Genomic DNA, 61,781 nt, shown 5'->3' on the forward strand with positions numbered 1-61,781 from the left:
CCATGACACTTGAACAGCGAAAGAAAAAAGACAAATAGGTCATCAATTAAGATATTGACGAAGTATTTAAACATTTACTCTGCACATTATTTTTGCCTCCCTGCATGCGAGTCTTAACATATCACTGATGTTACGGATGATTAAAAGATGCATAAAAATTACCTTGTGTTACATTGCCTCGATGCCTAACATGTATACCCGTGCCGCTGTGGTGCAATGAAATAGCGCGTTGGATTTCCAATTCAAATGTTGTGTGTTCGACACCCATCAGCGTTGACGTATGCTAGGTTCTTACCTTTCCTATTGCACAGTGATGCTAAAAAACGAACCATTTTCAATGCTTGTAATTAGAACCAAATGCATTTTATGCGAAGCAGAGATAGGAAAATGTTCGTTCGGGTGCACGCACATCATACAGCAAATGAGCAACTGTTCTAGAAATGATGTCACGCTTCATTGCACAATATAGGGACTTTCCCTCAAACCCCGAATCCGAGAATTCCGGGAATACCAACATTCTCGAGCATGCGCAATAGCGACTAACAGGAGTAATGCTGACATCAACAAAATTTAGAGCATGCGCAATTGAGTAGGGAAAAGTCCATAGGGTTTTTATTGCTAATTGAACTCGGGATGTAATAATAAACATGAGTCAACATCATGAGAGTCCTTTCCGGACCCCGGAAATGTGTGCCGATGCTGTTGGGTTGTACGGGCATCTGCTCAAGGATGTTCCTGACCGTTTCAAGACCCAGGAAATGTGTGCCAAGGTAGTTGCGGCGGATCCTATGATGCTCAAGGATGCTCCTGACCGTTTCAAGACCCAGGAAATGTGCGCTATGGCGGTTCAAGAAGATCCCTGGGCACTCGGGGATGTACCGGATCATTTCAAGACCTAGGAGATGTGTAACATGGCGGTTCAAGAATATCCCAGAGCATTCGAGTTTGTTCCGGACTGGTTTGTGACCCGGGAAATGTGCATGGGTAACAATGATCTGCTCGAAGCCTATCATCAGCGGAAAGCGGAGAAGTATAGAATTAGGGATGAGCTAGCTCCGGTTGCATGGAATTCCGATAGGGTCATAGACTGGTGTTTTTCGGAGAATGAAAAGGCAGACCTTGAGCTCTTGTGAATTAAATAAATGAGGAATGAACAATGTGATGAGTGTGAACGGGTACTCGACACCTACGACAGATGTTCCTGTGGACGGAGATTCCTCATAAAAGGTAAACTGCTCCAGTACTGCTGGCATGAGTACATTACGTTTAATGGTGGAAGCTGTACGTGTACCAAACCCTAGTTAAACTCCAGTTTCCACAAAATAAAAGGATGTTCAAATTCGAACTTTTATGCTAAAGCGACTCCACTAAATATCGAAGATGTAAACATTGAAGATATCGTGCTAAGCCATACTATTCCAGCAAACAAGGGCAAGGATGAACGCTTCGTTATTGGCTATAAAAATAGTGACAACAAGTTATCCCCTCTATTGATTAAAACACCTAAAAAGCTCTATTCTAATGGTGTCTTGCGTTACGATGTGGGCTGCTCTCTTACCATGCCATTCGATATCTATAACCATCCCGTGTGGTTAGAGAAGTATGAGAGTATCCTTACCAAGGTAGAGTCCTTGGAGGGTCATTGCTTCACCACCCCACCTGTGAAAAAAGGTAAATACATCACCACCAAGGTGAAGGAGTGGGAGGGTAAAGTCAGAACCGACTTCCATTCCAAAAAAGTACCACTTAAACAAAGCTGCAAGTGCAATGCCATCATCAAGCTATCTGGCATCTACAGGCAAGGTTCAAATTACTACATGCAAACCTACTTGGAGGAGTGTAAGTATGTTGTCGAGATTTATGGCTCCCGCTACCTTAGCGATTGCGACTCTGATGACGAATCCTTCGTCGTAGTAGACTAGATGTGAGAGGTTTTGATGTGCGTTTATCTAACACATCAAAACAAACATGAACGACGTTAAGGCACTGGAAAAGGAAGCCAGATCATAGTCGTATCATCCACTCATTAAAGGTTTGCTTGAAGAAAGTACTCTTTGCCATTTACTTTCTCTGCACCATGATACTTGATCAATGAAAGAGCAATGACAGTACAGTAACTGTAGCTCATCAATTTAGATATTGACGAAGTATTTAGACATTTACTCTACATATTATTTGTGGCTCCTGCATACGACTCTTAACATATCACTTATGTTATGGTTGATTAAAAGATGCTTAAACATTTCCTTGAGTTACATTGCTCCGATGCCTAATATATACACGTGTGCCGCCGTGGCGCATTGGACTAGCGCGTCAAAGGTTGTGGGTTCGACTCCCACCATCGGTGACTTATGCCAGGTTCTTACCCTTACTATTGGACACTGATACTGAACAAACAAAATATTCTCAATGCGTATAATCACAGCCAAATGCATTTTACGCAAATCAAAAAATAATATCACAGAAGAAATTGAAATTTACTGGAATAGCCGTAGTCTGATTAGGCACATCATATCCCACTCATTAATGGTTTGCTTGAAGTAAGTACTCATTACCATTTACTTTCCTGCACCATGACACTTGATCAACGAAAGAGCAAAGACAAATAGTTCATCAATTCAGATATGTTACTTTTGGCTCCTGCATGCGCGTCTTAACATATCATTTATGTTATGGTTGATTAAAAGATGCATAAACATTTCCTTGGGTTACCTTGCTCCATTGCCTAATTTATGTACCCGTGCCGCTGTTGCACAATGGACGTGCGTGTTGGACTTCTAATTCAAAGGTTGTGTGTTCGACTTCCATCGGCTGTGAGTTATGCCAGGTTCTTACCGTTGCTATTGCACGCTGATACTGAACAAACAAACCATTTTCAATGCGTGTAATCAGAACCAAATGCATTTTACGCAAAACAAAAAACAATATCGCAGAAGAAATTCAAATTTATTGGAATAGCCGTTGTCTGATTAGGCACATCATATCCCACTCATTAAAGGTTTGCTTCAAGTAAGTAGTCTTAACCATTTACTTTCTCTGCACCATGACACTTGATCAACAAAAGAGCAAAGAGAAATAGGTCATCAATTCAGATATGGACGAAGTATTTAGACATTTACTTTTTATATTATTTTTGGCTCCTGCATGCGAGTCTTTCCATATCACGTTACGAATGATTGAAAGATGCTTAACCATTTCCTTGGGTTACATTGCTCCGATGCCTAATGAATATACCCGTGCCGCTGTGGCGCAATGGCCTAGCGCGTTGGACTTTTAATTCAAAGGTTGTGGGTTCGACTTCCATCAGCAGTGACTTATACCAGGTTCTTACCTTTGCTATTGCACACTTATACTGAACAAACGAACCATTTTCAATGCGTGTAATGAGAAACAAGTGCATTTTACGCAAAGCAAAAAACAATATCGCAGAAGAAGTTAAAATTTATTGGAATAGCCGTAGTATGATTAAGCACACCATATCCCACTCATTAAAGGTTTGCTTGAAGTTAGTACTCTTTACCATTTTATTTCGCTGCACCATGACACTTGACCAATGAAAGAGTAAAGTCAAATAGGTCATCAATTTAGATATTGCCGAAGTGCTTAGACATTTACTTTACATATTGTTTTTGCCTCCCTGCATACGACTCTTAACATATCACTTTTGTTACGGATGATTAAAAGATGCTTAAACATTTCCTTGAGTTACATTGCTCCAATGCCTAGTATATGTTCCTGTGCCGCTGTGGCGCAATGGACTAGCGCGTTGAACTTCTAAATCAAAGGTTGTGGGTTCGAATCCCATCAGCGGTGACTTATACCAGGTTCCTACCGTTCCTTTTGCACACTGAGACTGAACAAACGAAAAATTTTCAATGCGTGTAATCAGAACCAAATGCATTTCACGCAAAACAAAAAGCAATATCGCAGAAGAAATTGAAGTTTATTGGAATAGCCAAAGTCTGATTAGGCACATCATATTCCACTCATTAAAGATTTGCTTGAAGTAAGTACTCTTTACCATTTACTATTCCTGCACCATGACACTTGATCAACGAAAAAGCAAACACAAATATGTCATCAATTCAGATATGGACGAAGTATTTAGACATTTACTCTAAATATTACTTTTGGCTCCTGCATACGACTCTTAACATATCACTTATGTTATGGATGATTAGAAGATGCTTAAATATTTTCTTGCGTTACATTGCTCCGATGCCTAATATATATACCACTGCCGCTGTGGCGCAATGGACTAGCGCTTGGGACCTTTAATTCAGGAGGTTGTGGTTCGACTCCGACGAGCTGTGACTTATGCCAGGTTCTCAGCGTTGCTATTGCACACTGAAAACAAACAAACCAATTTCAGTGCGTGTAATCGGGACCAAATGCATTTTACGCAAAAAAAACAACAATATATGACAGAAGAAATTGAAATTAATTGGAATGGCCAAAGTCTGATTAGGCACATCATATTCCACTCATTAAAGGTTTGCTTGAAGTAAGTACTCTTTACCATTTAATTTCTCTGCATTATGACACTTGATCAATGAAAGAGCAAAGACAAATAGGTCATCAATTTAGAGGTTGACGAAGTATTTAGTCATTTACTTTACATATTATCTTTGGCTCCCTGCATACGACTCTTAACATATCACTTTTGTTACGTATGATTAATTGATGCATTATAATTACGTTGGGTTACATTGTTCCAATGCCTAATGAATATACCCCAACCGCTGTTGCACAATGGACCAGCGCGTAGGACTTCTAACTCAAAGGTTGTGTGTTCGACTTCCATCAGCTGTGACTTATGCCAGGTTCTCACTGTTGCTATTGGACAAAGATAATGAACAAACAAACCATTTTGAATGCGTGTAATCGGAACCAAATGCACTTTACGCAAAGTAAAAAACAACATCGCAGAAGAAATTGAAATTTATTGGAATAGCTGTAGTCTGATTACGCACATCATATTCCACTCATTAAAGGTTTGCTTGAAGTAAGTACTCTTTACCATTCACTAATCTGCACCATGACACTTGACCAATGAAAGAGTAAAGGCAAATAGGCCATCAATATAGATATTGCCGAAGTATTTAGACATTTACTCTACATGTTATTTTTTGCTCTTGCATACGACTCTTAACATATCACTTAAGTTATGGATGATTAAAAGATGCTTAAATAATGCCTTGGGCTACATTGCACCAATGCCTAGTATATGTTCCTGTGCCGCTGTGGCGCAATGGACTAGCGCGTTGGACTTCTAGTTCAAGGGTTGTGGGTTTGACTCCCACGAGCTGTGACTTATGACAGGTTCTTACTGTTGCTATTGGACACAGATACTGAGCAAGCAAACCAATTTCAATGCGTGTAATCGGAACCAACTGCATTTTACGCAAAGCAAAAAACAATATCGCAGAAGAAATTAAAATTGATTGGAATAGCTGTAGTCTGATTAGGCAATGTTCCACTCATTAAAGGTTTGCTTGAAGTAAGTACTCATCACCATTTACTTTCTCTTCACCATGACACTTGATCAATGAAAGAGCAAAGACAAATAGGTCATCAATTTAGATATTGACGGAGTATTTATTTATTTACTTTACATAATATTTTTGGCTCCCTGCATACGACACTTGAAATATCACTTTTGTTACGGATGATTAAAAGATGCTTAAATGCTCCCTTGGGTTACATTGCTCCAATGCTTAGTACATGTTCCTGTGCCGCTGTGGCGCAATGGACTAGCGCGTTGGACTTCTCGTTCAAAGGTTGTGGGTTCGACTCCCACGAGCTGTGACTTATGACAGGTTCTCACTGTTGCTATTGGACACAGATACTGAACAAGCAAACCATTTTGAATGCGTGTAATCGGAACCAAATGCATTTTACGCAAAGCAAAAACAATATCGCAGAAGAAATTGAAATTTATTGGAATAGCTGTAGTCTGATTAGGCACATCATATTCCACTCATTAAAGGTTTGCATGAAGTAAGTACTCTTTACCATTTAATTTCTCTGCATTATGACACTTGATCAATGAAAGAGAAAAGACAAATAGGTCATCAATATAGAGGTTGACGAAGTATTTAGTCATTTACTTTAGATATTATCTTTGGCTCCCTGCATACGATTCCTAACATATCACATTTGTTACGTATGATTAATTGATGCATTATATTTACCTTGGGTTACATTGTTCCAATGCCTAATGAATATTCCCCTGCCGCTGTTGCACAATGGACCAGCGCGTTGGACTTCTAATTCAAAGGTTGTGTTTTCGACTTCCATCAGCTGTGACTTATGCCAGGTTCTTACCGTTACTATTTCACACTGATACTGAACAAACAAACCATTTTCAATGCGTGTAATCGGAACCAAATGCATTTTACGTAAAGCAAAAAACAATATCTCAGAAGAAATTTAAATTGATTGGAATAGCTGTAGTCTGATTAGGCACATCATGTTCCACTCATTAAACGTTTGCTTGAAGTAAGTACTCTTTACCATTTACTTTCTTTGCACCATGACACTTGATCAACAATAGAGTAAGGGCAAATAGGTCATCAATTTAGAGGTTGACGAAGTTTTCAGACATTTTCTTTACATGTTACTTTTGGCTCCCTGCATACAACTCTTAACAAATTACTTATGTTACGGATGATTAATAGATGCATTAACATTTCTTGAGTTACATTGCTCCAATGTCTAACGTATATACCGGTGCCGCTGTGGAGCAACAGAATAGCGTGTTGGACTTCTAATTCAAAGGTTGTTGGTTCGACTCCCATAAGCGGTGACTTAAGCCAGGTTCTTACCGTTGCAATTGCACACTGATGCTGAACAAACCAACCATTTCCAATACGTGTAGTTAGAACCAAATGCATTTTATCCGAAGCAAAAAATAAGCTGCAGAAAAAATTGAATTTTAATAAAAAACACTAGTCCGATCAGGCATTCGTTTGCATTTACCTAAACGATTTAGTCGTAGAAAAGAGTTCTGTCAGTACAGTCATTTCGGCTTTTTGTGGAGTTCGATGGGGACACCTAAATACAGGTTTTGAATCGCCTACAGACAGCCCAATTGTAAAGTTAGCATTCGAAGGACCTAAACGGCTACTTTCAAAAAATAGCACAAATCGCAAAGAACCATTTGCTGCGGAAATGATTAAGACATTGGTGGTAAGTATGAAAAGTCTGAAAATATGATGCATCTAAGATTCATAATTTTATGTATTTTTTTGCTTCGCGGGCTTCTTTCGTATAAGTGAACTCCTGAGCATTAGACTGAAGCACTTAAAATTAGAAAAAGATTCTGCCCAAATTTTCATTGAAAAGTCAAAAACAGATCACTTGAGAGATGGCAACACTGTCTATATTGCAAAAACTGGCAGCCCTGCTTGTCCATTATATTGCCTACACAAGTACTTAAAAGTGTCAAAAATTTCAGATCCGAAGTCTCTTTTGATCTGCAGGTTAGCAAAGGCCAAACATGGTCATAATGCGATAGGAATAAAGCAATTTCATACAGTGCTGCTCGAAAAACATTCGTCAAACACCTAAGCGAATCATTTCATGATTGTGGCCAATATGGATTGCAGCTGCTAACAATAGAGTTACCGAGCGATTGATACTTGATCAACAATAGAGTAAGGGCAAATAGGTCATCAATTCAGATACTAACGAAGTTTTTAGACATTTACTTTACATATTATTTTTGCCTCTCGGCATACTAGTCTTAACACATGACTTATGTCACTGATGATAAAGAGTTCTATAAACAATTCCTTGGGTTACCGTGCTCCAATCTCTAGTATACGCACCCGTGTCGCTGTGGCGCAATGGATTACCGCCTTGGGCTTCTAATGCAAATGTTGTGTGTTCGACTCCCATCAGCTGTGACTTATCTCAGGTTCTAACCTTTGTTATTGAACATTGATGCTGAACAAACAAACCATTTTCCATGCGTGTAATTAGAACCAAATGCATTTTTTCCGAAGCACAAAATAATTTCGCAGAGAAATGAAAATTTAACAGAACAGCCGTAGTCCAATTAGGCATTTCATATGCCCACTTATCAAAATGTTGGTTTGAAGTAACTAAATTCTAGCAATTACTTTCTCTGCACCATGACACTTGATCAATGAAAGAGCAAAGACAAATAGGCCATCAATTTGGATATTGACGAAGTACGTAGACATTTACTCTACATAATTTTTTGGCTCCTGCATGCCAGTCTTAACATGTCACTTATGTTACGGATGATTAAAAGATGCTTTAACATTTACTTAGGTTACATTGCGCCAGTGCCTAATATATATACTGGTGCCGCTGTGTCGCAATGGACTAGCGCGTTGGACTTCTAACTTAAAGGTTGTTGGTTCGACTCCCATAAGCGGTGACTTAAGCCAGGTTCTTACCGTTGCAATTGCACACTGATGCTGAACAAACTAACCATTTCCAATACGTGTAGTCAGAACCAAATGCATTCTATCCGAAGCAAAAAATAAGCTGCAGAAAAAATTAAATTTTAATGAAAAACACTAGTCCGATCAGGCATTTTATATGCCCAATCATGAATATGTTGGTTTGAAGTAAATACATATCAGTAATTACTTTCTCTGCACCATGACATTGATCATGGAAAGAGCAAAGACAAATAGGTCATCAATTCAGATATTGACTAAGTATTTAGAATTTACTCTACATATCATTTTTGGCTCCCTGCATGAGATTTTTAACATATCACTTATGTTACAGATGATTAATAAATGCATAAACATTTCCTTGGGTTACACTGCACCAATGCAAATATATATACCCGTGTCGCTTTGGTGCAATGTATTAGCCCGTTGGATTGCTAATTCAAATGTTGTGTGTTCGACTCCCATGAACGGTAATTTATGCCTGGTTCTTACCGTTTCTATTGCACACAGATGCTGAACAAATGAACCATTTTTAATGCGTGTAATCAAAACCAAATTCATTTTATGCGAAGCAAAAAATTAAGCTGCAGAAGAATTTAAATTTTAATGGAAGAGCCGTATTCCGTTCAGGCATTTCATATGCCCAATCATCAAAAAGTTGGTTTGATGGAACTACGTTCTGATAAATACTTTCTCTGCACCATGACACTTGATCAACGAAAGAGCGAAGCCAAATAGGTCATCAATTCCGATATTGACGAAGTTTTCAGACATTTTCTTGACATGTTATTTTTGGCTCCCTGCAAGCAAGTCTTAACATATCACTTGTGTTACAGATGATTAAAAGATGCATGAACATTTCCTTGAGTTACATTGCTCCAATGCCTAATATATATACCCGTGTTGTTGTGGTGCACTGGACTTGCACGATGAATTTATAATTCAAATGTTGTGTGTTCGACTCCCGTCAGCGGTAATTTATGCCAGGTCTTTACCGTTTCCATTGCACACAGATGCTGAACAAGCGAACCATTTTCAATGCGTGTAATCAGAACCAAATGCACTTTATGCAAACCAAAAAATAACGTTGCAGAAGAAGTTACATTGTAATGGAATAGCTGTATTCCGATCAGGCATTTCCTTTGCCCAATCATCAAAATGTTGGTTTGAAGTAACTACATTCTAGTAATTACACTTTCTGCACCATGATACTTGATCATGGAAAGAGCAGAGACAAATAGGTCATCAATTCAGATAAGGACGAAATATTTTGACATTTTCTCTACATATCACTTTTGGCACCCTACATACGAGTCTTAACATATCACTTATGATTAAAAGATGCAGGAACATTTCCTTGGGTCACACTGCTCCAATGCCTAGTATATATTCCCGTGTCGCTGTGGGGCAATGGATTAGCGCGTTGAATTACTAATTCAAATGTTGTGCCTAATAGATATACCCGTGTCACTATAGCGCAATGGATTAGCGCGTTGGGGTTCTAATTCAAATGTTGTGTGTTCCACTCCCATCAGCGGTGACTTATGCCAGGCACTTACGGTTGCTAATCCACACCAGTGCTGAAGAAAAGAACCTTTTATAGTGCGTGTAATCACAACCAAATGTACTTTATGCGAAGCAAAAAATAATATTGCAGAAAAATGAAAATTTAATGTAATCCGATCCGTAGTCCGATTATGCATATCATATACCCACCCATTAAAATGTTTGCCTGAAGTAAATACTTTTTAACGTATACTTTCTCTGCACCATGACACTTGATCAACGAAAGAGCAAAGCATAGGTCATCAATTCTGATATTGACGAAGTATTTAGAATTTACTCTACATATTATTTTTGGCTCCCTGTATACCAGTCTTAACATGTCACTTATGATTTATAGATGTATAAACATTTCCTAGGGTTACACTGTTCCAGTGCCTAATATATATACCCATGTTGCTGTGGCGCAATGGACTAGCGCGTTGGACTCCCATTAGCGGTAATTTATGCCAGGTTGTTACTGTTTGTATTGCACACCGATGCTGAACAAACGAACCATTTTCAATGCCTGTAATTAGAACCAAATCCATTTGATACGAAGAAAAAAATAATATCACAAAACAAATTAAACTTAATGGAATAGCCGTAGTCCGATTAGGCATTTCCCAGCAGACACGCGATGTCGCAGCAATGTTGTATTCAAGTTGCTTTTACATCGCGACGTTGCGCAACTAAATTCGAACATTGTAGCAATGTTATGTCTGCAACGTTGTTTAGGTTATATCGTAACAACGTTGTAGGAATGTTGTAAGATTCTTTGAGAAATATCGTAAAACTGCGGTCGTTGCAACAATGTTCTAACATCATTGTATAAGTGATTATAAGTAGTTTTATTTACCAACAAATAAAATTAATTTACGCGAAAATTTTTACTAAGTAGTGAAAAAACGTCATTATGAATTAATAAACCTTTACTTTTGATCAGCGATCTAATAAAAAGAACCTACAAAATTGCCACCTGGGCAAAAATATGGCGCAGGGAACGGAAAAAAGGAAGAATGGGATCTAATGGCGCGAAAAAGTAATCGCGCCATTAGATCTCATTTTTCTCAAAAATTTAGTTTGATTTTGACATTGTTATGGGGAGAGTTGCTTGGATTTTTATTTCTTGTTAGCTTCTTATTTTTGATAGTTGATTTGAAATAAAAAGAGAAATATGGTTTTAAGTCTTTCTATCTGTCTGTCTGAAAATCTGTCTAAGTAGCTACTGTAGCTAACTATTTCACATTATCTGGAGCTAGCTAGCTTTAGCTACAACAAGATTAAGGTTATAGGTTAGGGTTAGTAGTGGCTGCTTGTTTATTTTTACTTACTAATTATTATTATCATTCGGTAAGAGTCCACAAAGTTTACCTAACTTATCAGATTTTAGTGGATGTGCTTCACTGTCCGTATTTCTGGGCAGAATAATTACTTGCTGGCAAGGATTGCCACTTTAATCGGAGAAACTTTGAGAGAAACTTTTACCTTTTCACAAAACTTTGTCTTTCTTGAACGTTTGTTCAGTAATAGAATTTTCAGATCATTGATTTGTGAAAGTGTATGCACTAAAATTATCAAAAACAATTGTAGTTTTAAAGGCGTTAGTGCCGAAATAAATTAGAAAGGCTGTATTATAATTTATATTATATACACCATATTTGTCTTGTTAGAACTTGTTTTCAGTTCACATTTTCCCAGTTTTCCTTCTTTTTATTAAGCGGAGCTATTTGAGGAGGAGATAAGTAGACACATTAGGCGAAATTGGAAAATTAATTTTCATAAATTGAAAATTTGTAAAGTAGTTATATATTAAATCATTTTTACGAGTTTTTGTTCATTCATATATATGTTTAATTCCTTCAGTATGTCAAGAGTACAAACGACAATGGAGAAAACGAGTGATGATTGAAAGAGAGATTCTTCTCTCTGAATCATCACCTGAAGAAGTTAGCAATGATGGCACACATAAGGTAGTGTTGAGTGAGCATGAAGCGTCAATCCTCGAACTAGATGGGCCATCATGTTAGCGTAAGTGTATAATTGATTGATTCTTATCATCGCGAGTACTTATTTCTTGTACCTATTGTATACTAGTTCTTTTAACTGGCTTTATTATATTTTAAGGAAATTCTGTTTAGAGGATTGCAAGCTACCCTGTTTGGTCGCAATTTACTTATTACGGTACTGATGAGAAGAAAGGATTTGAAAAAATGGAGCTGTACCAAGTCATCAAAAGTAGGTTGTAAAGTTTTTTAGGGAAAGGAATTGAAATAGGCATATATTGTGTACTTTGTTGCATGAAAATTTCACAGTCATTTTAAAACGCAGTTCACGTAAAAAAGTAAAAGTTAGAGCAAGGTCTCAGTTTCGAAAATGTGCTTCTATTAAAGGGATACAAGAAACAGGAAACAAGAAAAACCCTTGTGGTTTTAAGACTCGTTCCAAGTAGACAAATGATTAGCAGTTTTTTTCTCGAATTTCTTTGTTTAGTAGATCACAACAGGCAGAATCTATCAATTCTTGAATTATTACTGAGACAAGTGCGATAATTATTAAGTAGTCAACACACTTAAATTACCTAGAACGACCGGGTGATCTAGGGAAATCTCAACATTATAATCTATATTTAGAAGCTATTACAGCAAATCACAAGGATTGTACCGTTGGTAAAATCAAGAAACGCATTCAAAGTTTCCTCCGGTATGCTCCCGATCGAGAAGGCGGTGTTGGAAGGAGGAAGAAAAATATACTTGAAAAAAATGGAAGTATAGAAAAACTTGGCAATAAGAAAAGGGTACTGCTCGAGTCAAGCGATTCGGAAAAAGAATCATAGCTTTTTCCAAGAACTTGATTTTGAATTTGTGATAGTCCGGGTCCATTGTGGCATGCCTTAAAGGAATAATTTTTTGCGAAAACTAATTTAAACTAATTTTGAAAACTAATTTTGCGACGCAAGGAATGCCTATATTTTGCGAGAATAGGGTATGTCAATTTAAGGTAAACATGGAAACAAAAAAGGGTTGCTCGAGTCAGAGAAAGAATCTTAACTACCAGAGAGTCAATAGGTGACACAATTATGTTCCTGTTATAGTTTTATGTATAAAAAAAGAGGTTATAGTTTGATGTATATAATTGTATATTTATATGTAAGAAGGTTAATTGTATGTATGGATATGTATGTATTAATACAATTGTAAAACAAGTTGACATTTTCAAGATACGAATACTATGTATATAATATATTGTCAAACAAAACTTAAAAAGAGAACAAAAAATGTTACCCAAACTGGTTATGTTTAATAAATAACCCCGTCGTTTCAATTAAAAAACAACAAATAACGAGGTTGATAATTCCCAGTTAAAAAAATTGCGAAAAACATCTTCAAGGTTGTTGCTACAACGTTTTAGCAACATTTATATGTTACAATTTTGCTGCTTTGACGCTGTATAACTGTTGCCAGGTTGAGTTGTTACAACGTTGCTGCAATGTTTCGATTTCATGTTACGATGATTTCCATTCGTAACCTTCATGCAACGTTATTCTAACATCGGGAGTAACTGTTGCTGCAACATTGCAGCAACAAATTTTGTCTGCTGGGTTCATATGCCCACTCATTAAAAAGTTTGCTTGAAGTAAATACTTTTTAGCGTATACTTTCTCCCCATCACGACACTTGATCAACAAAAGAGCAAAACCAAATAGGTCATCAACTCTGATATTGACGAAGATATTCGGGATTTTCTCTACATATTATCTTTGGCTCCCTGCATGCGAATCTTAACATATCACTTATGATTAATAGATGCATAAACATTTCCTTGGGTTACACTGCTCCAATGCCTAATATATATACTCGTGTCGCTGTGGCGCAATGGATTAGCGCTTTGAATTTCTAATTCAAATGTTGTGTGTTCGACTCCCATCAGCCGTAATTTCTGCCAGGTTCTTACCGTTTCTATTGCACAGCGATGCTGAACAAACGAACCATTTTCAATGCCTGTAATTAGAACCAAATCCATTTGATACAAAGAAAAAAATAATATCACAGAACAAATTAAACTTAATGGAATAGCCTAAGTCCGATTAGGCATTTCATAAGCTCACTCATTATAATGTTGGTTTGAAGTAACAACATTCTAGTAATTACTTTCTCCGCACCATGAGACTTGGTCAACGAAAGAGCAAAGAAAAACAGGTAATCAATTTAGATATGGACGAAGTATTTAGAATTTACTCTACATGTTATTTTTGGCTCCCTGCATATGAGTCTTAGCATGCCACTTATGATTAAAAGATGCATAAACATTTCCTTGGGTTACATTTCTCCAATGCCTTATGTATATACCCGTGCTGCTGTGGTGCAATGGATTAGCGCGTTGGCTTTCTAATTCAAGTGTTGTGTGTACCACCCGTATCAGCGATGGTTTTATGCCAGGGTCTTTTTGATTCTATTGCACACCAAGGCTAAACAAGCGAACCCTTTTCAGGGTATGTAATAAGAATCAAATGTACTTTATAGGAAGCAAAATATAATATCGCAGAAAAACGAAAATTTAATGGAATAGCCGTAGTGCGATTAGGCATTTCATATGCCCACTTCATAAAAGGCTTGCTTGAAGAAAATACTTTTTAGCGTACACCTTCTCTGCGCCACAACACTTGATCAACGAAAGAGCAAAGCCAAATAGGCCAAAGTTCTAATATCGACGAAGTTATTAGACATTTAATCTACATATTATTTTTGGCTGCCTGCATGCTAGTCTTAACATATCACTTACGTTACGGATGATTAAAATATGCATAAACTATTCCTAGGGCTACATTGCTCCAAAGCCTAATGTATCTACTCGCACAACCCTGGCGCAATGGACTAGCGTGTTTGACTTCTAATTCAAATGTTGTGGCTTTGACTCCCAATAGGGGTGACCAAAGCCAGGTTATGCATGTTCTTACTGTTTCTATAGCACACCAATATTGAGCAAACGAACCATTTTCCGTGCGTGTAATCAAAACAAATGTATTTTATGCGAAGCAAAGACAATATCTCAGAAGAAATTAAAATTTAATGGAATAGCCGTAGTCCGTTTGGGCATTTCATATCCCACTCATTAAAAGCTTTGCTTGAAGTCAACACTTTTTAGTGTTTACTTTCTATGCAACATGACACCTGATCAAAGAAAGAGCAAAGCCAAATAGGTCATCAATTCTGATATTGACGATGTATTTAGAATTTACTCTACATTTTATTTTTGGCTCCCTTATGTTACCGATGAATGATAGATGCATAAACATTTACTTGGGTTACATTGCTCTAATGCCTAATGTATATAACCGAGCCGCTGTGGCGCAATGGACTAGCCCGTTGGACTTCTAATTCAAAGGTTGTAAGTTCGACTCCCATCAGCGGTAATTCATGCCAGGCTTTAACCATTTCTGTTGCACACCGGTGCTGAGCAAACGAACCATTTTCAATGCGTGTAATCAGAACCAATTGCATTTTACATGAATGAAAAAATAATGTCGCAGAAGAAATTAAAGTTTAATTGAATACCCGTATTCGGATTAGGCATTTCATATCCGTCTCATTAAAAGGTTTCCTTGAAGTAAATACTTTTTATCATTTACTTTCTATGCAACATGACACCTGATCAACGAAAGAGCAAAGCCATCAGCGGTACTTATTGCCAGGTTCTTGCCGTTTCCATTGCACACAGATGCTGAACAAACGAACCATTTACAATGCGTGTAATCAGAACCAAATGCATTTTATGCGAGGCAAAAAATAATGTTGCAGAAGAAATTAAATCTTAATGGAATAACCGTATTCCGATCAGGCATTTCATATGCCCAATCAACAAAATGTTTGTTTGAAGTAACTACATTCTAGTAATTACTTTCTCTGCACCAAGACACCTGATCATGAAAAGAACAAAGACAAGTAGGTCATCAATTCAGATTTAGAATTTACTCTACATATTATTTTTGGCTCCCTGGATACGATTTTTAAAATATCACTTATGTTACGGATGATTAATAGACGCATAAACACTTCATTGGGTTAAAATTCTCCAATGCGTAATACATAACAGTTTCTGGGCTCCTAACATGATGATATAATATATAAAATGAAACAAACCGACCTGGCTACATGCAATATCTGTCCTGAAGAAATATCCGAAGGTTTCTCCTGATACCAGAGGTACATGATCCAAAATTTGCTAGAGTCATTGAATGCGCTGCTTATAGTAATTGAAGCCAAAAGATAGAGTTGATGATATTAGTAGGTTGCAGTGACAGGTGCTTCTTGAAAACGTGGAGCTAGCTTAAAATTATTTCAGTTTAGCAAGCTATTGCTGCTACTGGTGAGAAGCTAAATCAGAGTAACTCTCTCCTATTTATAGGGCCCTTGGATTGTTGATTGGCTTACTTATAACCTCCTAATATGGACAGACTATACCAAACCTTTAGTCCCCTACTGTAAAGTATCAACAACAAGAAAGTTGCTTCAAGGTATGACACATAGCTTTGATTTAGTTAATTGAGACAAAAATGCTTTGGGTGAGCAAAACAACCTTGTGTACCCTTAATGATTCATCTGCATAGCAACTATCAAGTATTGGGAACTGCAATTAACATGAGCTAAACTGTGTTTAGCTCCATTTTATAAAAAAATCTAGCATATTTTTTTACACTTTTTTGCATAGTTAATGTTATCAAGCAAATGTGCTAGCGAAACTTTTGGTTTGTTAAACTTACTGCAAATGTCATAATTTTTTTATTGCTATTGTTTCTCTTTATGTGTGTTTTACTAAGCATGAATAGCTAGCTGGCGTCTTCCCGTTTAACTATATTTAACTGGGTATCTGTCTTATCTAATGTTACCTTCAATCTCCATATCTAAACCTAGCTAGCTAACTGATGATTAATGTTGTTATTCCTCTTTTAGCTATTTATATCCACCTTAGTAGTCAAACTTAGGGATCTTATTTGAGCACGAATTATGATGTAACAAGCCACAAAATCTTTCAAAGACTTATTGAACTTTTAGGGTAGTGGGAGGAAAAATTTTACTTTAACAGGAAATTTTGTAAAACTAAAGTGTGTGCGTTAATTGGAGTAAGTTTTATTGCTTTGTTGTTGACATCCTGTTAAACTTCTGCGAGCTCGCATGTAATTTACAAGGTTATATATTTTTACAAGGGCAGTGGTTGATATTTTTACAAAGGTTGTTCACATTTTTTGGGAAATTTAACTGGGTTTTTTTACATTTGTGGTTAAAATTTATCAGCAGAGAATAGTATGGTTGCCGATTATATTGTTTGTGTTGCAAACTGCTGTTTTTTAAATGCTGTGTAAACTTTTGTGGAAAAAGACCACATGCAAAATACTGAAAGAACAAATTTTTGTACAATTAGACTGTGAGCTGTTGTGTAAGTTGGATTTTTTTTATATTTTGTTTTATAAACTTTTTTTAAGCTTTAAACTAACTGTGAGTAATGTAATTACGGGAATAAATATTCGGTGATGATAAAAAATTACTGAATGTTCAGACTGAAACTGTTTAACTGTCGTGAGGGAGGACCATATGCAAGTATATATACTAAAAATAATAATTTGATATTTTACACTTTCCAAGTTAAAATTAAAACGTAAATGACTGCTTTTTCTGAGTTGAATTTGATGGGTTTCATATCAATTTTGTGGAAGATTTTATGGGTGAAAACAATATAAAACATGCCAATTGAACTGATTTTTGTCCATATTTTGATTTGCTCCTCATAAACCTTTGTGTTCTACATTTGTTGTAAACTTTTGTGAGGAAGGACCATACATATATACAATGTTTTCAAAATAATGATTTTTGTTGATTTGAAATTTACTCCTTGCTCATTGCTTTTTCGACATTTCAGTTTAAAATGTTTGGTAAAGTCAGTACGGATCATTACACAACAAAACTGTTTTGTTAACCGGTTAATTTTTACATTTTGTGCATATTTTTGCGGGAGAGGATGGTATGCAACCGAATAAATGATTTTTCAAAGTTTTTTGGTGTTTTGTGTTTAAGTTTGGCTTTTTGATATTGTTCAGGTTGTATTGTTGTATAAGCATTTAGGGGAAAGACAATGTTTAAAATGCATAAAGAACTTATTTCATAGATCTGTGTTTACTGTTGCAAGCCTTTCTTTTCGACATTTCAGATTAAAATATTGAAGGTTTTCCACATAATCACATAATAAGATGTATACATATTTTAGATGTGTTTTTTCTGACATTATTATTATTGTTGTCTGGGTTGTGACTGTCAATGTTGTAACTTTCTACTAACTAGATTTTACACCTTGCACGCCGTTGTTTTTCATATTTTGTCTGAAGTTTTGTTGTGAGGATTTCATGCGATTTGACATTTGATATTTTGTGTTAGATTTTAAGAACTTTTTTGTTAAATTATGACTTATATACTTTCTTTTTATGCATTTTCAGATTATTTTTTAGTAAAAGGCATATTCAATATACTGAAATACTTGCTGATGACATCAAAATTCAAATGACAGAACTTTTCAATTGTTTTTCTGCCTAAGTGGATTTTTCCACGAGCCTAATCTACTAGTACAATAATAACAGTCTACGCCGTACAGTACCTCAAAATATCGCCAAACGTCAAGTGTCGACCAAGCTTGCTAGGTCGGTGCAATAACTAAGGGCGATACGTACAGTACAGCAAGGAATATTCTGTTCTTACTGTATTTTTTAAGAGCTAAGTTAGATAAAAATGAAGGAATAAAAAGTTTAGTTTAGTGTTCTTACAATTCACTACTTTCGTTAACACATGAGGTTAAATTTGAAACAGCTTTGTCTGAAAACAAAAAATTCTCATGTAAAAATCGAAAAGTCCCTATGAAATAAATCTAAACGCATGATTTTTTTTCATCAACCAGACAAAACACGGTTTACAACCTGTTATCATCATCTCATAGCAAAAAAGTTGGTCAATTTTTTTTATTTTTCAAAAAATATTGCCGGTGAAGGTTTAAAAATAAACGTTACTTCCTTCAGGTTGAGCGCTTAGTGAAGAGGAACAATGCCACACACTCCTATAGATGTGTAATACACCTATACGGGTGTGCAGGGTAAAAAAACTGCATTGCAACTTCGATTCAATAGAAACACAAAAAACAGCCAACCCATCGTTAACACTGGGCTGAACGCTTATTACAGGTATATGCACTATGTTGGAAATCTGTATAGGGGTGATACCTTTTTCCAAAAATGTTTTTATAACAGGAAACAGTCCGTCGTTTCCCTGTCCAGTTAAAATTTTATTTTGTGGAATACGTTTTCAGGATAATGATAAATAGCTACACCAGCTACCTAACTGCATTTTGAGTCAGAGGTAGCTAGGTGCTAGCTAGATACACTTCACCACAACACAAAAATAATTGATATTGGCTAAGATAAAATGCTTTTATACCAAACTGAATAGTAATAGCTAAGGCAAGTTGGCTTTATATGGCTCTTTCAAAACCTTCGTTCGTAGCCAAAATTCTAAAATTGGTGCGTTTAAGATTTGAAAGTGGCTAAAAAAGGTGACAATATATTTATTTGCGCACAAATAGAGAGAATACGGCTATTACAATAAAGACTTCGTTAACCCGTGGAAACTCCTTGGGGTCGCCCGTCTTTAAATTACACGCTATTTTGTGTTGCACATCGCACGAAACGGGGTCGTACATCAGTTATATATCGCATTTCGTGTTTCCGTAACACACAGACAAACAGACAGACGACGGCTATTATTATAAGGAGTAGTCGTTAGCCAGTGGAAAAATCTGCAGGTTCGCCCTCTCGTAAAATCGCATTTGCTATTCAATGTTTCTGTAGCACGACACTCTTATTACGTACATATAATACAGGTGTGAAAATAATAATAAATCGGTAAATTCAATATTAATTAAATCGAACAATTACAAACAACAAAAAATCGTTCTGTGACGATTAACTTCGCCAAATTAGTTCTTCGTCTAAAACTTAAACGGTTAATTTAACCCATACACTTCGCCAAATTCGTTCTTCGTCTAAAACTTGAACGGGTAATCTAACCCCAATTCTTTTGTTTTGTTGCCAAACTCAAGGTACATGAACATGAGCAGGCTGGGATTTTTCTTCCCTTTCACAGTTGTACCTGGCAGCCAATTCCTCACAACACCATTTACCTTCATCAAATTGACAGCTTTGGTGTTGCAGCAGAGTTTACATTTCTTGTAAGTTTGTTCCCAATTCGTCTTAGGGTTGCCTCTTATGTACAGTCTTCCCCACAGCTTAAACAAATGTGTTAGCTTGAAATCTGTCATTATATAGGTGAAGTCCTAAATAAAACTTCAAGTTATTAAATTCTACATCTCCAAGGATTACTTAGTGGAAAATTAAATGATGAGTTAAATAAAAGCACAGCGCATACTCTGCAAATTAGGGGAATGATTTATATTTTTGCGTTTTCTTCCTTTAAGCGTAAAAACTGCAGTAGTTTAATATATGTTTTAGATAAATCAGTAATAATGCCTAGGATATATGCAGTCACACTTTCTCTCTCGCCATATACTAGAATTGTAGTGTATGCCACTTATCTCGTTTACCTCAATAGCGAGCTTACAATCCATGTTTCGAACCTCATTGAGTTGTCCATAGATCCGAGTCATTGAGGAATATTGAAATTTAAGCATTGTTTCCTGAATGTGGCCTGCATGGTAGACAACTGACATATTCGTCTGTTTGCCTTTAAGCTTGTTGATGAGTAAACTTGCACTACACAGGAATGCTTATGGATGAAAAAAGCACCTACTTGTTCATCCCACCTACCTAGCCACGTTTTCATTAAATTAAAATTTAAACTTCTCTGTGATGAAAATCTACTTAAAAACTCGACTTATATGTTCTCTTACGCAAATCCCTAAAATTTCTAAAAAGGTCTGCAAGGAGTACAACGTGGTTTTCTTTACTATTTTTTATTTTTCGGTTGAAATATATTCCACACTTTGGTGAGTATACGGATACGTTTAATATTCTTTTTTTGAATTTTGTCAACATATGACCTTTTGTTGTCTGTACGACCGTACATCCATGGTACGACCAATGGTTAAGTTTAATTCAATTTAAATTGCCGGCAAAAACTGACCATACATCTTAAGATTTTTCATAGTGTAATTAAAAACAGCGTTAAATTATTTAATGATAACTCAGCACTTAGCATTGTAGACATCCAGTAATGCCTTGGATTCTTTCCTCCAAGGTAATGCCAAGTAGTGGCCTTTTAGCAGAGTGTTTGCTTTTAGTGCGGAAGGTCGTGGGTTTAATTTCCGGCATAATCCTGCCAGAGACTATAAAAGTGCAAATCGATCCTTTCTATTTAGCGTTCATCACGATAATGTGTATCTTAATGGTTGTCTAGCTGAGCGGTTGTCACTTGCACGCCTTGGGGTTTTAAATAAGCTGGAATCCTTCTCGCAGGATCTTTATGGATAAGAGTACTAATAAGAAATAAAGAAGCCATCCTGGATTCATATAAAAATAATAAAAGCGCAACGAACTAAGGCTTTCGATTTTGATTCAATTACAAAGTCTCATGGCTTTTATTTTGATGGTTTAAAAGGGAAAAGAAAAATTCTGCTTACCTGGTCAACGGTGCAGCTGTGATTAAGAATGGTGAAATTAAACCTTAACTGATCCAGGGAACCAAGAGCAGCGATTTTCACTTTGGTATTTTTCGCCAATGGCAAGTACATCTTTTCTCTCAGAAACTTGTTTACCTTTGGAGGCAAGTCGGTGTTGATTTTGATTTAAAATTGTGGTTCTCCTGTTTCTTTGCCATTTGGTTTTGAATGAAGGGAAATATCCATCTAAGTAAAAGATTTTTTAGCTAGTAGAGCAATAAAATGTAAAAAGAATTCATGGTTAAAATTATTTACATCATTAAATCTTATCAAATGTTTGGGACCATTTAGCAAATTTACATGGCAAAGATGGATAAGCTGGAGGTAATAAAAACTCACTTCGTTCGTGTAATCACCCAAAACTTTAAAAAAATCTTGCATGGAACCATTTTGGACTTTTTTATACAGGGGTGTCACCAATTCCACGATATCGTAAAGTTTGAAACAGTCGATGGAGAGCACTAAATTGAATTCGTTTTTTGACCAAAATTGGAGGTAACCTTTAAATATTGCATTTGAAAAACTCCCAATATCCAGTGAATCTATTTGGTAGAATGTCAAGGTCTTTCCATTATCATATGTCCTCTTAATCTTCCGAAGGGGTTGTGAATTTAAATAATATGCCTGTAAATCAATCATTGTGGCGATTTCTTGAAATACTTTGGCATCAGTTATGCTTTCTAGTGAAAAGCCATGTTTCTTTGTTGTACTGGACAGTAACCCCGAAACTTTTGTATTGGATATTGTTTGGTCTGTATAGGACTCCTTACCTGCAACATCTATGCAAGAAAATATATACTGTTAAACTCGTGTAATTTGAATCGTCAAGGGATCTCAAAATTTGTTCAGATTGAGTTTTTGAATTATAAGTAATATCAACTAAATTTGGAAAACAAAGGTTATGGGTGTTTTACACGGTGCAACAGGCTCTAAATAGAAGTGAGGTATTTTTGGAAGAATCATTCAACTTTTTATTGCATCAATGTTGTAAAAAACGTCAGTAATGGAGAATTGCTTTATTCTGTCGAACCTTCTTTGGTTAATTTTCATTTTGTTCGAGACGTTCCAAGGTAAAGTACCTAGCCCTGAATCAGTTTTGAACAAGGTAAAGCTACTTAGGACGTTTATTGCCTCAAACTTCATTTTGCGATGGTGTATAAGTCCTTTACTGCGTTGAACTTTGCTTTCAAAGTAATTTAGGTGTACTTTCTTTTTGCTGACATTCTGCTCCTGTGTGCTACGAACAACCAAGTTTTAAAAGCTTCCAAGTATTCGAGTACTAAAAAATCTCAGATTTTTCAAATTATGAGAGTTCGAAATAAAGGAGTTTTCTTGTACGGGTTTTCATACTTGTAAATTTTGAACGGACTCGAATCGAATCTTTTCGATTTTAACAACAAAATTAAATTTCCCTGCTCAAGAGAACCATGTTCAATAAAACATACGGATCTACGTGATATTAGTAGAAAAAACATTAAAAAACACAACCCAACGCAACCTGAAATTGTTTTTTTCTGCACTGTCTTGCAAGATAAGAAAGCCCCGTTACCTACCGCTAATTAGTAGTGTCAGCAATAATGTAAAAACAACAAAGATAGCCATATCTCTGATTGGAATATAAAACTTTCCAATATGTGCCTGAAAATCTTTACTGAAGCTCATAAGAGTAGAATCATAATGTAAATGTCGATTTGAACATATGACATAAAGTGTTTTTTTCACGCTTGATTGATCATGCGAAAGAGAGCATGCGACACAGTTTTCGTGCAACGTCCTTTACAACAAACGTTATTATTGTAAGCATAAGTAAAAGTCAGTCAGGGAAATAAACATATGATAAAAACATACATTGAAAATAGAAACATATGGATATAAAATTAACGATTTGGTTTCGTATAAAAGATGTTTTGCACCTCTTTGTCCGAAGAAAAATAAGTGTTTATTTTTTTTTTAGCTAAACATGTAAACGAAAGAACATATAGTTTAAAATTAACCATGCTGAACAAAATTATGGCAGCGATGCTGTTTGCAGAGAAATTACTAAGATACTGCTGCTCTAACAGGCGTTGCAGATATTGGACATTCATGTTTTATTATATATGACCCCCTCCTAATGTTTGTGCAACACGTTTAGCTGATTGCAAAAGACTGAAATAAACGATCTGATAAAACGGAAGGTCAAAACCTGGCGGATAACTTGTAGGGGAAACTTTGTGAAAGGTTTTTTGTCTACACATAATCCGTTTAAACGAGTAACATGCTTCAAAAGTCCTTCAAATCGTGGAAAGTCGCTAAGGTTGCTGCCTCCGCGACCCATATGAGTAAAACTTTGGCAAAACGAAGAGAAAATTAAGTGTAACATTAACATAGCTACGCGGAATTCGCACAGAAGATCAGTTTGAATACGATAAATATGATAATGGAAAGTTTTTAGAATAACTCCAGATGTTTCTGCGGAATTGCTTTTGTATGGAGTCATCCATACAAAAACAAGACACAGTGCTGCGCGCTGTGATTAGTCCTGGTATTAAGCTTGCTGCAACAATTTAGCAATGGGTGTTAGTTATTCGTAAGTGCAACATTATTTTTGTGTTCACAGAAGCACACTTGTTAAAATTAATCCAGAGGTTTTTAAACTTGTTTTTTTCTACACTTTTGCAATACGTATTGGAAGAATGGAAAGAAGAATCGTCGAATTTCTTAGTTTCCATCGAATTAACAGTTTTTACTTGTCATACGAATATATATTAAATATTCGTCGTCACATGTACTGTATACACCTTTGTTTTTTGCGAAGGGTTTTTAACTTAATAAAACGTAACATTAAAAGTAACAGATAACATGAATGTCATCGTTTCTTGGCTAAATCTGCTCAGAACTTTCAACAAATGATTTGTTACATCTAAAAAGATCTAAACCAGACGGTAATTCACTATTCAAATAGAAAAGATTCTTTGCAAACCTCGTTCCCTGGACTTATTAAACTTTTAAAATGTAATCCTTTCAAATTAACTGAAACGCTATCTAGCCCAAGTTTATACTTTTAGATTTATCTAAAAGCTATACGGGTAAAAAATGGGAGGCATCCAACCACCACTCCTGCCTGTCCGGTTTTAAGATCATCGGATTTGATCCCTTTTTACAACAAATATGCGACACAGAAAAGGGTTACTGTGGAAAATTTCTTGAACATGATAGTTTAGTAGGCGACGTTTGGGGAGATCCTTCTCCCATCATCGGGCAAAGTATAATAATGTTGAGCATGTATTTATATAATTGCAAAAGATCGAAATTCGTAAAAATTAACCAATCAGAAACGAGCTGAAAATTTCATTACGGTAATTAACATTTTCGGACCTAGATGTATGTAACTACTTCTTCTGTAGGGCTGGGAACCAAATCTCAGGAAATTGATACGAGATGCTGTTTATGTGTTTGTTACGTTCTGCACTGTTGTTGGTCTCTTTAATCTTCCTGGCCGTTGCTCTGGATTCTATGTCAATGATTTTCTTCTCATCCCAATTAAACTGATGACATCTGTTCCAGCTGTGGTCCGCAATTTCGATTTTTTCGCATCTCCGTTTCTCACTGCGCATATGTTCTTGCACTCGTTGCTTAAACTTTCTTTTTGTTTCGCCTATATACACTCCATCACAATCTTTACACGGAATTTCGTAAACAACATTGCTTTGTTCTTCCAGGTTTATTTTGTCTTTTGGTTTAGACAAAGTGCTTCTTAGGGTGCCTTTAGAGTTAAGAATGCATTTGATCTTGTATCTTGTGTTGCCTTAAAACTCGACGAAGGATCTCGCTGGTACCTGGTACGAAGGGTATGAAATGCTGATTCCATAAATTCCTCTGATATTTCCTTGTTATCTCCGTTGCATCTTCTCTTCATTTTGATTTATACTTGCGTGATGATTTTATGACTGTATCCATCTGCGATTAATGCATTTCTTACACTTCGAATTTCTTCTTTCCTCTCCTGTTTCTCACTGACTACGCTGTTGGCACGATTCAGTAATGAAGATATGACACTTTCTTTGCAAGATTTCTGATGCTTTGATTCGAAGTTAAGGTACTGGTCAGTGTGTGTTGGTTAACGATACACTGAAACTGAAATGGAACCATTCTTGCGTTTGACCAAAGTGTCCAGGAAAGCGATGCTTCCATCGTGTTCAAGCTCAACAGTGAATTTGATTTGTCGATGCAGGCCGTTGATATGCTCATGGAACTCTTTAAGATGAGATCATTTGATTATGGCGAATACGTCGGCAGGGCCTCCCATGGCAACTCCGTCAGTTTGAGTTTAGAAGTTCTTATTAAACAGATACCATGTTTTGGTTAGAACAAGTTCGACCGCAGAAAATCCGGTACTGGAATCTTCGTCTTTTCTCCGAATGCAGCATCGTTTTCGATAAGGTCTTTAATGAGTTTAAGGTGTCTTTTATGGAAACATTTGTGTAGAGTGATGTGACATCAAATGATACCATGCATTCGTCGTCTGCTATCTTTATTTCTCTGATGTATTCCGAAAATTCTTTTTGAGTTTTTGCTGTGGTCACTTGCTGTAAATTTGCTGGGGATAAAAGCAACAAATTTTGATAGGTTGTATAACGGTGTTCCAGTGCAGGAGACTATTGGTCGAATTGGATTTCCCTGTTTATGGATTTTTGGCAGTCCGTAAAATCGCGGTGGTGGTCCGTCACAAGGTTTCAGTCGGTAATGCTGCTTATCGTCGATGTATTCTTTTCTCTTCAACTCCATTAAGATGTTCCTCGCTTCTCGTTTGATGACTTCTGTAGGATCTTTCTTGAGAAGTTTGTAAGGCCCGTTGTTGATGTGTTCGTTGCACTTGTTGATGTAGTCAGGTGTATTCATGATAACCAGTGTTCTTCCCTTGTCTGCCGGTAGGATTATGATATCTTTGTCCTTCTTTAGATTCTTCAATGACAGTCTTTCAGATTTTTGCAAATTGTCCTTTGGTGTTTTTCTTTTCTGTAGCGTGAGGCTTACTTAAGCTCTTACAGAAAAGGGTGCTGGGGCAGGGGTTCAGATTATACACAAACTGTACGATGATAAAGGGAAATCGAAAGAGTACGAAAGAGAATACGGGAAAATTTGTCTGGCAAAGGGTATATATGTTTTTGTTTTGTGTTTTTGTTTTCCTTGATGAAGGAAAAGGCTACATTTGCTTGCTGCAATTTTTTATCAAGCAAAATCATTTTGTTCATCAAGATTTTATTAGCATGTTAGAATGTTTCTTTTACTACAGGAATTCCAAATTTAAGATTGCAATTTTAAGTTGTAGCTAGCTAGTTACCTACCTGGCTAAGAAGGGTCATTTAGCCATAACGTATTATTATTTTTACTGAAATTTCTATCAACGTTTTTCTTCAGCATATACCATTCCTTTCTCCCCACCCCATCCCCAATAGTTAGCTAAGTCATGTCTAGTCAGAGAAAACCACTAAAAACTGGGATCCTGTGCAGTCTTGGTCTTCGTCAAAGTGGCAGCTTCTTGATACCTTTGATAATCTTTCAGTCTTCTAGACTTTCGTCTTTGTCGGGGACGCAGGCGACTACTTCTGCTTCAAGTGCCCTGGAAGGTAAGACACAAGAAGCAGCAGAAAAATGTTTTGACATATCTATCAGATTGTTTGAATCACGCTATTCCTTTTTTGGGGTAGCCAGGAAGAGAGGGCTCATCAATAATGATTGTGTCCAATTAGTTAAAAACCATCTTAAGCATTCGTAGATTTTTCCACGTATGCCAATGCTTTTTATTTTTGTTAAGACAATGTTAAAGTCCACCCCATTGAAGGCTTTCTCAAAGTTGAGATACACTGTTTCAAGGTTGAAACGTTGAAAGAAAGTGTAAAATGTATGATCATGGTGAGCTAGCAGACAGGAACGTGCTTTTCTAAAACCATGTTGCTAGGAGTTGTACAGATCGTTCTTAGCCATGAATTCAACTAAGCTGTTCCTTAGAACTTTTTCAAAAGTTTTCATAATATGGGAAGTGAGGGCGATTGGCCTGTAGTTTGCAGGAGTGGAACGACTTCCATCTTTGTGCTGAGGAGTAATTATAGCGCTCTTGAGGATTTTTGGAATGTCACTGGTTTCAATACATTTTCTCCAAAACTTTGTGAGTGAAACAGAGAGGGATTTTTTGCATTGAAGGAGCAGGATCGAGGGAAAGTCGTCCGGACCTAAGGCTGATGTTGAAGATTGTTTGCTGATGGCATTAACTAGATCTTCTTCGCATATGTGCAGATTTTCAATCATTTTGTATTGTTGTTTTGGAGAGTGGAGAGGTTGACTAAAGACTGATGAATACTGATTCAGAGGAATGTTTGATATTGCTTTTGGATCATGGATCAGCTTGCCTGTCTCGATTTTGAGTGGACCAGTGCTTGTTTTTATTTTTGAGAACTTTTTGGCATATGCGGAAAAGTATTTAGCATTTTTTGTGATAGGATTTACTGCCTTTTCTTCTTGATAATTTCTAGAGTTGACGATTGAAGTGACATTTCAATTTTGATTAATTCTTCTTTGAATTTTTCCTTACGAGTTAAATACTGGACCCTGATGAGGAGTTTGTTGATTCCGTCTCTTCTGTGCAGCTCTTTCGCGTTGTATGGAAGATTTTTTCGATGATTTAGGCTTGTTTCGTGCTGGTCCTTTAGAATTGGGTAAGTGTTAGGAAAGAGCAAAATCCATCAAGCTTGGAGTAAAATTTTTTAAATAGATGTCTTCTTAATTTACTATTCTGTTTGGCAAATGTCACATGATACTTTTAACCCAATTATATATACAGGTCTGTATTTTTTAGGATAGTCATTATGATTTGAAAGAAAACATGCTGTTCTCGTGGGGCAAATTTTTCATAAAATCTTTCTAATTTAAGCCTGACATATAGCACTGTAAGTTCACAATCATAATGACATATTTTCACTCTAAGTATTAAGATATCAAAGTAGATAAAGAAGTGAGACAGGAAACAAAATTTATCTGTATCTACTAAGCTTTGATACAGTTTTCATTAATAGACTTTTTAATTTTTTCTCATTTGAACTATGGTCTTGAATTTTCCTAGTCCCTGATAGAGGGACTAGAAATGATTGAACGAAGCATGCGACAATCACATCTGTTCACACGTGACCGTCATGATTCATTTTGTGCATAACATTCCCTGGTTGTTTCCAATTAATTGCATGTTTTTCCTATTTACCTTTATTTCTCCTAGTTTCCACATCATTTGACCCTGTTTCCCTGGGGTTTTTTCCCTGTAGTTTGTAATAGTTTTACAGTACCCTTAACATTTTAACATAAATTTTTATTGGAAAAAAGAACTAAAAAAACTAAAAAGAAAAAAACTAAAAAACTAACAAATTTCTTAATTTTCAAAGATCACTTTAAATATTTATTTAAAACCCTGATCCTGTCTCCAAGATTGTTTCATTTTAAATATGATTTTTATTGTATGGAAATTGTTACATTATTTCTTATTTTAACATTGTTTCATAATTGTATCATAAAACGAAACGATTGAATTAAACGTTTTTGAAACGATTTGGAATAATTGAACAATTGTGATAGGATGTAGCGTATATAATGACGAAAAACGACCTTACGAAGGTTAAAATTATGTTGTGTGAAACGATCTACGTAAACATAACGAAAGGATTTTGAAACAATTTCTGTTTTATAATGACACGATTTCAAACCAATCCAAAAATAATGAAACGATTTCCATGTAATTTGAAACGATTTAATTAAAAAAATGTTCTTTTAAGATCTTTCTAAATACAAATGGCAAGTCATCTTAATTAAGAAATGAAACAATTTGAAATGATATTGGAGACAATCCCTAACTAACTTTTGTGTGTATCTCTAGAAAGCATTATTAACAAAGACTGAGTTTGGTAAATATAAAAACATGTTTGCACCACCTGTAAGTGAATCTTCAAGTGAAGGTGATGACAGAGATGAAACTACTGATGATGAAGTGGAAGATGAAGAAAATGACAATAACGAAAATGGACTAACTGTCACTAAGGTTTTAAAGACAAAAGAAACAAAAGGCAGTTCTTCTGGAAAGAAACGGAAGAACAAAAAAGCACATCTACGTAGAAACATTCGCAATGTTTTTGATGACACTAAGCTTGCTGAAAGAACCCAAAAGTTGAGAGATGAAGAGAATGAACGTAGAAGAAGACTTGGTATAGATATCATAACAAAAAGTGCCCCGGTTATTAAATCAGGGCAGGTTCTAAACGACCCCACATCACTGAAGAGGAAACCACCAGATGTTATCTGTCTGGATTCGGATAGTGATGATGGCAGCAAACCTCCCCCACTAAAGAAAAGTGAGAGTAATAAGGAGGTTGTAGTATTGAGTTCTGATAGCGATGAAGAGGATTTGGACAACTTTCGTGATGAGAAAAAAACACAATCAGATGAATACTACAGTGAATTAGGTATAAATTATATCTCTATTAAACCAGTTTGAAAAAACATTGTTTTTTAAAGATGTTTTAGGTACTTGAAGATTCTGATTTTAGGTGTGTCAAACCTTAACTGTTGACAGAATATTTTTTGTCCAGCGTATTCATCCATGCACATATTTTTTATAACTAGTTGTTTAGCTGTGGAAATTTCCAATGGGGGTTGTCTGTTGTAGATAGTTCCTGCATCCCTATTTTATGCATCCTTGCTGCCTGTTTACATGAAGTAATAAAATTTACTTTATAAATATAGGTGTATATATAATTATAATTGTGTTCCCAGTCACAAACCCTTTATGCTTTAAGTTGACTTACAGACAGCAACCCTGTAGGTATCTTCATAGCAGAAAATCTTGTATTGTAATAATAATGGACTGATGTTTCAAATGATACTTTTAGGCTTGCACACTAATGATTTGCTAAATATCCGAGATACAGAAGGCCGTGTTCTTATCAATGTGAATCACACAGATAAAGATAAAGATATATTTGTCCATGCAGCTATAGCTAACGCACTAAAACCACATCAGGTACTATTTTTAAGCTGTTGTTAGCCAATTTCAAGCAATGCACAGGCATACACCACTTTTATGTTACTCAGTCTGCAAAATGATATATAGTTATAGGGTTCACAAGCTTTTTTTCAAACTTAAGACAAAAGCATTATTCTACTTTATGCATGTTTCTCTTCTCTTTGTAGATTGGTGGTGTTCGTTTTCTTTATGATAATTTAATTGAAAGTATTTCTGGTTTCCAAGCAGTGGATGGTAACGGATGTATTTTGGCACATGCAATGGGGCTGGGAAAAACTATTCAAACTATAACTTTCATCGATATATTTTTAAGGTGATTTTTGTCTGGTTTTACTGGGTTTTTTTAAGATTTGTAGTGCAAGTGTGGGATGTTAAATATCAGATTTTCTTTTTAATTTTGTTATATCTCGAAAATTCTCTTGATTGCCAAGACGAATGTCGATTTTTTGATTCATGTCCGTAAGTTTACAACATGATGTTAATTAAGCTACTGCAACTTTTACAAAAGTTTTGCTCTAATTTTCTGTTGTCCGTGTATGGAACCAAGTGATCGCAAAAAATAAATAAATTGCTTACGTAAAACATAAGTTTGCTTGCACTAGGAAGTTTTTATTGACATCAAATAAGATGTGCATTGTACAGTGTTTGACAGTATTTTAAGTTTCTAAGAATGTGGTGTATTGCATACTGCTGTTTTTGCATTACCAGAACTGCACCAATTGTTTTTTTCAGTTAACCTGTGCAAATTATTTTTTTTAGTTATTAGTTTCAGGGATAACATGTATATAAATTTTTTGGTATGCTGCAAGTAGCAATCTAAGATCATTAAAAATGCACAACTGGAGTTTGTTTGTGCCTTTCTTTAACCTTTTGTAAGACAGCATGATACTATGTATACCAAAAAGCTTTCTATTATAGAGTAGTCTTCATATTGCATATTTCAAATCATGCGTAATTATTGTAACAAATTACTTTTTAGATATACATTTTCAAAGAAAGTGTTATGTGTTGTTCCTGTGAATACAATTCAAAACTGGCTCAATGAATTTAATCGATGGCTGCCTCCTGGTCCAAGCCAGCAAGTAGAAGTCAAAAAACAAGCTAAGCCAGAGGATGGTGACAAACTGACTGTAAAGGCATTATTGGACGAGGTTGTGGACTTCATTGAATATAGAATATGTAAAATGGCAGAAAAGGAAAAAAAAGAGCAAAGCATCACACAGAGGGAGAACAAAACTGAAGAAACAACTGAAACTTGCGAAATGTCAGATGAAACGATGAAAGATAACACAGATGTTGCTGCAGCTGAAGATGGGAAAAATTACAGAAGGTTTAATGTTTACCTTTGTGATGCACAGAAGTCTCCGATGGGTAGAGCAAAAGTGATAGGTTTGTTTATTCCCAAATATTTATTAATTGCTAAATTGACATTTTGCTGTAACCATTTTAAAACACATAGTCATAGTTTAATTTTTTGCCCCTATTGTATGTTACAACTATTTTTAATAAAGTTGAATATATTTTAATTAAAAGTCAAATTTAATTTACAATGTTAAGAATACATCTTTTTTTTGGCTGATTTTAATGCTGTGTGTGTCAGTGAAGTGACATCGTGCTTAACCTAAGGGGTACAGGAAATCATTGTATTGGTATGCATAATTTTATTGCCTTTATAGAGGAATGGGATCAAGTTGGAGGTGTGCTACTGATGGGTTATGAGATGTATCGATCAATCGCATTGTATTCAGGAAACAAGAAAAATAAGGGGAAGGGGAAAAGGGGAAATAGATATTTTGATGAGGATGGCGAAGTTTTTCCACGTGAGAATCTATTTACCTTGTACTTTGCACCCACAGGAGTAGTTGAGCTAGTTTTTATGGTTTCACTTCATGTTTTTAGGCTTAAAGAAAGCAATTTGCAAACCAGGTCCTGATTTAGTTGTTTGTGATGAAGGACATCGCATCAGGAATTATCAGTCTGGCATTTCACAGGCTTTGAAGAGCATTAGAACGAGGTAACAGTTCCAACTTGTTAATCTCGTGTTGTTTCAGAATTTTAAATTTTTTGTATTGCCCATATTGTTGGCCCCTTTTTCTTTTTCTTTTATTGATCAGCTTCCTGTGGTGAAATATAAAGGAATAGTATAGTGTATTTATGTGAGGGTCTCACTATTAAATTTTGATACTAAAGAAGATAACTGGTGTAAAATCAGTAATGACAAAGGGCCAGCTGGTGCTTAGAACAGATGTATGATGTATATGTAGATGAATTATTAAGAAAGAAATAAGTTGTTTTATGCTGTGGTAAAAAATTTATAGATTTGCCTGTATTTGTTTTAACTAGAAAACGTTTAGTTCTAACTGGGTACCCCTTACAAAATAATCTAATCGAATACTGGTGTATGGTTGATTTTGTTCGACCAAATTACCTTGGTTCTCGTCAGGAATTCGCAAACATGTTTGAACGACCTATCATGAATGGCCAATGTGTTGACAGCACTGATAAGGTACGCAAAAAAACACAGTATTTTTAGTCTTTTTGTAATAATTATGAAGTCCCTAATTGAGAGACCATCCCTGCCTCCATCTAGTACATATTCTTTAATAAATATTAAATATTTCTTTGGAAATCACATGATTAGTAAAGTAATGAACATAAACAGTTATGTCTAAAGAAATGACGCTTGTTTATTTTATGCATCAGGACAAGATGTTGATGCGTCAAAGAGCACACGTGCTATATAGTCTGTTAGAAGGCTTTGTACAACGGTGAGATTTTATCATTCAGCTGTTCTTATCAATTTTCTTATTGGTGATGAAAACATATTGTAGATAAATCACCGACTAGATAAAAAGCTGCACATGCCCATCTTTTGCAAGGTGTCTTCCAGACTTTAAACATCTTAAAAACAAAATATCCATCATGCCCTGGAGAAACCTTGACAATGTTGGAATTTGAACTTTTTGAACAGTTTTTGAACAGTTTTGTCTGTCTGTGAAATATTGCCATGTATTAAGATGTTATTTTTCCACCTTGTGTTTTAATAATTAAATTTCCATGGGTTCAAATGTTCAATGCTGCCAATTTTCGGGTATTTTTGACATTACGTTATTATGTAAGTTTTCTTTGTATTTGTGTGCTGCTAGACCTTGAAATATCGCAAAAAATCCCTTAACCTTTAAAGTGTTAAAATAGCAGACAACCTATTTTACGTATTTTAGATGTATTTTTTTATTTATAAAAATGCATGGTAAACTAAACATTTGTTGTTGTTTTTAACAGGCGTGGACACAACGTGTTTCAAAATATTCTGCCACCCAAAGAAGAGCACGTGTTGATGGTTCGATTGTCGCCCATTCAAATAGCCTTATATCGTCGCTTATGCGAGTTGACGAAAGAAGCGTACAACGATAGTTTGAATCCTATTAAAACATTTTGTCTATGTTGCAAGGTAATTTTCTAGCCAACATCACTTTTTCGCCGCTATTTGTTGGTGTGTCTTATGTGAATTGATTTCTTGTGTTCTCGACTTAGCTTTGTACTTATACTTTTTCAGCACGCCTGTGTGTGTACTTTCACTCAATTAAATCTGCGCAAAAAGATTCACAGGTCACGAAATCGTGCGAGAATTAAACGACCTATGACAGTTGTTTTATTATAATATGCTTTGTTTATGCTCCGGGTTTTTACAAAAAGTGCTTTATTTAAACGTCGATCTTTCGCATAGTCTTGTGCATATGGCAAAAATTGCTATCATATTTTGCAAATTCCAACGAGAAAAAAAAATTTAGGAACATATATTTCAAAATTCTCTTCTTGTTATAGATTTGGAACCATCCAGCTATACTTTACAACGCCGTCCGTGCAAATTTAGAAGGGAAGCCAGTGGTAGGTCTCTTTTCCTCTTCTTTAGTGGCATCTAAGTTTTAAAACAAGAATTTTTATTTTTATTTCAAAACGCCTCATCTGTTTGCTTCACAGGACATTATCAGCGATGAAGATGACATTACGCTAGACGAATCAACCAATAAAGTCAAACGAAAGAAAAAATCTTCCTCTACTCGCTCTTCTCCACAGATGATGACTCACTCACACTCTACCTCTCAACTCGTTCGCTCTTCATCTGTGGTGGAAAATTCGTACACGTCACAAATCGGGTTGGACCCGTTTAATAATGATGCAAGGGAGATTTTGACTGATATTTCACAGTGGGTACGTTGTGAAGTTACTGGTGAATGCTTAGAACAGCAACCATCGTATTTGTTAAAATAAACGTTCCTACACGCAAATTTACACGCAAATGCATATCAGTTATTTATTCGAGGACGACTCCCTCGAATAAATACCCGATATACATTTGCGTGTGATTATTATTATTATTCCGAATATTTATACAGGATATAGCCACTTCAGGGTTGGAAACACTGTTATATTAAGTATACAACGGTAATACCTACCCAATTCCCCTCACATGGCATGGGTTGACCCGTAGCTGTGGTAAAGACACTTGCTAAACATGCCCGCGCTGTGGACCGAACCACGGACGTTGTGATTGCGAAGCGAACTCCATAACCACAAGGCCACGCGCCATTAAATAATGATAAACTTATCCTTCGTATAGACACCTCCGTGACAGTAGTAAAAATTAAATGAACGACGGTCTTTATTTGAAGAAATGCGGGAAATAAATTTGTATGTTACATGCAACAAAATTTGAATTTTAAACTTACTGTTTATTCTTCAAGGCTGGTCCAATCTTTCAAGAGCATCCATTTAATCCGTCTGATATTGAGAACAGTGGCAAGTTTTTCGTGTTGAAAGAGTTGATTTATCAAAGTATTTCGTGCGGTGACAAAATGCTGATTTTCAGGTGAGAAAAAATTAAATTGGATACAATTACTGGCGAATATACTGTTCACCTGCGCACGCTGCCTTTAGAACTTCCTGTAAGCCATTTAGGTCAAAAGCTAACTTGTCCTTTCGGAGCACCTTAAATCTTTTGAATCAGCTAAGGGATCGTCTCAAAATGTTCGTATGTTTTTTTCGTATAATTATACGAACGCTACGAAGTACTTCGTTTCGTGAAACGAATGTCATACGAAGTGCTTCGTTTAAAATAAAAAATGTAAACGAAGTTTATACGAACTTTGTTAATATATGATACGAACTTAAACGAAGTTTTTTTTACCGTACAAAATGAAATGATACGAACTTTGAACAAAGTAAATTGCTATACGATCTTGAAACGAACTTCAAAAGTACCGGCGTGATTGCGCATAATAACGAAACCAGAAACAAAAGAATTAAACAATTTTTTTTAAAGACGAAAAGAAATAATACGCACTTTAAACGAAACCAGAAATAAAAAAAGTAAAATATACGAGGTTGACTTCTTTGAAAAGACTAGTAAAATTGCATATTCATAGGTTCAATCTACACGATCTACGGCGATCTTTTCGCTTTATACGATCCCGTTTTCATGATTTTTAAACGATCTACGGCGATCTTTTCGCTTTATACGATCCAGTTTTCATGATTTTTAAACGATCTACGGCGATCTTTTCGCTTTATACGATCCTGTTTTCATGATTTTTAAACGATCTACGGCGGTCTTTTCGCTTTATACGATCCTGTTTTCATGATTTTTAAACGATCTACGGCGATCTTTTCGCTTTATACGATCCTGTTTTCATGATTTTTAAACGATCTACGGCGGTCTTTTCGCTTTATACGATCCTGTTTTCATGATTTTTAAACGATCTACGGCGATCTTTTCGCTTTCTACGATCCCGTTTTCATGATTTTTAAACGATCTACGGCGATCTTTTCGTTTTCTACGATCCCGTTTTCATGATTTTTAACGATTTACGGCGATCTTTTCGTTTTCTACGATCCCGTTTTCATGATTTTTAACGATTTACGGCGATTTTTTCGTTTTCTACGATCCCATTTTCATGATTTTTAAACGATCTACGGCGATTTTTTCGTTTTCTACGATCCCGTTTTCATGATTTTTAAACGATCTACGGCGTTCTTTTCGCTTTCTACGATCCCGTTTTCATGATTTTTTAAACGATCTACGGCGATCTTTTCGCTTTCTACGATCCCGTTTTCATGATTTTTAACGATTTACGGCGATTCTTTCGCTTTCTATGATTCCGTTTTCATGAATTTTAAACGTTCCACAGTGATCTTTTCGCTTTCTACGATCCTGTTTTCATGAGTTTTAAACGATCTACAGAAATGTTTTTGCTTTCTACGATGCCGTGGAGACGATCCTTAAAGACCTTAGATAATAAATCCAATTAGAATAAACGAAGTTCGTATAACGAAACGAACTTTATAATTGTTGAAAAAATTTCAATATAAAACTATAGATAATAGTCCAATTATAATAAACGAACTTCGTAGAAGCAAATTTTTATACGAACTTCTTTAAAAATGATACGAACTACATACGAACTTTATTTTAAATGATACGAACTTTATACGAACTTGTAATTTTGATGATACGAAAAAGTTCGTATTAAAAATAAAATGATACGAAAGATTTAATAAATCGATACGAAGTTTTTTATACGAATTATACGAACTACGTACGAACATTATGAGACGATCCCTAATAAAATCTTTGCGAAAGTTTGTAAAATAAAGCTCGGTTCCCACTGTGGTTTAAGTGTGTTTAAGTATGTTTTAAATAAGATTTTAAAGTTAAAGCATAATGTGAACTACAAAGAGAGAAACGCTACATGTTTTTGCTTTTAAAACACAGTGGGAATGCTCAGGTTTTATTTTTAATTTTTAAAGCACATTTAAAACCTTTTAGGTTTTATATTTAAACCCAAGTTAAACCACAGTGGGAACCAAGCTTAATAGAAGACCGAAATTAAACTAACAAAAACGTCCCTTTCTCTCTATGTTATAGTTGAACAAGTTATTACTGCATCACCATATACTGAATATGTTGTATGGGTTGTGCATCCCCTTTAAACAAAATAAATGAATAATTTTTTTATGCAATTTCTGAGTACATGTATAATTTTGATATATTTTTTTTCTTATTATTTTCAAAAAATTCCCGATTTTGTTTTTCTTCATTTTTGGTGTCTTTTTAACATCTTTGTCAACTCATTTGCATAGATTCTCTCGCGTTGTCATTACATTTTCTTTAGTGCAACATTTTATTTTAGTCAGAGCCTTCTTACGTTGAACACGATTGAAGAGATGTTGCAAGTCATGCCACTGACTGCTGACCGATGTTGGAAGAAAGGACGAGATTACTTTCGTATGTTTTTTTTATTATTCATTTGAAGTCTGATGATTTTTCTTACAACGTGAGGTAAAGCGTTCTTGAAAAAAATGTTAGGTGAATAAATAAAATATTTAAAGTAGTAATAAAAAAAAATTAAACATTTTTTTTAATTTTTTTTTTCTTTTTTTTTTTTTTTATTCACCCAACAAAGAAAATTTTTTGTGCAACTATATGCAACGACCTTGAACGGGAGAACGGCGACTTTGTCTTGGCGGGTAGCCCTAATCTGCATAGAAAAATAATAGTATTTTCTGTTTCGTAGATGGTCCCGTACTTGTGTCGTAAGGTCGCTATTTCCGCATAAGCAACCGTCTGCGACATAATATAATCTGCCTGTCTGTACCTTCTTACTTACCCTCTTTGTTTGGTTAGGATTGGATGGAAGCACAGGCAGCCTGGAACGAGAAAAACTGATTAATTTGTTTAACGACAAAAAGAATGTTGAAGTGAAACTGTTTTTGCTTTCCACCAGGTTTGTGTCATTGTTTTTCTTCCTTACAGATATTTGGCTTCGCGTTACTTTACATTTGTGCTAAGCCGTCGTGTGTCGTGTTTATACACGCCTGAATCGAAGTAAGCAGCCGTATTTTATGCTGATCATAGCACTTGCTTCACTTTAATTCTCTATTTCGCTTTATGAGATTTTTAAAACAGACTGAAGTAAATTTAAACCGATGTGGTTTTTACTTTGTGTGTATCACACGAACAGCCTAAAAACTTCTCAGTGGATACCGAAGTAATTACACACCAAACTTTGGACTAAGTATAGCCCTTATGTAAGCGCCGCATTGACACAGCAAGATAATATAATCACGTTCTCTAAGAAGTTTTATTTCTACATATATAAATGTTCTTAGTCATTTTATATTTTATTGCAGGGCTGGTTGTTTGGGTATCAACCTAGTATCCGCAAATCGAGTTGTTGTCTTCGATGTATCATGGAATCCATGCCACGATGCTCAGGCCGTCTGCCGGTAATTTCCTTTTATGACACCTTTATAATAATAGCCGTCGTCTGTCTGTCCGTGCGTCTATTTGTCTTTTTGTTACTGAAACACGAAATGCGATATATAAAGGACGGGCTATTTCGTGGATTTTTTCACGGGTTAACATCTAGTACGGAAGAATACGCGTACATATCTGAAGACTTCACGCCATTATGAATTCGTGTAACACGCCTTGAACTTAAGTATTACTTTGTGTCTTATAACTTTTGTAATGTCTTCATTTTCTAGCATATATCGGTATGGTCAGACGAAACGATGTTATATCTACAGACTCGTCTCTTCAAACACAATGGAGAAAAAGATATACTATCGACAGATCTCAAAACAGGGAATCTCAGGTTCGTTGATCCTCATGCTTGTTCACTTCATTTGCGATATCGTTTTTTATTAAGAATGTTAAAGAAAAAAAGACAAAAATGTGTCTTTTAAGATCTTAATATTTTCTCACCTCTATCATGTTTGTCGCAGCACTTCTACAAAGTAATGTTTTTAATTTTTAGATCGCGTTGTAGACGAGCTAAGCTTAACTGAAAATTTCTGCAAAAGCGATATACAATCATTAATCGTCGAGGATTGGGTGAGACAAATAAATTTAACGAAAGTGTTATCCAATCGGCGTTTGCGTATGAAGTCACTAGCCAATCAAATTGTAGCATTTAAAATAAGTGATATGTCTTTAGGTGGACGAGCCTGTGATCGATTTTTCTAACATCTATGCTCAGTTTGAAGATTCCGTACTATCGAACGTGATGCGTAATTGCGGAGGCTGGATAACCAAGGTAATCCCTTCTCGATTGACCAACCATCGTGTTTTTTTCTTATAGTTCTCGCTTTGTATATTAGCATATGAAGAATCCAAACCTTTATTGGGATAAGACAGGTTGACTTTTGTACTGTTTCTCATCATATCAAACCACTGACTGTTTCGCATTGTTTTTATAGACACCTTTTAAACACGAATCTTTGTTGATCGAAGAACAATCGCGAAAATTAAACTGTGTGGAGAAGAGAGCTGCCAAAAGAGGTTTCTCTTTTTTATGTTTAAAACTAGTTTTTTATGTATTTATTTATTTATTGACCTAGAGGTCTTCATTAATTTTAACGACGCCGTAACCGTAGCAACTACTATTTTTAGCGTATGAACAGGAACGCATGATGGCGCAGGGTTCACACGTCCCGTATAGAAGTTATCCTCTACAACAGAAGTGAGTATATGCAGATATATTACGACACAATATAAATCGTTTAGTAATAAGCAGTGTTCCAACAGTAACGAGACGACTTTAAAAATATCTTTTAGTTTCCCTCGAAATACTCCTGTTGTTCCAGTTCGACCATTCCTATGGCGCCCACCGACTCAGTCGACGTCGTGGCCTAACTTACAAAGCAATTTGTTGCCGGTGGCCAATAATATTACTGTACCTTATTCTACCGCCACAGCGCGTGCACCATCTTCTGAAGAAATATTACGTCTGCTCCAACGTCCTGGCTATCCTGCTAGTTCAGCGTATCTGGATAACATGGATACCGATTTACAACCAACGACGAGGACAACGACGCCGGAATCAAGTGTTTTAACGTCTTTGTTGACGTCAGCCCGAAATGCTCTTTCTGGACCGAGAATAAACACGCCGAATATTACCACTGCCCGTTTTGATAGAAACCCATTGTTAAATATCAACCAATCAAATTCAGTAGTTTCTGATCGAGCTAGCATATTAAACAATGTAATTTCCTATGCTATGACGACCCGTGTTAACGATAATGCGGTAACGGATTCCTACACAAGTAATAGTCGGGCGACATCTGGCAATACACCGCCTGTTGGCGTAAATAATAGTGTCGTACCAGTTACCTCGTTAAGTACTGGTGCAAATCACTCGTCAAATCAGAACGTAAAAACTCCTACTACGACGGAACATTCCTATTATGGCCAACTTGACCCGTCAACGTATTTTAATGATTTGCTATTAGATCAAGATGCGTCCGCTCAAAACTTGCAACAACTTATTGACTCGTTTAATACGCATCAAGAAGGTAACAGTAGTATTCTAGTGTTGGATGACGAAGACTGAATGTTATGTGTTCTTAGGGATAGTAAATATCACATAGTCTCCATAACTCGAACTTCCACGTGACCAAAGGAGATAATTCAAATCAACGAATGTTCGAGGTGAACGAAGTTCTCCTTTACTCTGATCTTATTTATGTAATTTTATGTAAAATGGTTTTAAAATATCTGAGCTGTCGGAAATAATGTAATGTTTTGTAAAGACTATTAGGAAAGGCGTGCAGAAAAAGCTTAAGAAATGATGTACGGTAGAAAAGAATGCGCAATTGGTGGTTGCCATTTTGCCTCATGTTCGATTTTTCTGTAAATTTGAAATAAAATTCACTTTTGACAATATGAAAGCAAAACATAACTATATGGTCGTATTTTTAAACTGTCATAGACAGGCCTTTGTGTGTGTGTGTGTCTGTAATGCGTTCAAGAAGCCTTACTTAGTTTCTTTGGAGATTTGTCAGGCTAATTATTTTATCTATTTTGAACTTAACGTGTTTTCCGAACCCTCGCGAGTTTAAGAGAAAGAGAATAAACCACACTTCCACGACTTCGAACACTTTGACACGATGCTAAAGGGTCAATTAAATTGTTAAAGATTTTTCCTAAATTTGCACAATGCGAGACTCTAAACCGCAATAATTCATGTCATAAAATCAAACGTTGAACGTCACAATATATTTGTCGTCTAAATTTGTACTTTTTTATTTTTATTCTTTTTATATGTAAAACTTTTAAACAATACCAAATACTTCTCTTTTGCATTATTCCCCAGTCTTTAAAATGCATTTTCAATACGTTGTACAAAATCGCCTCGATTCGCATTAATTTATAATGCATTTTTGCATAATTTTTTTACGCTTTTTTAGCCTCGATTGTTCATTTTTTTTCTATTGGAAAATTAGAGAATATATGATTAGTTTTATTGTTTTACGAATGTGGTTATATGCTGATTATTTTAAGTGCTAGAAGAAATAGATCATGTTCAAGTTATTTTATTGTAAAAACATACAGCACATTAATGAAATAAAGATCAGAATTGTTTGTTTTAGTATTTACCACCTGCCAATGTCAGAAAAGATACGAGGTGCTCTGGGAAAAAGGTTTATATTCCACACTCGGATTGTTTTTGTCTTATAATCTATGAAGGAATTCGTACTTTGTTTTTGCCAAAATCTCAAGCTCAATTTGCGTTTTAGATTAAGTTCCTATAAAAAACCGTGTTCGCCAAAGTTAAAGGTCTGTGTTATCTTAAGTCTTAGGAAAAGATTGTTGACTTCGCAAAATTAGATTCCACAAATTGCACTTTTTTCGAACTATAAATTCCTTGAAACATTTTTTTTCTTTTTTTATTTACATATTTGATTTTAATGTAATGTGATATAATGTCAGACATACATAGCGTACTTTGAGCCACCATAGTGGTATAGCCACTCACTTTGAGAGGTAAAATCTCATTGTAAAATAAAATAAATCAGGATGGTCGTTGGAAAAAGGAGGTGGCTATGTGGTAATTTGCAGAATAGATTTTACTGAAAAATCAACTCCATGTAGTACCCAATACACGTGAAAAAACTACTTGTACCATTGGACAGAACTGGAGGGGAGATTAAAATAATTGTATTTATTTTGCACCAAATTTACTCATGCACTATAAAGGTAAAGTGTCAAATTTTACATTTTTTTGCTGATGATAGCATTTTTGTGTTTATAAAAAATAAATGCAGTCATTTTCGAGAGGAAAAATTGTCTTAAAACATGATAGTTTAAAATACGCTAAAATAACTAAAAAACGATTAGGCGTTTAAGGTACACCGATGTACCTTCCTTTGTGTCGTTTCTCCATACTGAGTATTTCTGACTTCTTGAGAAGTGGACAAATGCGAATTAGATGCGTCGGGAGATACAAACCTTCTCAGTTCCAGCTCTCATAAAGTGGGTTTCACGCGATCCTACAACCCAATTTATGTCCATCCTACGATCGAAGTAGGTAGGGCTAGAGGCGGACTATTTTGCTAAATACTAACTCAGTATTTAGGAAAAGAAACCGGCCAAGGCTGGGAACAACCTTTCTTAAAGAGAAGTTAAGGAACAGAGAAACAAAAAATATATATAAAATATATAATAGTCGATAAATCCCGTGGAAAAATCCACTTAGAACAATAAAAATGAACCGTTATTTCAATTTTGATGACGTCAGCTAGGATCTGTCAAGAGATAAAATGTTTTTTCTTGGAAATTTGTTGACGTGTTACCTCTATGGTGTAGAGCTTGAATAGCTGATTTGGATAATGTATAGGATCATTTGTTTTGGACAAACACCTAAGGAGATATATGGGCTTAAAAATTTTGCTGACGTCAGTAAAAACTAACAAATATGCAAAAAAATTATTTTAAGAAATTTGTATATTTTCTGATGACGTCATCAACCTGTCCCTTCCGAAACGGATTGGGGGACACAGGTTTGGGAAACTTACCCAAATTGGTCCTAGGTGGTCCCTAGTTACCTACGCGGTGAAAAATTGACGTCACCACTTCGTTTCTAAGTTATTTGGCCTGAAAGTTTTAAGTGCACTGTAATGGCTTCATTAATTTAATATCCTTTCCTTTGACGTCAACATTATGTTAACATCAAAGTTTGGTACTTTACAGAACAAATTTATAGGTGATGTTTTAAAGACTTTATCAAAGACAGTAGTGAATATATTAATCCACTTTGCAAAAGTGACAGACAGACACACGGAACTGGCGTATTATTACAGAGTCTTTATTACCCTACAATTAGTAAATAGTTACATTTTCCACTGGGGACGTGTTACTTCCCCTCTCTTCCAATAATATAAAGACGAAGTCCCTAAACCGAACAGAAGCTGTAAAAGAATCACAAGAGATTTATCGTTAGCGAATCTCCCTGCCAGAGCAGACCCTATTGTGCTACCAAATAGAATGAAAACTTCTAGAATGCTTTGCGCTGTCCCAGCTAACTCATCCTCCACTACCACGCCAACTTGCGATACAAGTAAAACTCGTACACAAGGTCCAACAACAATGATAACATACAGATAACTAACCACAAGTAGGTCAGAAAACACACTTTGTTTGCTGATGCATTGCAGGGCTTGTAGCATGAGTAGTCCTATTGTGCTAACCAGTACCATGTTGGTTTCTGTTGTCAAGTGAACAATTTTATTTACAATGTACGTGTAACAAGGTGCACCAATACTGCCTACCAGCACTACCATGCCGATATAACGTGGAGTGAAATGGAAATACGAATGCAACGTCATCGGAAGATACACTGTGTAAACAATGATCGCGTTATATAAATACGTCGTGTGTAACTTCAAAATGATGAAGTGTTTGTTTTTTAAGAGGTATAATAGATTAGGTAGCACTATCTTCCGTATGGCGTTTTTTTCGGGCTGAGAAGTCTTTGTAATGAGCACAGTATCCTCCTCTTCCTCTTCGTTGTCACTGTGACGTTTTTTGTGTACAAAGGTGACAGTTCGTGGTCTCAACTCGTCCTCCGGCATAACAAACCAGCAGATACATAGAGCCGCTATATTGGATAGCAAGACGATCATAATAGCAACATTACCTGTCCAGATTCTCCAAGATCCGATGTTAAAGTTTATGTGCGGTAGGATAAAAATGATTGACATTAATCCGAAAAAAGAACTTGATTTTCCTATTCCATAAATTAACAGGAGACAATTAAAGGACCGTTTCTCGTTTTTATAAGACAACAAGTCTGTGTTCTTCATTACTATATGACCCAGGCTAAATCCGAAGAAACCTTTTCCGATTAAAATGCTGTAATCGTTCGGTATAAGACATATGAACAAACCTATCACACCCATACTTAAAATTACCAACAACGTTCGTTTGGCGTGCTTGTACACATCAAAGATTAAACCAACCGCAATAACGCTGATGCATGCAGTAGCAGAGTAGACAGAAACCAGGTAACCTTGGTAGGAGTTGGTTTTCGTAACATCGTTCTGCAAAATATGTAGCACGTAGAAAAATTCCGTTGGCGTAAACATTGAAAACGACAGTCCTTGAAAAATCGCGAATGTGCAGTACGTGAGGACTTTCTTTGAGAATGTATCCATTTTGCTTCTGTTACGTAAAATACTAAAATACTAAAACATAACAATAATAATTTATTGTGTCATGAGTTTAATGTTAGCATAGCGAGCAAAATGAAGTTCTTCACTGCATACACTGTCTTAAAACCAACTCTTTATTAGATACATGTAAAAGCTCTGATACTATATCACGATATAAACATTATGTCTCAAAGTTGTTATCACATACTGACATACTTTTTAATTGCCAACATTTTGTTGAACACCTTGTCTTTTAAACACTCCTTTCTGATGGAGTTAATTTTTATAATAGATGTTATTACTGTGCCTTGGAGATTTATTGTTGTAATGAGTACATGTGTAGTAGCAATGTATTTTTATGAAAAAAACAACAGAATGCTGGGTCATTAAATGTGTTTATCAAAGAGAACTTAGTGCAAAATATAACAACAAATGTAGGTCAGGTAATTTTCTGAAGTTTTTTAAAAAGACCCTACTTGAGGTATTTAACATTAGCTTAAACGCCCAGGGCGTTTACTCAACTCTTTATCATAGCTAACAATCTCTAACGAACTAAAACTTATCTTTTTAAAAGTTTATGAAAGCTCAACTAGAACACTTCTTCCTATACGCAAAAATACTTTTTTCTTTTCATACAATTTTGTTCTTATCGCTACTTTTGTATAAATAAAGACATAAAACCCTGGCAACTTAGCAGAATATTTACGCCACCTTGTCCCTAGGACTCTTCTACGCATACAACAGTCTAATCGTCTAATCAGAACCATCATTAGAATAGCCCTGGAAAAGAAGTGGACTTACCTAATTGATTTAATTAAAAACGTGAAACGTACTATTACATTATTGCATAAAGAGGATAGAGAGAAAGCGTAATGATTTAACCAACCTCATCACCAGTGCTCTGTGGGGAGGTATCCAATATCTAAAAGAGAAAAGTTTTTCCTCGAAGTGGGTTTGGATGAATGCTTCCTTATGAGATTAGAAAATGAGATAATACAATTATGCTTTCTCTCAAAACACACATTCCTCTTTGTTTATATCCTAAGTTTTGTGACTATTAAACTTCGTATCGATATTGTACTCTTGGGAGTCATGTCACTCTGTTCTGTGTGCCATGGCGGTGACTATCAGCATACAGCAAACCAACTCTTACTGACCAATATCTCAACTACACATCTAACCAAATGTCCTGCAAAGAAAAATTACTGTCTTCATTACTGGACAAGACAGTCAATGTAGTCAGTGGAAAAAATGACCGAAAGAAACAGTTCACTCATATAAACAACACCTTACTTGCAAACGGGTACTTGAGATAAACCATTAAAAAGGTTAAACTGAAAACCAGGTGCAGAACTAATAGAAACGATGAGGTTGAGGATGCAGAAGACATTAAGTGTGTATGTTATATATATACCAGAGACAAGAAATTATGCTCGTTGGGTGTTTAAAAATTACAAAAGAAAGTCACTTTTATTATAACTCAACCTCGATCCCAGGGCTTTTTTTCTTTCTTTTTTCGATATAAGGGTCAGCGAGAACTGAGAAAAAAAGCTCTGGGATCGAGGAGGGTAATTATAACTTATAATTTATAAAAATTCTTTTTTTCGGTTAATTTGGATAACTATATGTTGTTAGTATGTTATACTGTGAAAAAAAAGATAAAAGTGTCTCTCTGGATAGTGTTTTTTTGTCCTTAACATTGTCACGTGGCCTAAATGGACTTTGTACTCGTACCAGTTTTCTGAATATGAAATGGGACGACTTTTGTTGGGTTTTATGGAGGTTTTAAATTTCGAAACAACAAAGGTAAGAAATAAATATCTGTAGCTGACGTAATTTGGTCATTTCAGGACTCTAAGACACTAAGCAGTTAAATTGAACTGGTTGAAAACTCATTCGTTTAGAAGTCCTAAGATTTAAAAAATTAGATGCGAAGATTCTAAAAAAGTAAGATTTCAGACAGATTCACGTTTTTTCACAACCTCGTTCCCAGGGCGACGGACTCGATGAATCAGACTTTTTGACAGAATTTTAACTTTGTCACAGAAAAAGATTATTTGTGCTATACAATGCGTGTAAGCTTAAAGAAAACCAACACCACGCCGAGAAAATTCATTAATCCCACAAATTACAAGAAGAAAAACACATCCAACTGTGTCATGCCTACTTATTAGCTTTTTTTTCAAGTGATCGCCTCAAAACGCAAAGACCAGCAATCTAAAAACTGGTTCCCCAACTTCATCATATAAAGCAACCTCATTCCCGGGAGTTCCTGTCTCTTTGACGTAGTAACCGCTAGTGACTTTGGCATCAGGCAATCATCCCTGAGAGGATGAGGAAAAAAAGTGCGTAAAAAAGAGAAAGTAACCGGGCCTGCAGTACCCTGTGGCAGCAGGTTTAACCGTGACTTGAACAGGGGCACAACAAAAAGATGGCGGATAAATCAGTGACGCATGGGTTTTCTGTGGTCATGATGTCTTCTCAAAGTTTTATTTCTTTGCACACCAGATGCATTAAATTAACATTTAAGTGTTGGAGAAAAATTTATCAGTAATATTTCTAACTGACTAGACAATTGCTAGTTATACATGTTTAGTTTTGATAAGGAAATTTACAATAATAGCATTAATAGCAACAAAAATAGCTACACTCACCTTTTTTTGCATGCAGCACTTAGATTTTACACTGCAAGCAACTTCTCAGTTTCTTACTTTACAACTTTAAAAGGAAGAAATTTTAATATATCACTAGCAGGTGATTTTATCATACATGAAATCTTTGTTTTCTAAAATTTAAATCTGACATTTATGTAAGGCCAAGTTCGGGTGATTATTCAAATTAAATTGAGGGTTGTCCTCCAAAACTGCCTGCACTTTTCCAAAATCGCCTGGAGCATTATTGCTGCAATGCAATTTCTTGTAACATACCATGTAGATGATAGTTGGAAGAAGGCGTTTTTTCAAAACATTGAAAACACCCATACTTTTTACAGCATTTGGGCAAAGTTAATTTTTTGCTGCAAAATCTAGATAGCTAGATAAGCATCAATTCCAGACAGATTTTTATTGTGGTTGCCTCTCGTTAGCTAATTATTCTCCCATTTCCACATTTTTTTCATTCTTTCACCTACAAACTATAGCTATGTTTGTTTTCACCCAGGGAAATTTAAAAATGGCGGATGTAGCACAAATGTGATTCGTCAATTAAGCAAAATGTCTATCATCACTACTTTAACAAAGCTAAGCTGAATCACCGAATATACTTTATTTCTGATACTTCTGGGGCTTGTTTAATCAAAGCTTCTTTTGTGAAAGTTTGACCATGAAACATCTGTGTTTTCCCTCAGCCAAAAGTGATATAACATTCTAGCCAGTATTTTTTTTCAGACGTAAAATAATGGAAATAATAGACAGGGTATATCCCTTGATATTTGCGAGCCATGTAAATATGAACATCTATCTATCTAATAGGTTTTCACCACTATCAAGTATGATTGCGAGGATTTAGAAAATAAATATCTTATGATTGTCGGGTTTGAAAACATGAAGCGCTGCATGCTAATTTTGTACAAATTTCTAAATTTGTAGCCACATGTCCGTATTCTTCATTCTTTGCTTAAAAGTATTGTTGGATAAAACCAAATTGTTTTGATTTTATTTGTAGCTAAAACTATTTTTTTTTTTTTGCTTTTGCAAATAATTTTTTAATGATTTTTTGGTGCAGTACACTATTACTACTCTGTAGTATTCTTTTTTGAGTAAACTTGATGTATAATTTATCAAATATAGTTTACCGTCTAAAAGGCCTTTTACAGGATTATCATACATGGGTTGAAATTCCTAGGCAAACTTTTTCAAAGCATAGATATTATAATGGTGAATTGATGAACATAATTTTTTTTGCCAAAATGACACTTGGTTGCGCTTCTCAGGCCGCTTAAATTTGATTCAATGATCCAATAACTCTGGATCTGCAATTTGGTTTGCAAAAAACTTTTCTGGGTAAGCTTATAAAGGCCCTAAATGTTTAAGAAGATCACAATTTAGACAATTTATTGCATGTTAGGACATTTACTTCTATTCAAGTCTGCATAATGTATCAAACTAAACTTTTGTTGCTCCATGCAACAAATCCTTAGTGAAAGTTAATTCGTTTAATTGTTCTGTAGAATCTGGAGGTTGTGCCAATTTGGTATTATTTATATAATGTTTCACAAAATTAATAGTTTTTACATTTTGCATTATATTTAGTTGTGTTGATACAAATGGCAATTCCTTTGGGCTTTGAGGAATTTTCTCTGGAAGAAATTAATGAAAATTTTTGTTTGGAGACATTTCATTCGAATCGTAAAGAACTGGTTTTAATTGCCGCTCCAGCCGATGTGAGTTAGAATCATTTTTTTCTTTAAAAACTACTGGCAACAATTATTTTTTTGAAGGATCTATAAGTAGTATTGTCTCCTTAAGTTCAATGGTTTTTTTTTGTGGCTCCTTCATCACACAAAAATAAACTTCGGGAGGAATTTAAATAGACCTTTAAAAAAACTAAGGCATTCGTTATCCAAGTTATTACAGTGGTGGCAACATAGCATTATTTACATTCCAATTCATATAAGTGCCACCTGTTTATTCGTCTTTCTTATTATTACTGTGCCAGTTATCTACTGAACATAGTCAATAGGCAAGGCAAGCTTAATGCAATGAATACGAAAGCTAAAAAGACAGCACTTCAACCATCGAGATTAACATGAACAAAACTTGCAGTTTAGCTTTATTAATTGACCCAAATACTAACTTTTTTTCAAGTATTTGTTTTCATTAAGCTCACCAAGGTTTCCATTTAGGGCCTTGTGTTTTTAAGACAGTTACCTTGATGTTAAGTTATGAAAAGAGGGCAGTGCTGCGTCTTACGAGTTTCTGAAAGGTCTTATATGTCTTGCCAAGATCTGGGTAGGTATTTGTAAGAATATTCGAAGACTGCTACAAGAAACTTAGAAGATCTTTGAAAGATATGTATAACCAGGACTATTTATAAAATTAACGAATCAGAATTTACTGTGTGCATGATTAAGTAAAAACGAAAAAAAATTTTTTTTTAATTTAGGAATTTAAAGTTTTAATTTTAATAATGCACAAAAATAGCTAACATTGGCTTTCGCATTAACACATTTGAATGCTGAATACTAAATTAAAGTATAGCTAAACCATGTATAACAAACATTTCTCTTTTGTTTCAATGTAGTTTGATGTAGCACAGTTAAAAGGAGAAACTGTCATTTTGAATGGTTCCACACCTTTAACCAAGTTAAATGATCAGGTAGGATTGCATTCACATAGCTTATGTAAATGCATTAATTGTCGCTCCGGATAGGATTTGTATATTATACCTGTAAAAAGAACTAAGTTTTTTATTACTTTATTCCGAAAATAAAGCTAGCATAACTACTGACTGAAATTTGTGGTCATGTCAGAAATGCAGGCCTACTGCAGTGAAAGATTTTTATATTAGAATTTAGAATTAGCAATTATATACCCTGTGAAAAGCGTTTCTTGTTTTTTACAAACAGTGCAGTTCTATACATCATAATTACATGACTAAAAACTATTAGAGCAAAGCCGCGTCAGTGATTAACGTGCTATTCATCCATAACTGGTCAACTCAAATCTCAAACGAGTCTATTTTAAATTTTAAATAGACGGCTTGTAATTGACTGGTTTTATTTTACTTCATTATTTTTTTTTGTTTTTATCACAAGAAACTTCCGCATACTTTCAATGTTCTACGATTGGCTATTTTTTACAACATATAAGTAAAGTGTCGATTTCATTTCATTAAAATAAATTTTCAACATAAATCTTTTTTTTTTTTGTAAAAAAGGAATGCACAGTAAATGGAGATAATGATTTTTGTGTTCGTTTTTCTACTTAATCAGAAATTGAGTTCTTTAATAACAAACCATTTCTTGTTGAGTAATTTTTTCTTTTTTACTTCGCCCTTTGGAACATTTTATGTTTGAGGATAAGAAAATGCAAGTAGCTATACTAAATTTAGTTTTAACTTTGGTACAGGTTCTTATTTAACAACATGTTCGCTAAATCCAATTGATTAAGATTTTTAAATTGAGTATATGTGTTACAGGAAGAGGAAACAATGCAATGGGAACTCCATTCCACAAGGACGACTAATCAACAAGTAAGTTATCAACTACTGTATGCTTGTACAGAAAATGATATTGATGAAAGTTAACTATTCTACTTTGCGAGTTTTTACTCATTTTTCATCTTACTTTCTAGTCTATGTCAAAACAAATATATGTCGGTAAAGCTGTTTTTTTTTTGCTCCTTTCTTGCTCGTTTGTTCTATATTTTGAAATGAGTTCGTTGATCCTAACAGTAATAAAATTGTAGATCTTGCAGTTGTCTAGAAATTGTCGCGTGTTTGCTTATTTTAAAATACATATAGCCTACATTTTCAGCATGGCTCTATATTTTCACCGAAAGATTGGGAATTTAAGAGATCAACTTTGTCACAATATGTTTTGTCACATTTGAAGATTATATTGTTTCTTTTCTTTTTTAGCATTCAAACTTGCTTCTTCCATCAAAGATTGAGTGTAAACACAGTATACAAGGTATTTATTCTTTCACCATCTCTAATGCTACAGTGTCTGGCAAAGTTACAGTATTGTAGTTTAAAAATCCTTCGACTAAAAATGTATGCGCAAAGAAATCGAAAATGTAGCTTACCTTGTCGTTAAAAAAAAAGTTGGCAAAAAGTGACTAATATTTTTCCGACTTTTTATTTTGCCGACTAATTTTTTTTACCGATTTTCTTTTTACCGATAAGGTATATGAATTTAAAATTTTAATCCTCTGGTTTAAGCTGGTGCTTCGATATTTAGGGAAAACCTTTGAACCCTCCGATTTTTTTAAATCCCTCTCTATTTGGCTTAATAATGAAAAATTTAATACATTGCTTCTGCACACTCCCTGGTATCAAATAGATGCACAGAGGTTTAGGATGCACGTAAAATGTATTGAATAATTCCCTGCCAAAATATATTTTGAAACTTTGAGAAATTGAGTGTAATGTTGCTACAGTAGCGTCCGTTAATTCGAATGCCGCTTAATTCGAACTTTCCGTTATTTCGAACAAATTGCGTCCCTTGAGTTTGGTTTAATAAAGTCTTATATTTTGAGCTGCTTAATTCGAACTCTGCTAATTCAAACATATCGTTAATTCGAACAATTTTTTAGTCCCAAGGCTACATTATGCTTGTTAATTCGAACTTTTGTGTTTCGACAAATAAATGTTATGGAAAAATAAGAAAATGTTATCATTTTTTTCATTTTTATTGCATCAATGGTACAAAATTTCTTTTAATTTATTAATTAAATTGGCATTCCCAGTAAAATGAAGTTTACAAGGAATTTTGGAGGCTTTGGCCATCACCAAGCAAACAGCGTTAAAAGATTTTTATAAAAAGTTGTAGTAAAGATGTAATAAAGTTATTAGCATAAAACCTTTAAAAGTTTATTAAAATTCTTGTTTTTTCTGAACTTCCGATAATTCGAAAAAATAATTTAGTCCCTTGCGTGTATTACATAATACATAATTTAGTCAGTAATATTTATTATTTCCACAATCACTAATGTGACAATTATTGTAAAGCGATTTAATAATCACACCACTGTCTTGCAATTAGCGGTCCTCCGTATGGAAACAGCCTGCACAGTTAGCCAAAGGTAAGCATGCGCAATAAAAGCTAATAATGCCGCCCGAACTATTTTTATACTTTCAAACTTTATAATTATCAACTTCCGTTTAAGTGATTCTTGTATCTCGTGATTTCTACTTGTCTTAGACCTAAAATGTTTCGTGCATGGGTGTTGGCTTAATTAAGAGTGCTTTATTCTTGCATGACGTTCTTGTCCGTCCAATGGATGACCGAGAAAATTAGAACAACTGGATGAAAAATATAATAAAATAAGATAAAGTAATATATTTTTAACTGAAAAAATAAAGAGAGATATATTGCTCATGAAATGTATGAGTTATGATAACATTTGGAAATCGCGTTGCAGGACCTGGACTTGGTGTAAGTGTCAACGTCGTTCGCTCTATGAAAATCCCACACATCAAATATCCGAAGAAACAAAAAGAGATCACACGTTTACCGAAACCTGATTATCTGAGGATTCGATGGAAACCGTTTGGTTCGGGTAATTATTTCTTATTTTTGTTATTAATGTTATTATTTGAAAACTTCATTTTTTTAAAGATGACGTTAAGTACGGCGTTTAGATTTCACACTCTTTCTTTCTGTAAAATTTGAGTATCACCAGTCCCTGAATTCACAAGTATTCAGATATACGCTCAAGAGAATCGTGTATAAGACATATGCGACAATAGCGTGATTCCTGAATACCGATGGCCATCTATCTTGTTGTTTTTAGTATGATAAAATTACGCGTTTAGCTAGATAGAATTTGCATCTACATAGGCTATTATTTGCTCTTATACAGATTGTCATGAGCTTCTTCGTGGTCTTATTTATGCTTGCAGATTTTTTTGTCAATTATTTTATCCAATCATACGCTCTGTAATCAAGTTTACGTTTTTAGGCAAACCAATGAAAAGCAAGAAATTCGAATCTGAAGGATTTATAAATTCTTCAATCAGCAAGAAGTTGAGTTTGTTCAGGCCCGATAAAATTAAATACTTTTCTCAAAGCGATGGGAGTGAAGAGAAAAAGAAGAAGAAGAAGAAAAAGAAAAAACACAGTGAAGAGCAAAGCTCTGGTACTCATCACGAAGTTATGACAAATGAGAAAACAAAAATGAACTTAAGTCAGCGAGATAAACACGTAAGTCCTAACAAGAAATCAAAAGAGGGTCGAAAAGTGCCGAATATGATTTCCAACAAGAATGAGAAACTCGATAAGTCGCCACACAAAAAGAAAAAGAAAAAATCAAGAAAACACAGTGATTCGGATTTAAATAGCGAGGATGAGAATAGATTATTTGGTGTCTCTGGTAACACGAAAAAACAGCAAGAATCAAGAGAAGAACAATCCAATAATGGCAGCCTAAGTTCTGACAGGAAAAAGAGGAAAAGAAAACATTCTATGGAGACAAACAATTTTGACGATGTCTTAAAAAATGAGGAACACCTTCAAGGTGAAAATGTACAAAAGAAAAAGAAGAAGAAAAAGAAATAAATCGTTCACTTTTATCGTTTTATTCTCTTGTATGTTATGTACAAAACCTGCCGACCAAGATTATGTAGAAAATAAGTTCCCTATCCTCCAAGTTTTGGGTTTTGTCTTTGAAATTAGGATATGGACTAAAATACGGATTTAAAAACGCATCGCGAGTTATTTCTTACTTTATCATTGTATAGAATGTTTTTTCTAATCACATTTCATCGGTGTGACATGATGCAATCCTTTCAAGAAAAAAACACACCTGGAGTCTCAGATCACTTTTCCTTTTCATTCTGCCTTTCGAAAAATTAATACCTTATCTGTAAAAAAAGTCGGCACAAATTTTAGTCACTTTGACATTGTTTAAATGCAATGCAATAACTTGTCTTTTTCACAGAAGCCAAGCTTTAATATACATTAAAAGAGGTTATCGAGTTTGCGAATAACAAACTATGTACTACACGGCCAAAATTTAACCCAAACTCATCCGCAGGGTATTGTGGCCTCTGAGCTGTTATTACGGAGTAAATCAACAAGGCAAAATGCCCTGGAAACGATGTTGAATTTGACCATTAGAAATAGGTAGGAAAAAAATGACTCAATTTCTCCGACAACATATAATAACATATTACATCAATGGAGGTGTTACAACAGTAGCCGGACCTTCCGACACATGCCTAGTTGGATTGGCGTACCTTTACTTTCTCACCAAAACATTACTTAACTAGGAAACACACCACGAGACCTCATGAATTAAAATTGCGGTTGAAGTAGCACGACTAACATTCTTATATTTAGAGAGATATAATTTTTAAGCTTTGCTTCGCTAAACAAACACACGCGCACAAGGGACCTTTGGAATTAGAAGTTAAAGATGCACAACTAAGGGAGACCAAATTACATATTAATTGCCGAAAACAACCACAAAAATAGTTTCAAGATTTTAAAAACAAAATAGTTAAACATATCCACAAACAAAGAAGATCAACATTTGCAACACTGCTGCTTCTCGGTGCAAATACGACTTTCATTCGATTACACAAATTTGTTCGACAGCATTCCACCTGAACAAAAAAGATAGGGATATTTTATTTCATGAAACAAAAACCGCGAAATCATTTTAAACATTGAAATCTGTTTATAGTTTTTTCTAATATTACAACATAACCATCTTAATTGAGTCTGGAATATTGCTTTTCCTTCAAATATACGTATTGTACCTGAGATGGATTTTAGCCAATTTAGCTTTCTACAATGAATTTATTTATTTTTGCGCTTTTTTTTAAATGCCACTTAGTTTATATATCTTGAAGCAATGATGTTTGATATTCTATCAATACAATGTTGCGTTCTAAGAAAAACAACGACAATTGTTGTCAGCCTCTTGAACGCTTTATTTTCAATATTTTTTTATATGCTGATAACCTTTTTAGTGCAAGCAAGATGAGAGCTAGCTCGAGCGAACTGAACAATCAGAAAGATTGAATTGTCCATTAAACTTAAGAAAAAAATCTTTCATGTATCTCACATACCTTGCACTCTTTGTATCTCAGTAATCTCCTTGACTTGCAGTATGCGTTACAGTGTTCTCCATAAGAACGTGCGCATAGTTTACGGTAGTGTGACTTCGTTACTACAGTTGTTGGTGAATCCTTTTTAGTATACGTGTATGACAAAGTGAGGCAAGAATTCTCTCCACTTTCCCTGGAGCAATATTGTATACGTTGGTATTTTTCACATTCTGTTTTGTCTTTACCTCTGCAGTTGAAACATCGAAGCAGCAATACTAAATAGAGAATCATACTTTAGGATACCAGGGTGTTATCAATGTATTCGTTGCATCATTTACTGCTTTTTTTTCTAGTCTGCCCAAATCCCCTCTTTTTGCGCATGTTTTTTGTTCGTGTCAGTCCATTTTTACAAACAGTCAAAGAGAACACATGTAAAAAGTTGCTTATACAATGTATATTTAAAAACCAGAAGTTCTGCACATTTATTGTTTTATTTTGGCAGTAAACAGAATAATATTTAATAAAAAGAATATAACTGCTTTGGATGAGTTAACCAAAGCCATTATCCATTTACGTACAGGCTCTAGACTACTGCATCGAATTATTAAGAAACGGAACTGTTAAAGTACGTTCTAAAAATCACAATAAAGACGAAATAAAGCATTCGTAAATGTTAATATTCTAATCACCTTTTCTCGCACATAACATGATTACAAATAAGTGGAGAGCTAGTTGTTTCATCTTGTACATTTTAGAATGAACACGTCGCTAACAGCGCACAAAAACACATGATTTATTTTCAGAAAAATAAAATACAAAAAGCTGTAAAACAGAACTTGCTCCAAGTCGTTGTCCTTCGTACAAGACTTAAACATTTCTCACTTGATTCAATGTAGTTTACAAAGCGTTCTGTCTCGTAACTTCATTATGTACCATCTATGCGCGTCCTGCTGCGACATAAGCACAGCTACGACATTTGAAACAAGCAAATCTGCAAATATCACCATATTTACGGATGTTAACTTAAGGCAAGGCATGTTGACAAATGAAGTCAACAAGTTCTTTGATTGACTCAGTACAGTGCGTTTTCTTTTTACGTTAAGGTTTTGTCTTTCAATATTTTGTTGTGAAGAGCATTTTAATAATTCATTAAGGAGGTTTTAATGTTTTATAATCAAATGTAATTGAGAACTATAAATGTACTAAAACTTAACCACAGATGTCATTTGAAGACGAGAGGAATGCAGATTTACCATTTCAAATACACAGGCGCGGATCCAGAGTTTGTCAGATAAGTCGCGTGACTAAGTGTAAATTTGACGAAAAATGTTAGCCAAGCGAATAATGTCGACAATCCAGGTGTTGCAGACGGAGCGCGTTAAAAAATCACATTGTAATTTATTTACGGCGAAAAGCCATTGTTCACAGCCCTCTCCATTTCACCTATGGCGATGTTGACGTCAAAGTTGTGACGTCGCTACCATATAGACAGAGAGGGTTGCAAATTATAGCTTACAGATTTTGACTGATTCATTTTGACTAAGTCACTCAGTTAGTCAAAAATCAAATAGCTATGGCCCGCAACCCTCCCCATCTCACCTAAGGGGCATGTGACGTCAAAATCGTGACGTAATTTTCACACTCTATGCGTAGTCCAACAATATGTGGCCGGGAGCCGGCGTAGGAAATTTAGGTTCCGTACTGCGTGGTTACTTATAACCTGTTAGGCTATAGTTTTAACTCCCATCCGTCAGGATTAGTCAAAGACTCTCGCCTTTTGGCTTGGATTCTTACCGTACTATCATAGCTACTGCGGACATGTTGGCGCGGGTGCTTACTGATTTAAAGTGTGATAATGTTGAATCTGTTCGTAAAATCCAAAAAGGACTTTTAGAAAGTGTTTATTCTCGGACATTTTTGTTGTCTGGGGATATTTATCCCTTGGTTGGTAAAAGTCTTCATCGGAATTCAGGTATATATAGCTAGCTACATTCCATCTGAGGCGAGGTGTGAAGATAAAGGAATTATTACTTAAGGTGAGAAGTATGTTTTTTACTCTCCAACACACCTTGCATGTATTTAAGGGTTTTCAGTATATTCGCTACGAAAAGGTAGTTGTGGGAGAGCTTTTTACAACAGACTATCCAGAACAAATACAAAAAGATTTAGCTAATTAGCTATAGCTAGCCAGCTGGCTAATTGTTTTTGTAATATGAGCTTTGAACAGAATTTTCAGCATTGTGGAGGAGTTCTTTCTCAATTAATATTTGTGTTGGTATTAGAAGCAAGAACTTGACATCTGGATAAGTAAGGTTGGTGAAGAAAATAAACAACTCTTCGAATGGCTATTAGGAAACAAAGTTTGTTGAGTGAAAGGTCATGGTAAAATGTATTATCAGCTCAGCATGGTTGGTATTGGTAGGTGATAATTCTCTTGTTGATATTTTGAGAACCTTGACACCCATAGAACTTTTCTTGCATCCTTTTTTTTATTCCAAGCATCCTTGTTTTCAATTGCTTTTAAAAACCAAAAGGCAAATATTTTTATATCTGAAAAAAGTTTATTCAGATTTTCCCTTTCCCATATTGTTTGTGATATGACTCTTTCTCCTGAGGAGGCAATAAAGCCGAAGCAATCAACATCTGTACCCCCAGACGTGGTCTCCTTTTCTATCAATACTTGCCTTGTCAACAGTAATAAAGAGAAAAATTAATACGTTTTACCCACAGTTCGGCTTTTTCCGGTTTTGAACTCTCTTTACACAGTGTATATTGCCATGCCCATCTATTTTACCTGATTGAGATCATTTAAAGTTTTTATTTTGTTATGAAGGTATTGGTGTAGACTTCAAGCCTTGTTCCAGGTTGCAACCTTCTTAAGCGAAAGTCGCATTTTCCTATTTCAGCATGCAAAAAAGCAGAAAATTGCCCTTCGTAATTCTTCTTAAAGTTCAAACGAAACTAGAGTTTAGCCCTACGAGTAAACAAATATATCTGAACAAATACATGGGTTAAGGTGTGTATGTGTCATATTACGTGTATGTACATTTCATCTTCATTATCCTGATCTTTCCATATTCTTATTGTTTTTGTTATGATTGTGTTTCATTTTGCTGTCCATGACTGGTGTGATCACCTAGTCATGCTGATGAAGCCTGATATTGGCAGAAACAGCAAGAGTTTATAAATATTGAAATATATTCACAATTGTCTCACTTTATTGTAGTTAATCCCTGTTAATTTTAGTGCCTTTATCTATCTTAAATAAGACGTGTAGGACGGAGAGTTGATTGTTATAAAAAATGTTCTTGGAGATTTTCTTATAGCTTTCCGTTTCTTTTCGTCAATTTTATTAATAACTAGATAAATCGGTAGACAATTTTCGGCGATTTTTGTACCCGCAAAGCTTAAATTAGTGAAAGATTCTGACCCCACCTGGGAGGGGGGGCTTACAGCGCCCCCAGGACCCCCAGCTGCTAAATTCAAGACTTTGTCCAAATATTGCTGCGCAGCAGCAATATTTTGACTAAGTCTAAAAAAAGGCTGGATCCGCCCCTGATACAGCTTTGATAATCGTATCAAAGAGTTTCAATATCGTTATACTTTTCGTAGGCTAAAATCGTTTCAAAGGAAAAAGGAAAAATAAACATTTAATTCGTTTCGTGATCGTTACGAAACGATGTAAAAAAAAATATGACAAAATGTCCATTCGATGAAAATCGTTTCAATTTGTATCAAAAATGAAAGGATCTTTGCTTCGACCAAAATTTCTGCTAATAAACTTACAAACCTATTTTGAAAGATCCATTAATAGACCAAGCAAATGGGTAGTGCTGTAATTCAAAAAATTTTTTGTGCAAATAATCTATAGGCATGTTTTACCAGACAAGTTTTCCAACCCGTCATAACCTTCTGCACAAACAAGAGGTCTGATTATCACTAGCTAAACGCTTAAAAGGTGATTTCCACTTAGCGAAATCAGTCCCGTACGTGTATGTGCCAATCACGCACATTTAGACGTACACGTAATACTTTTGGGCAGAATTTCAACATGAGATTTGCGCACTAGTTGTGCACAGAAGAAACATAAGTCGATGTAATAACTTAGGCATATTCGTGTGTCACAAAGGTTTCAGTTAGAAAGAAGCCACATGGAAGCACATTGCCAATGCCAAAACCTGCATTTTAATCTCACCGTAAAAATATATCCGAAAGTTTCTAACGCTGCGAGCAAAAGTCAAAGTGTACAGAGTGAACGAAAAGTGAGCAGAGGTAAAAGAGGTATGACTAATTTGCGCGTAGGTGCGCCATAAAAATCGTCAGCGCCGGAAATTTAATACACACTAGAAAAGTTTTGCGTAAATTGATACGCGTAAAAATGTACGCGTAAACTTTTTTTAAGAAAGAAAAGTGAAAACTAATACGAAATTTTGGTTCTTTTTTTGTGTAGTATATAGTCGACTCCAAGTTAAAAATTAAAAAAACTTAAAATACAAAAACACGAAATACAAACCGGCAACATAAATTAACATAATTAGTATAATTTATACTAAATATTAAACTAAAGCAACGTAGTTATATTTTAACACCCCAATTTATTTTTTCCTTGTTACTTATGGGGTAAATTTAAACTTGTCCAAAATTAGAAAGCTTATCGGACAAAACTTTGTCGGACAAAATTTTTCTTATTTCCTATTAAAACTGAAGTTTTAATAGGAATCAGCTAATATGCAGGTGAAAACAAATACCACAAACATTGTATATCCTTAGCAAACCTATATTCTTTAAATAAATATAACATCAAAGGTAATTTACAAGTGAAATTTTGTAAAATATATAAGATCAGTTTTCTTTTCTACGCTACAGTTTCTTAATTTTCTGATGGTTCGATTGATGAATACGATACGATACCAGCTTTTTTTTCCATTTTAAAAACTTCTATTAACGAGTGTAACCTATATGAGTTTTCGAAATATATATGTAAATTTTTAAAATCTAACAAATTTCGTCAGTTTTGTCCGATAAGGTATGCGCGAAATACGTTTTAAGTGCTGCTTCACCGCGAAAATAAGTTAAGAAGAAGTTATTATAGGATTTAACATTGGAAAAAAAAGGGAAATTAATTTTGGCGGGTTTCGCGAATTTGTCAATTTTGTGAAAATTACAGTTGACTCTCTCGATTTCGCACGGGAAAAAATTTGTTCGAATTATAGATAGATTCGAGTTATAAATCTCTGTAATTCGAACTTTCAGCTTCAGAAAGTGAAAATTCAAATTACAGAGAGAAATCACGTTATTTCACAATCATAAAAGCATAATTCAAGTTTCATTCGATTTTTGTTTTAGTTTACATTGGAGAGACGATCTCTTTCGACAATACGAGTTGCATTACCAAGTGTTTTTCTCAGGTCGACAAATTGAATTCGTCAAAGCCCTGTTTACACTCTAATAAAAAGACTGAAAACTGCTCGAATTATAGAAAGTTATAGAAATATAGGAAAAAATATAGGAAAACCGTTTTTCACGAATTTCATGAGATTTTATGAATTTTGTGAGAATTAGTTCTACCAAAAGTTGTTGGGATAATCGTTTATGCGGAATTCGCGAAAATTAATTCCTACAAATTTGTATATTTTTTCCTTTTTAAAAGACGATTGACACTATTTTTTGTCTTTTCACTCACCTTGAACTATACATAATGTATTACATATTATTTTATGTCTCCTGCACAAAGAGAGTGAATAACGAATAGAATTAGACATACCGTAAGTCACAAAATGCTTTCAAATTTCTTTTTCGCGAAATTCGTAAAAATTATGACAATCCAGCACTTCTATAAGAAA

The 61,781-nt window shown here is 35.1% G+C and overlaps 5 protein-coding genes and 1 non-coding gene across 6 annotated transcripts; 3 read left to right on the forward strand and 3 right to left on the reverse strand.

Annotated features, from left to right (window-relative positions):
- The first annotated feature begins 3,739 nt into the window (after positions 1 to 3,739).
- Trnar-ucu (transfer RNA arginine (anticodon UCU)) lies at positions 3,740 to 3,813 on the forward strand. The gene has a single exon. It is a non-coding gene; the product is annotated as a tRNA-Arg (tRNA).
- Positions 3,814 to 19,585: 15,772 nt separating this feature from the next.
- LOC130626068 (uncharacterized) lies at positions 19,586 to 21,864 on the reverse strand. The gene is made up of 2 exons (XM_057441175.1): positions 21,648 to 21,864; positions 19,586 to 20,345 (listed from the first exon to the last, which is right to left on the reverse strand). The coding sequence occupies exons 1-2, from the start codon at positions 21,756 to 21,758 to the stop codon at positions 20,055 to 20,057; spliced, it is 402 nt and encodes a 133-aa protein (XP_057297158.1). The 5' UTR covers positions 21,759 to 21,864; the 3' UTR covers positions 19,586 to 20,054.
- Positions 21,813 to 23,773, reverse strand: LOC130625218 (uncharacterized). The gene is made up of 4 exons (XM_057440278.1): positions 23,736 to 23,773; positions 23,240 to 23,460; positions 22,026 to 22,465; positions 21,813 to 21,872 (listed from the first exon to the last, which is right to left on the reverse strand). Exons 1-4 carry the CDS (start codon positions 23,771 to 23,773, stop codon positions 21,813 to 21,815), a joined length of 759 nt encoding a protein of 252 aa, XP_057296261.1.
- Positions 23,774 to 26,555: 2,782 nt separating this feature from the next.
- On the forward strand, positions 26,556 to 42,154 carry LOC130625426 (helicase ARIP4-like). Its single transcript, XM_057440519.1, has 22 exons — positions 26,556 to 26,821; positions 29,587 to 30,169; positions 30,596 to 30,726; positions 30,897 to 31,042; positions 31,709 to 32,118; positions 32,406 to 32,549; positions 32,629 to 32,743; positions 33,073 to 33,235; positions 33,433 to 33,497; positions 34,012 to 34,180; positions 34,555 to 34,617; positions 34,711 to 34,941; positions 35,475 to 35,599; positions 37,920 to 38,014; positions 38,414 to 38,513; positions 38,920 to 39,015; positions 39,277 to 39,386; positions 39,549 to 39,625; positions 39,729 to 39,827; positions 39,991 to 40,072; positions 40,184 to 40,253; positions 40,349 to 42,154. Exons 1-22 carry the CDS (start codon positions 26,762 to 26,764, stop codon positions 41,121 to 41,123), a joined length of 3,909 nt encoding a protein of 1,302 aa, XP_057296502.1. The 5' UTR covers positions 26,556 to 26,761; the 3' UTR covers positions 41,124 to 42,154.
- A 7,290-nt stretch (positions 42,155 to 49,444) lies between these two features.
- Positions 49,445 to 54,450, forward strand: LOC130625725 (transcriptional regulator ATRX homolog). Its single transcript, XM_057440828.1, has 6 exons — positions 49,445 to 49,603; positions 50,464 to 50,538; positions 51,361 to 51,414; positions 51,802 to 51,853; positions 53,307 to 53,444; positions 53,847 to 54,450. The coding sequence occupies exons 1-6, from the start codon at positions 49,487 to 49,489 to the stop codon at positions 54,440 to 54,442; spliced, it is 1,032 nt and encodes a 343-aa protein (XP_057296811.1). The 5' UTR covers positions 49,445 to 49,486; the 3' UTR covers positions 54,443 to 54,450.
- A 591-nt stretch (positions 54,451 to 55,041) lies between these two features.
- On the reverse strand, positions 55,042 to 56,724 carry LOC130625726 (uncharacterized). Its single transcript, XM_057440829.1, has 3 exons — positions 56,628 to 56,724; positions 55,960 to 56,213; positions 55,042 to 55,491 (listed from the first exon to the last, which is right to left on the reverse strand). The coding sequence occupies exons 1-3, from the start codon at positions 56,686 to 56,688 to the stop codon at positions 55,363 to 55,365; spliced, it is 444 nt and encodes a 147-aa protein (XP_057296812.1). The 5' UTR covers positions 56,689 to 56,724; the 3' UTR covers positions 55,042 to 55,362.
- Positions 56,725 to 61,781: the final 5,057 nt, after the last annotated feature.

This window comes from Hydractinia symbiolongicarpus, chromosome 14, assembly GCF_029227915.1.
Source record: "Hydractinia symbiolongicarpus strain clone_291-10 chromosome 14, HSymV2.1, whole genome shotgun sequence".
Lineage (NCBI taxonomy): Eukaryota > Metazoa > Cnidaria > Hydrozoa > Anthoathecata > Hydractiniidae > Hydractinia > Hydractinia symbiolongicarpus.

Bases quoted from the DNA above. Each gene is read 5' to 3' on its own strand.
- LOC130626068 (XM_057441175.1), bottom strand. From the start codon at position 21,758: ATGTACTTGCCATTGGCGAAAAATACCAAAGTGAAAATCGCTGCTCTT. The intron at 20,346-21,647 runs GTAAGCAGAATT...AGTTTTATTTAG, and splicing joins ACAGCTGCACCGTTGACCAG to GACTTCACCTATATAATGAC.
- LOC130625218 (XM_057440278.1), bottom strand. From the start codon at position 23,773: ATGAATGTCCAATATCTGCAACGCCTGTTAGAGCAGCA. The intron at 23,461-23,735 runs GTATCTTAGTAA...TTTGTTGTAAAG, and splicing joins CAACGCCTGTTAGAGCAGCA to GACGTTGCACGAAAACTGTG. The intron at 22,466-23,239 runs GTAGGTAACGGG...TTTCTTGCATAG, and splicing joins GCTGACACTACTAATTAGCG to ATGTTGCAGGTAAGGAGTCC.
- LOC130625426 (XM_057440519.1), top strand. From the start codon at position 26,762: ATGATAAAGGGAAATCGAAAGAGTACGAAAGAGAATACGGGAAAATTT. The intron at 26,822-29,586 runs GTATATATGTTT...GTGTATCTCTAG, and splicing joins GAAAATTTGTCTGGCAAAGG to AAAGCATTATTAACAAAGAC. The intron at 39,626-39,728 runs GTGAGACAAATA...ATATGTCTTTAG, and splicing joins CATTAATCGTCGAGGATTGG to GTGGACGAGCCTGTGATCGA.
- LOC130625726 (XM_057440829.1), bottom strand. From the start codon at position 56,688: ATGTACAAGATGAAACAACTAGCTCTCCACTTATTTGTAATCATGTTA. The intron at 56,214-56,627 runs GTGATTAGAATA...TTCTCTATTTAG, and splicing joins CATGTTATGTGCGAGAAAAG to TATTGCTGCTTCGATGTTTC. The intron at 55,492-55,959 runs GTATGTGAGATA...TTTTTTGTTCAG, and splicing joins TGAGATACAAAGAGTGCAAG to GTGGAATGCTGTCGAACAAA.
- LOC130625725 (XM_057440828.1), top strand. From the start codon at position 49,487: ATGGCAATTCCTTTGGGCTTTGAGGAATTTTCTCTGGAAGAAATTAAT. The intron at 49,604-50,463 runs GTGAGTTAGAAT...GTTTCAATGTAG, and splicing joins TAATTGCCGCTCCAGCCGAT to TTTGATGTAGCACAGTTAAA. The intron at 51,415-51,801 runs GTAAGTTATCAA...TTTCTTTTTTAG, and splicing joins CAAGGACGACTAATCAACAA to CATTCAAACTTGCTTCTTCC.